The sequence below is a fragment of the Gouania willdenowi genome, chromosome 13 (genome assembly GCF_900634775.1).
Source record: "Gouania willdenowi chromosome 13, fGouWil2.1, whole genome shotgun sequence".
NCBI classification, from domain to species: domain Eukaryota; kingdom Metazoa; phylum Chordata; class Actinopteri; order Blenniiformes; family Gobiesocidae; genus Gouania; species Gouania willdenowi.
Genome location: NC_041056.1, coordinates 41078031 through 41138978, shown reverse-complemented (window position 1 = coordinate 41138978; position 60948 = coordinate 41078031). Strand labels below are relative to the sequence as shown.

At 39.2% G+C, this 60948-nt stretch overlaps 1 long non-coding RNA gene across 2 annotated transcripts; it reads left to right on the top strand.

Moving 5' to 3' along the window:
• Nucleotides 1-22902: 22902 nt before the first annotated feature.
• On the top strand, nucleotides 22903-27313 carry LOC114474847 (uncharacterized). Of its 2 annotated transcripts, none has more exons than XR_003675397.1 (5): nucleotides 22903-23172; nucleotides 25649-25729; nucleotides 26944-27022; nucleotides 27103-27234; nucleotides 27298-27313. It is a non-coding gene; the product is annotated as an uncharacterized LOC114474847 (long non-coding RNA). The 2 variants fall into 2 exon arrangements; XR_003675396.1 differs by having other exon boundaries at nucleotides 26939-27022.
• Nucleotides 27314-60948: the final 33635 nt, after the last annotated feature.

The following is a 60948-nucleotide window of genomic DNA, read 5'->3' as shown; positions in this document are numbered from 1 at the left end:
AATTTAAGCCTGACCCAGGGTTTGGTCAAATACAGTATCTCTCAGTGGGAGTGCAGCTCTGTGATTGGTCAGAATCCGGTGAAGGCATGAAAATGTCTCCTCTGATCCAAGTGATGGTAAAGTAGATCTACACTTTGGTGGAGAAATTCAGTTTAAATCCAAAGAGTGATGCACACGTCACTCTTAAGGCTCAAACATACTCAGGCGGACACCCGCAAAATGGAGTCCACAGAGAGTCCGCCTGGCCAAATAAATGCAAAGCTCAGATTTTATGACCACGAGGACTTCTCCCGCTGGTGTCTCACAAACACTGCTCAGCATTGGATCGACCTGCATTTAATGTAACACTGACCTGTATTTCACCGTCTTACGTTGCTTCTGATTGGTTTATTATTGTGTGATGCCTGCCGTGGTTGGTTAGATATAGGCAGAAGGAGACATGGATTGGTCTGGGATTGGTTATCTAGGTTATTCAATCAGAGTTAGTCGAGCTACGGCAAGCCTTGAGAATCAAAGTTCATTATCATGAAAGAAATAAATAGAGTATTGAATGGGGAAATATAAGCGTGAGAAATGTCAAGTGTGCCGTGTGGTGTGAGAATGTGTCAAATTGCGTGACTGTCACACTCAAAGTGTGAAGCTTGGCAGCTCTGTAAAAATCATGTTCTAACCTTACATGTTGAGTCTACAATAACATTGCTGTTCTGTAAAGTCTTGTATTTCAGTGGATTGTTCTAAAATATTTCAATTCAGTGCAGGTTAGGGTTGCTTCAAAATGAAGAATTATTTCTAGATGACCGCACATCTCCAACATTAGTCTATACAACACGTCCTTTTCAACAATAGCAGAATCTACACTCATTAATGAAGGCAGTGGTTACAAACCTTTTCTGCTGTGCCCCCCTTAGAAACATGAAAAACTCTCAGACACATGTTTTATTAGTTTATTGGATTAAGTTAGGGTTAGAGTTAGGGTTGCATGCACATATATGCTCATAATTGATCTCAGTACGAGGTAAACTCAGTCCCTGACACCGGCCCTCACAGCCCAGTCATCAGACCCGCCCACCTCGTGTTGTCCCTGTCATCCCGATTAGCCACTCCGGGTCTGTCCTGCTGTTTGTTTTATGACATCATTAGATTGAGTGACTAACGCAGATAATTTCATTTTCATATTTGAATGTGAATAAACCTGCGAAACTGAGAAGTATTGTTGTGTGATCCATTGATTTTAACAATGTACCTATAATCTGATTACCAACTATTGAAAATGTAACTGTAACAGATTATTATTCCCCAACATTGGGTGTGATGTAGTATCTGTCAACCAGGACACAGGCTGTGTCCGCTACACATGCTTCAGGCAGTAGGCTGCTAAATGATCTAAAAAGCTACTAAATGATCTAAAAAGCTGCTAAATGATCTAAAAAGCTGCTAAATGACCTAAAAAGCTGTTAAAATCAGGATGAATGTTTCACTCCAATAGAAAACGATGGGATGTTTACAGGCAGTGGGGCCGTGTGACATCATCAATCATGTGATTACAAGATGGAGGAACACAGGCTCTAAAACTGTAAAGTAGTCCCATTTTTAAAAGGCAATTAAATGAATATGGTGCATGATAATATGTTTTTAGGCATAGATCTACTAATAAGTACATTTCAAAGACTTTAGGCCATGTTTCTAAAAACAGTGGAGAATCGAAGCTAATGCATGGGGTGTTATTTTCAAAGCATCTACTGACATCCATGAGCTCCAGCTGATTAATTATACAAAGTTAAACTTAGTAATTACAAGTTTGCCCCTCATCTACAGAAAGTTGCAGACCTAGTTGATCGTGTCATCTCAGTTTAAAGAGATAAATGTGAAGGAAGAAGACTTTATCTCAGTCTACATGAGAAATAGATGACTAACCAAATAAAAGAGCCCATCCAGCCGAGACCTCAATCAATGGACTTTTTCTAAGTGTCTTCGATTTTGAGTCACACTCGTCTCTGTGAGCCAATCTAATTCTTCACTCCAGCCCACACTCGCTCTCCTTCTACGTGCCATAACTCGACCCTCGTCTCTTATTTCTACCTGTTTCTTCCTGCGCATTAACTACTTTCTTCTTCACTTTTACCTTTCCTGAATGCCTTTGATTGTTATATTCAAACTCTTCCTTCTACCTTCTCATGTTTGCTTGGTTCAACTCTTAACCTCTCCTGCTCACAGCTTCATTAGCATTCTCTGGCTCACCTTTGTGGACTCAGCCTCAGGGCAGGGATCCAGCAGAGCAGCTCCAGAGGATGAATCCAGCTTTTCATTGGAGCTCCTTCTCTATTTCCCTTCATGACTTACTTCTATTATCTGCTCTGTGCAGGCGGCTGAAGGTAGAGTGAAAGGTGTTGAGGCCTCTCCACTTCTCATCCTGGTAGTTACTGTCAGGACGTGTCACACATTCAAACTGGAGGTGACGACTTAATCCAACAGCATGTGCCAGATGTTGATGCTCTCCATTTTTAAATTCAGTCAAATTCAACTTCACATGTTTCATTCCTTGCACTGCGCTCAGTCCTTTAGCCTCTGAATAAAGGCTTTGATGTAAAAGCAGTGACTTTGAAGTGCGTGACTGCCAGTGAAGCAGTGCATTGGTTTCATTTATGGTGAAGTCACACTACAATGGCAACAAAAACAATAATTAAACAAAAAAATGCACAAAAACACAACAGAAAGATACAAAAATACACGTGACTCCAAAAATCATACATTACAGAATAATACACCAAACGAAAAAAATATTAAAATGAGTAAAAAATACAACAAACACATTTATCATGCACATGTCCCATATAATGAAACCAGGGAAATCACACACACTATTTTACTTTGTACCCACAAATAAACCCCTTTATAACACTACAGAGTATAGAGTATGTACACCTCTTTGTACATCCAACCTTCAAGCACATACTCATTTGGCCATAATTGACAACTCTACTTAAGCTCCTCCCACTATATGAATACATACTTCCAACGGGCACTGTACTAGTGCTAAGAATGTAAGAAAAAAAATGATTCGGCGATATAATGTGATATTTCATCGTACAGTTATTGTATCAATTCAAAAAACGTAGGAATTGTTTTTCTTTATCTTGGTTTTAATTAAAAAAAAATATGTAATTGCGCTAACATGTGCATAGCACATCAACGCAGTCTGATGGTGCATTCACTGACACCTAGTGTCAGTGAATGCACCATCAGACTGCGTTGAACGACCTCATTTTAGCTGGAAGTTGGTTGCACTTTATTTTCATAAAACATACTGGAAACTTTTATAGATGTATGTGGTTACTTTTTTAATTTTTTTATTTAAAGAATTTACAAACTGAACAGAATCAGAATCTGTTGTAGAAGCAAAAGTTAAACTTTTTTGAAAAATGTATTTGACAGTTTGATAAACATATTACTTGTTTTTCATATTTTGAACTATTTACTTGTTCTTGCAAGTTTAAATTTTTTTTTGCCATTTTGTACTTGTAAGGAGACATTTTTAAATATTTATGTCGCAATAGAGACTCATGACATGCAAATCGTGAATTGTTCCACATTTCCCAAGATGCCTTTGGAACCTACAAGGACAAAAACATTGTTCACACTGAGGCTAAATATCTCCACCTTTATTTTGAAAGTTCTGAAAACATTTGAAGTGAGAAAGTGACCAAGTAGAATATCAACATGTGCTCATTTTCAGAGATCCTCCATTGTGCTACTGACTAAACTTCCTGTTAACTTCAAAACAAGAGCCCTATTTACAAAAGTGTTAAATAAAACATTCTGCACGCAATGCATCATGGGACGGTTGAGTATGACAAGTGTGCCCCATGTGCATACTTAAAAATATCCCCACATAGTATACATCCGGGTATTTCTTGTGTACTCAATCTTTTCATGGTATCTAATGTGAACACACTATATACTAATTTTGACGTCAGACTTAGTATCAGCAGTACGTTAGTATAAATAGTACTTTAGGATGAGTAGTACGTTAGTGTGAGTAGTACATTAGTATGAGTAGTACGTTTGTATGAGTAGTACGTTAGTACGAGTAGTACGTTAGTACGAGTAGTACATTAGTATGAGTAGTACCTTTAGTGTGAGTAGTATGTTAGTGTGAGTAGTACGTTAGTGTGAGTAGTACGTTAGTACGAGTAGTACCTTTAGTGTGAGTAGTACGTTAGTACGAGTAGTACGTTAGTACGAGTAGTACATTAGTATGAGTAGTACCTTTAGTGTGAGTAGTATGTTAGTGTGAGTAGTACGTTAGTGCGAGTAGTACGTAGTACGAGTAGTACGTTAGTACGAGTAGTTCGTTAATATGAGTAGTACATTAGATTGAGTAGTATGTTAGTATGAGTGGTACGTTTGTGTGAATAGTACTTTAGGATGAGTAGTACGTTAGTGTGAGTAGTACGTTAGTACGAGTAGTACCTTTGGTGTGAGTAGTACATTAGTATGAGTAGTACGTTAGTGTGAGTAGTATGTTAGTACGAGTAGTACGTTAGTTTGAGTAGTACGTTAGTACGAGTAGTTCGTTAATATGAGTAGTACGTTAGTATGAGTATTACGTTAGTATGAGTATTACGTTAGTATGAGTAGTACGTTAGTATGAGTAGTACGTTAGTACGAGTAGTTCGTTAATATGAGTAGTACGTTAGATTGAGTAGTATGTTAGTATGAGTGGTACGTTAGTGTGAGTTGTACGTTAGTGCGAGTAGTACGTTAGTATGAGTAGTACGTTAGTACGAGTAGTACGTTAGTACGAGTAGTAGGATACTACGAGTAGTTCGTTAATATGAGTAGTACGTTAGATTGAGTAGTATGTTAGTATGAGTAGTACGTTAGTATGAGTACTACGTTAGTATAAGTAGTACGTTAGTACGAGTAGTACGTTAATATGAGTAGTACGTTAGTATGAGTGGTACATTAGTGTGAGTAGTTCATTAGTATAAGTATTATGTTAGTGTGAGTAGTACGTTAGTGTGAGTAGTACGTAGTACGATAGTACGATCTGTTTTATAAATATATTTTAGTTTCTTTTCAATAATAAAAGCACTGCAGGCTATGGTGAGTTTTGTTGTAAATACTCGTCTTTATTGTCTGACGATAAACCTTAAACATCGTTATTAAAGTGATAATAAAACAAGAGGAGAGAGGTGATTGGTGTAGTTGGTTCTCAACCCCGGTGCCTTATTGCACTCTGTTGGCCACAATATCAGAAGATTTAATGCTCAACTTAACTTGTTTACAGTTTATGTCAAATAGAATCTTAATTTAAGGACAGTCCCTGGTTTTTCTGACTTTGCTTTTTCACTCTGAAGGTGGAAAAAAGCTCGTATTGAAAAGAAAAAAACTCCTATTTTGCATAAAGCAGGAGACCATTCGTCTTTTTCAGTCTCTTTAACTCTGTTAAATCTCACATTTTCCAAATAGAGCCAAACTTCCAATATGACATGCGTACACTTAGTGAGCACTTAACAGCAGGGAGGGTGACAACGCTCACTCTGTCTCAGCACCAAAGCAAACACAACGTACGCTGCTGTTTTCTTCCTCTGTGCCTTTCTGTCTCCATCTTTTACGTGTTCTCAGCTTACGTTTCAGGCAGATGATTTGTCTCCACTTTCCCTAAATATGTCAGTGTGTCAGATGAGACACAAAGCAGACGTAGGGGAGAGAGACTCAGTCATGTGGGAGTCAGACGCAGAGAAAGTCGGGGACCCCCATTGATAACCTGTGTATAAACACACATATTCACCTCTAGTGTGTACGTAAACACGACTGCATTAGGACGGTACAATGATGATGATGACATTGATGGTCCTACGTGAAAAAACAATGTTTCTGCTCAACTTTCCAACAACCATTGCTTTATTTCCGTCTGTGAGTGGAGATGATTCACAGATTCAGTGTTTGATATATGCAACTGTATGTTTTCATTGGGCCGCTCCTGTTTCCCTTCATGGCTTTAAGTAAATCACAGGATGATTTATTTGGTGGATGATGCATTTGAATGTTAAAATAGTTTGTGCACTTCTGTTCAGAAAGGAAAGGAAAAGGAAAGTTAATCATTATGTTGACATTAACGCCAGACAAACGGCCTAATGAGGGTGAATTTCAGCAGTGGCCTGTAACACCTTCATTCCCACCAAACACTATGAAGGGTTGAATTTCATATTAATATTTTAACTTTTGTTACATGCAATAATTTAAAAAAGGTTGTAAATCTAGTGCATGCATTTTGAGCTCTATTCTCCAATACGCATGAGTCAGAAAAGCTGTGCAGCGGCGCTGTTTCTGGCTGTGGGCTATTCTGCCCCTGTACTTAAGTTAGTGACGGCGCGCCTTGATCACAGATACGTACTGTGAGTGGAGTGACCCTGAAATATGGACATTCCTATTCAAATCTGGCCTTATGTGTATTCTCTATGTGACTTAAAGGGCCAGTATTATGCTATTTTTATCTCCATTTGTTCTAAGAAACCCAACAAAATAGTATTTGAGGTTTATTTTCCTGAGGTCGCCTGTTTTCTGGAGTTTTAGCCTCTGAAAAGTCACTTTCAGAGCGCTCCTAAAAACAGGCTGCTTTTTGGCCTTCATGCACATGCACCGGTGGGCGTAAACACACATGCTGCTTTAGTGTGTGTGTTTATCACAGCCGCAGCAACAGTAAATCATTAACAGTCTTCCTTCTCCTCCTCACTCGTCTGACCACATGAATAGTTAATTTAAAACAATAGTCCATTGTTTTGTCCAACCGTTGCGTCACATTGGGTCACAAACACATCACAAACACGTCAGATCATCCGATAAAGGCAATATAAGGTCGTATAACGGCTACTAAAAGTGAAACTGTTGTGAGCGCTCTTCATTATCTATATACTGAACATAAAGACATTAATTGTAATATCAACCTGCCATTGTTGTGTATTAAACTTCGGGAGAAGAAAAGTGCGCCCCAAAACAGCCCATTTGCTTGTATTGAAGAGGAGCTGCTGCACATGTACACAAAGATTAATGCACCCCAAGGCTGGAACACATCACCAATCAGACACAGATGAACCAAACAACTTTACTCATCATCATTATCTATATGATATTTATTCTGATTATTTAAATACAGATATATATGTTTTGTAGTATTCAAGATTCCTACAGCTTTAGTAAAATTAGATTCAATACTTTCTATTGCCATTTGAAATAAATTTTAACACTAACTTCACAGTAAAAACAATTTGAAGTAAAAACGCCACATCAATTACAACAAGTAGTTAGTGTACATTTTTTCCAGTGTCTAGTGCAGATGTGCAACTGGCAGCCCCCAAAGTAAACACACAAAAATACACAAAATGACAGTAAAATCAGTTTTATGTCACTTTTGACAGTAACTAGTACTGTAACGCAATATTTTTCTAAAGAAATAACGCCGTTACCATTACAATATGGTGCGTTTGTTTGTTGCTTTGCTAGCTGCAGTGTACTTCCTGTTTACAGTGGCGCTACATATTTTTGTGGGACGCCGTGCCAAACACGGTAAAACACTAGAAGAAGATGCATTGTCAGCGTGTTTCTGTTTACATCACATGCGCCAATCATGGCGAGTCAATGCGAGAACAGGACGAGCTTCTCAGAGTGGAAATACACATATTATTTTTGTCTCCAAAAGATGCATCAGTGAAGCTAAGCTAACGCTGCGGCTGGATTTTAACGGACTGTGACTGTTATCCAGGGACAGGTCAGCCAAACTATTGCACGGTATGTTGTTGTAAATATGCAGCCTGTCGCTACTGCTGAGTCACTGCTAACAGCATCTCATTAACCTGATATATGTTTAGCATTGTGTAGCTGAGAAAAATGCTGTGAATTTGTTTTTCCACATTTATTTTTATGAGCATTTTCAACAGCAGAATGTGCACCTGGAATATGCACAGCTTACTTTACATTACTGTGCTAAGGCTGAAAAATTACTGTTTTAATTTTGGAGCAGCTGTTTTGAGCCTTATATGCGCATCATTTATGGCTGTTTTATTGCAGTTGATCAACAGTGGATTATTATATTATTACAGCACTGATATGAAGCTGTACGGACACAAATGACCCCAAAAAAATAATACATTCTTTAATTCTAAGTAACTGAAAGTTACTTTTTCCAGTAATTCATTACTTTTTGGTGTAAGTAATCAAAATAGTTACTGAGTTACTTTGTGAATGAAGTAACTAGTAACAGTAACTAGTTACTTTTTTTGAGTAAAATACACACAAAAAACAGACTAAAATAATCAAAATCACTCCAAAAACAGACAAGATGACTAGAAAAAATAGAAATCTATAAAACAACAAAAATATAAAAAACAAAAAACCATTAAGAAAAATATTTGTTGGACAGGCAATGTTGCTACAAGCACGACACACATCTGCACAGAGTTCTGTTGCAACCACGTCATTGTTTTATAGTTGATTCCACTGTCGAGATTGCACAATGTTACGGTAAATTATAATTTTTTTTAAAAAAAGGAACGTTACCATTTATATTGAAATGTGAAACTCATTAAATCATACTTATTTTGTGTTAAAATGTAGGACTTTTGAAACATTGTTTAAGATTTTTTTTACGACAAATAAGATCAATTAATTTAATTTTTTAAGACTTTTTAGGGATCCGCGGAAACCCTGGTATTTTAAATTCATTATCAATTTTTATTATCATTTTTTTTAATGTCTTACTCAAACAAATGTGGTGAGTGGTGGGGCGGCGCCCTAGCGCCCTCTAATGGCCAGCTGCCACTGATGCTGACAGATCTTGAGGCCAGTGGTGAGCTGGATATGATTTCCCAAAGCGTGTAAAAGACTATGATGGACTTATCAGAAACACTGAGGGATCTGATGAGCCAACATAGACACTGGTTACTGGGTTGAGTAAAACCACTGAGGACGTTTGTGAGCCAAGTGAAGACGATTGGCAGAGAGTTTATGACATTTGCGTCTCAAATGAGCATAAATCTGGACGCATGTGTTACTTCAAAGACATGATGATTCAGCTGGTTGTGTGTCTGCATGTTCCCTGAGGTCTATGCGTGCATATGAAGTACTGTTCAGTGTGAAGTAGCTCTGTGTGGTGATCTGAGGGGAGCGTTGAGTAGTGGAGAGGCCATGACTCTGTTTATTTAGCCTGACATTCCTCTAGTGCTCTCCGAAAGCAGCAAAATGGCTGCTCTGCCTAGCCTCATGTCCCCCCGTCACTATCAATGACAGTTAAGACGTGGATGCTAAGCTAGTGCATATCTAATGTGTGTTCCCATGTGGCTGTGTGCCTGCAGCTCGTACAGAAACATTACACTTGTTTGTGTACATTTCCAAGCGTTTCATATGTGATGGCGTGTAAATGGAAGCTGTGCCGCCTGACGACAGAGCACGTTTGTGAGCAGTTCTGTTCTGATGAGGCCCCAGACTTTCATCTGTACACGGCGGCCATTTTGGATCACTGAGCTTCCAGTGAGTCATTAAAGTTTCTGTCTGACTGTTTACATGTGTATTTATTTGCTTCAGTTTAGGACTGATTTATAGAGGCTCAGATTTTCTGTTTCAAAATGTCTTTAATTCCGTTTCACGTCAGTTTCCACATTTCCGTTTAATTCTCGTCCCCTCATCTTTCCATAATCAGACTCATTACAGGCTGTTAAACTTCCAGAAATTGTGCCAAACATTCTTAACATGGTTAATGAGGTAAACAATTGTATTTATCCACTGTATTTGCACTGAATAAACCAAATTAAGACTTAGTGCAACGCAGTGGTGGGCCGTCAGGGCCAGCAAGGCCTTCTCTGCTGGCCTAAACATAATCAGAAAATAAATTTCATTTTAATATATATTTTTTTCATAAATATGTATTAAATTATTCCTCATAGTCTTTTCTCTTCATTTCATAGCTTTCCTCTTGGTTGCGCTGCTTCCAGGATTGTATATTTATCTTATAGTTTTAATCCAATCATATTTGAGCTGTCACTTGTTGCCAGGCTCCACGAAATCTTCCCGAGGACATCGACTCCAGGCCCAACACTTCAAGCAATCCGCCATTTTTATTTCTCGCTTTTATTTTGTAGTCCAAGCTCAAGGGTGCCGAAGTTACGAGAGGATAAGTCAAAATGTTGGGTTGTTAGCTCGGCGCTTGTGTTAGCTCACTGGTAAACATGCATATGAAGATGTTGTTCTGCAGGTTCATCATCTTCATTTTCATCTCGCTCCGCCGGGTCCGACTCTGGCTGGAACATGTAAGGCTGGATGGACAAGTCTTCTGTTGTTGACATTGTAACAGTCACTTCACGGCAAGATACATCACCACGCGTTACAACATTTTGTAAATAACCTCTGAATAAAAAGTTTATGCACCGCTACATAGCCGTATCTCTTCTATCAAACTACAAAAATGGCCGAACAGGGTGGAGTTGAACTGAGTGTCACCTCTGCAACCTGAAGTGTCTCATTTGCATTTAACACTAGCATGACCAGAGTGGTGTCATTTGACACCTATACCTTTAAAGTCCAAGCTGGTGTCAGATGGCGGGTGTGAACAACTCAGCTTGTGACCATTGTTATGTTACTGAGGCCACTACTCCCCCCTCAGCTAGGGTGGGGGGGTGGCTGGGTTAGTTCAGGACAGAAAGACCTTTTGTAATCTCCTTTGTGTTTCCCATACAGCAGCTACATAGAGGTTGCAACTTATATTTCAACTTTTGCAACAGAAAGTAGTAAGTAGTAATCGTGAGACGGCAACAGTTTGTTTGCATTCTTGGTGAAATTTATTTAATAGAGATTTTGTGAACAATTCTGGCACTGCCACACCTCCTTTATGCATTTGCCACATGCAAACTTGTCACAATACATACAACGCTTGGTGGCACGGTTTTTCCTGCAGCAACACTTCACCTGGCACAATGCCCTTTTCCCCACATCAGGTGTGGGTGGTTATTGCTGAAGGTTTTGCTCATTCACCTCCTTGGCTGCCATATGAGACCGGGCAAACTCATTTGCAAGCTCCAGCAAGAAGTCCACCCTTCTCTCCTTGACCCCAGTGCATGCCTGATAAAGCACATGTGCGTTCAGCGCTGCAATGTCAATCATGTTGTAAAACACAGCGACTGGCCAACGCCGTGTTCCTGAACGCACAGTGTACTTTCGAACCATCTGGTCCATGACATCCACACCGCATTTCATGCTGTTGTAGTCGGTGACTGTGTTCGGCTTTTTTTTCCGAGTAGCCTCAGTCTCCACCACGCTGTGCACGCTACTGAGGAGGCAGACAGTCTTCTTTCGTTTGGGCACATAAACAGTCAGTGTGGCACCAGAGGTTGAAAACACTTGTGTGCTGAATTCCTCACGGGCCAAATTCTTTTTAGCTGAATCTGGAAGCTCCCGGCGAATCTTATTGACTGTGCCAAGGAGGGTGGTCTTCCGGCTGTGCAGTCGACGTGCTAGTGACAATGAAGTGAAAAAATTGTCGGTTGTAACAGTTCTTCCTTTGTCCATAAACGGTTCCATAAGCTTCATCACCACATTTTCAGACAGTCTCTCCCCAGGTGGACGACTGGGGTCTTTGCCAAGATATGGGATGATTTTGCACACATACTTGGATTTAAGGTCACATGCCACACAGAACTTGATACCAAACTTGTCCGGCTTCGTTGCAATGTATTGCAAGAAACAGCAGCGAGTCTTAGTTGGAAAAAGTTGCTCATCTATGGTGATGTGCCTGCCTGGGTTGTACGAAGTGATGCAGTTGGCAACAAAAGACCCCCAAACGTCAGAGATTGCAGCAAACAGTCCTTTTCACACTCGGAAATCTCGCTTTACCATAAATAGCAACAATACATTTTATTTATAAGCACTTTTCAAAAACAATAAAGGTAAATAGTGAATACTGTTAATACTGTTTTTCTTTTTCTAATTTTATTTATTGTGGTTTAATAATTGATCACAACACACATGGCTCATATTAATTTGGCCATTCTTATCCAATAATTCCATATAATGTTATTTGGATTAACAAACATCTACCTGGGAGAAACTGGTTTCTCAACACTGGCCATCATTTACACCAACCCCCAAAGTTTGTCACTGCCTAGCTGCACATTCCGATCGAATGGCTTTATTTACATAAGAGAGGTGGCCCACTGAGTTGCAAATGAGTGTCATTTGGCGGCCTCTGGGCAGGGCAACAGGAGTAAGAAAACCTTGGGCATGCTAGTGTTAAAGAGACAGCACCAAAACGAGTTGCTCTCAGAAGCACATCAGAAAAGGGGTAGAAAAGGGGTGGAGCTATAATAATGAAGAATTCAGACCCAAGCATTGCAGTTCAGCTTTATATAGACCACAACTGTATGATTTATATGTAAAAAGGAAGGATTTAAAACCATGATATGTCCCCTTTAAACGATTCGTTCACGCAATTTTTTGTAGTCAACATTATCATTTATGTTACTAATAGCTTTTGCATTATTGTATATGCTGGCAAGAATCTCAAGCTCCGCCTATGGTCTGAGCTCTTGCTCCGCCCACCTGAACACCAGTCACTCATGGATTGTTCGTTCATTCAAAATCCGATCAATGTTGAGGCTCAAAATATTAGTGACGCTCAACGCTGCGAGAGGTGTTTCAGTCCAAGATATTCTTTCTTTTCCTGAGAAAAATCTTTGAGAACGCTACCGCTTCTTAATGAACACTTTCATTTACCTTGACACTCTTCTCTGACACACATTAGTAACATCAAACACTGCAGACATGAGCTCACATCGTTACAAATGTTGTGCTGCTTTACTTTTTTTTTGGAAATGATATTTTTATTTACAACATTGAGCATTTAGGGAAAGATACTGTGTGCAGAGCAATCAGAAAGGTTGTTCTGCATTAAAACACAGTCGTTTGGGCTTTCAGTCACTTTAAATGTCAATTTAAAGAATACACATTTATACCCTTCAATATGATATGACAATTTAAAAAGTCAAATTAAAATCTAACTGAAGAAAGATGTTGAACTAAATATGCATTAACGTTTTGAATGATGTTTTTATATTTTATTTTTAGCTGCTGCTAAGTGCTTTTTTCCTGTCGCATATACTCTATATGAACAGAACATTTTAACCAATCTTAAGTACGGTTCCCCAAACACATGCAGGAGAACTTCTAGCTCCATCGTGGTGAAATAAGTCCCTCTCTTTTGGCTTGTTGTCATTATAGCTTGCGTTATCTTTGCTCCATTTATGATGACTTTTTTTTTTCTGGCTCGTGCACGTGAGTAACCCAAGGTTTACATACTCAGAGTTGATTGACCCACTTCATACCAGCAGTAATGGAATCGGACACTAAGAGTTTCCCATCTTGGGGTATGTTGAACCAGAGTTTATGGATAGACTCAGAGTTTGTTGAACCTCCTTTCTGGAATACCCCCTGGTCTCAAGCAGGAGTGACCACTCTTAAGCCACTATTATTCTCACTATTTAAACACATACTGAGAACATTGGACAAAAAACCCAAGGGATTAACATCACTGCAGCATCCTGAAAAATTCTCATTTTCTTAACTTTGATAATCTTGGGTCTGGAGACGCAGACTCTACGGCTCACTGAGGGCTTGGCTTGCACTAATATTATACTGCGTCTGAGTTTGGTGTGTGGGATTCCAGCAGATGATTACCAGAGCGGTTGTCTTTGCTATCCACACTGCATATTACAGTAAAACTCATGGCTATATAAGCGGCTATTGTGATTGTGAGTCCAACAAATGCTGCTTTAGGGTGTGTGTGAGGCATCTGAGTCATCTGTTTCAAACACTTAACAGTGCTAAGCTACTAAGTCACTTCCTTTTCTTCACCTTTTCTAACCACAGGAATAGTCCATTTTTTCAAGTAAAAAAAAAGAAAAAATCGAATTAATAAATTATTTATGTTATAATTTAGGAATTAGGGCTGGGCGAAATATCAAGATTCAAGATGTATCGAGTTTTCTATTTTGACCATATAAAAAACTACAATATATCGATATATATATTGTATTTTGTCTAAAAATACATGTTTTAATAGTCGCTGATTTTTTTACATTTTTAACAAATAAAAAACTGAAAAATTGGGCGTGCAAAATTATTCAGCCCCTTAAGTTAATACTTTGTAACGCCACCTTTTGCTGCGATAACTGCTGTAAGTCACTTGGGGTATGTCTCTATCAGTTTTGCACATTGAGAGACTGGAATATTTGCCCATTCCTCCTTGCAAAACAGCTCGAGCTCAGTGACGTTGGATGGACAGCGTTTGTGAACAGCAGTTTTCAGTTGTTTCCACAGATTCTGGATTGGATTCAGGTCTGGACTTTGACTTGGCCATTCTAACACCTGGAGATGTTTATTTGTGAACCACTCCATTGTAGATTTTGCTTTATGTTTTGGATCATTGTCTTGTTGGAAGACAAATCTCCGTCCCAGTCTCAGGTCTTTTTCAGACTCCATCAGGTTTTCTTCCAGAATGGTCCTGTATTTGGCTCCATCCATCTTCCCATCAATTTTAACCATCTTCCCAGTCCCTGCTGAAGAAAAGCAGGCCCAAACCATGATGCTGCCACCACCATGTTTGACAGTGGGGATGGTGTGTTCAGGGTGATGAGCTGTGTTGCGTTTATGCCAAACATAACGTTTTGCATTGTTGCCAAGTGATCATGGGCCTCTTGGCAGCATCTCTGATCAGTTTTCTCCTTGTATGAGCTGAAAGTTTAGAGGGACGGCCGGGTCTTTGTAGATTTGCAGTGGTCTGATACTCCTTCCATTTCAATGTTATTGCTTGCACAGTGCTCCTTGGGATGTTTAAAGCTTGGGAAATCTTTGTGTATCCAAATCTGGCTTTAAACTTCTCCACAACAGTATCTCGGACCTGCCTGGTGTGTTCCTTGGTCTTCATGATGCTCTCTGCGCTTTAAACTGACCTCTGAGACTATCACAGAGCAGGTGCATTTATACGGAGACTTGATTACACACAGGTGGATTCTATTTATCATCATTAGTCATTTAGGTCAACATTGGATCATTCAGAGATCCTCACTGAACTTTTGGAGATAGTTTGCTGCACTGAAAGTAAAGGGGCAGAATAATTTTGCACGCTCAATTTTTCAGTTTTTTATTTGTTAAAAATGTTTGAAATATCCAATAAATTTCGTTTCACTTCATGATTGTGTCCCACTTGTTGTTGATTCTTCACGGAAAAATACAGTTTTATATCTTTATTTTTGAAGGCTGAAATGTGGCAAAAGGTCGAAAAGTTCAAGGGGGCCGAGTACTTTCGCAAGGCACTGTATATACGATCTGTAGTTTGTTTGTTTAGACGTACCTTCATCCTGCGTTATCCTGTTGCTATGGTGTTTCTCGGGACGCTTGGAACGTACCGGAAGTGATTTTAAATTACGGACCCTTTTTTAGTATTTATTATTAAGATAAGTCAGTATCAAAGATAATGCCTGAGTTTTTTACTGTGGTGCTGGGTGACAGAGTAATTCCATGCAGAGACACTATTTGCTCTGATTAATTATCTCTAAGGTGTTTTTGGACCAAATAAAATCACTTCAGTTTTATCCTGGTTGAGAAGGAGAAAGTTACGGCTCATCCAGGACGTGATGTCTTTAAGACAAGCCTGGAGTTTTAATAACTGATGAGTTTCATCTGATTTCATTGAGAGATAAAGCTGTGCATCATCTGCATAGCAAAGAAAATTTATATCATGTTATCTTATAATGTTACCTAGTGGAAGCATAAATAATGTAAAGAGAATTGGTCCCAGAACTAAACCTTGTGGAACTCCATGATTAACTCTGGCGTGCGCTGAGGACAGATTATTAACATGAACAAAGTGGGTTCTGTCTGATAGGTAGGATTTAAACCAACCCAGCACTGTTTCTTTAATCCCAAAAACACTTTCCAGTCTCTGCAGCAGTAGATGATGATCCACTGTATCAAAGGCTGCACTGAGATCTAAGAGAACCAGAACTGAGACCAACCCTCTGTCTGAGGCTAAGAGGAGATCATTGGTTACTTTTACTAAGGCAGTCTCTGTGCTGTGATTGGCTCTAAAGCCAGACTGAAAGCTCTCATATAAATAGTTCATATGTAGGTGATCACATAGTTGACCTGTGATGACTTTTTCAATAATTTTTTAAATAGAAGGGAGATTAGATATTGGTCTGTAATTGGACAAGTCACTTGGATCAAGGGTTGGTTTTTTAAGGAGAGGTTTGATTACAGTGGTTTTAAAGGTCTGTGGTACAAAACCTGTTACTAGAGATGTTTTAATCCAGTTCATCATATTAGTGCTAATTAGTGGAAGAACATCTTTAAATAGTGGAGTTGGGATTGGATCTAAAAGACAGGTTGTTGGTTTAGAAGCACTAAATATTGAGGTCAGTTCAGATAGACCAATTGGAGTGAAACTATGTAAATAAAACGTACATGTTGGGGAGCTGCTTTGTTTAAAAAAATATTGAGCACTCCTGCAGGGGGGCATTTGCTTTGTTTCTAATTGTTAGAATTTTATCAGTAAAGAAGTTGATGAAGTCGTCACTGCTCAGGTTGACAGGAATAGAGGGTTCGACAGAGCTGTGGCTTTTGATGGGCGTGGCTACAGTGTTGAATAGAAACCGAGGATTGTTCTTGTTTTCCTCTATTAAAGTTGAGTAATAAAAGCTTCTAGCTTTGCGAAGAACTTTTTTACAAGTGAACAAACTCTTTCTCCAGGCGGTATGAACTTCTACCATGTTTGAAGAGAGCAACTTCCTTTCTAATTTTTACGATGCCTGTTTTAAAAGACGCAATTCAGAACTATACCAGGAGCGACCTTTTTAGGACATATCGTCTTCTTTTTAAGTCGAGCAACAGCATCCAGAGCAGTGACAACATTGCACTGTTGACAAGGAATGAGACTGGGTTGGATGTTCATTTGAAAAAGTGACAAAGTTTTTAGAAAAGTTGAAGTGATGAAGAATACTTTTATGAAAAACAGAGTTGCTTTCTTTTGATAGAGAATAAGTGCAAAGGTTTTTCTTTCAACACAGGCAGCAGAGCTGGTCACCATTAAAACCAAAGGAAATGTCACTGAAAAGCAGGTGGAAGCTCTGAGGAAAGACAGAGAAGGTTTGTGATTTTATCTCAGTACCTCAGCATTCCTGTTCCTGGACCATCAGCTACTTTAAAAGGACTTTTCTCTCTTACAGTGAGGCAGGTTGCCTTCTCCGCCTCCCTGTGGACTTCTGGATCAGGAGGACTCACAGGACCATTCAACACAAACACAGACCTGATCTTCAAAGGATTTATTGAAAATATTGGAAACGCCTATAACCCACAGACAGGTACAGGTTTGATGATTATTAAGGTGATAAAATCAATCCATTCATTGACCAAGGTGTCCCACAGGGCTCTTCACTGCACCAGTGAGGGGGGGCTATCACTTTGAGCTCTACATTCATGGATATGGAAACCGTTCATATGCCTTAGCGGCCTGGCTGGTGGAGAACAGGCAACACATTTGTAGTGCACATGCGTATCAGCCTTCTAATGGAGTTCAAACTGCTAATGGTGCTACGCTGCAGCTGGAGGTGGGAGATGTTGTATTAGTCTGTCAATGGGCAAATACTGTGATATGGGATGATAATAATGTCCACACCATCTTCAGTGGTCCCCTGCTTTTCACAATGTAAGAAACAAACATTATTTAACTGTTTGAGTTCTGTGCTCACTGAGAAGAAGTGAACATGGACACAAAGAACTTTTATAAATAACACTAAATATTATCAGCAAAGAATGATTTATTTTGCTTCATGTTTTGGTTTTGACCTTTAAATGTAGAGGAATAACACTGACTGACAAAGTATTGCAGCAGCTGTAATTTAGTTGATTTTATCAGACTTTACAAAATCTCACCTATTTTTTTATGATTAAATATATTTCTATCAAACTAGTAAATGGACGAAGATGAATTTTAATGTGTGTGACTCTTCACTGGTCGTGTGTTTCTATTCTACTGAGTAGCACTAGTCACATGATGAAATCATCCATAATCACGACATATTTTTGAAAAGTGCTTAACAACACCGATCTATAAGACAATAATATCTACAGATCAATGAGACAATAAAATTGATCAATAACAGCATGTGATCAGCAGCTCTGTAAAATAAACAATCCACATTGTCTAGTGCAGGTTTTAGTTTTGAAAGGTTCAAAATATAAACAGAGGTGAAAGTAATGGATTACAAATACTCACGTTACTGTAATTGACTTGCTTTTATGGGTTCTTTTTTGAGCATATTTCTAAATCAGTAATTTTACTTTTACTCAAGTACAATTTAAAAGAAGTAAAGTATTCATTACATTTCAACACCCAAACGTTACGTGATTTCATTTTTTTTAATATTTCGTCTTATGGTCTCTTCACATTGACCATAATCCATATGTTCTTAGTTGTGTCATTTCTGATCAACTTTTGTTCATGTTGTGGTTTCTACCTACTATGCTGTTAATCACATGGCAGTTTTAGAGTTCATAAATGTATCTATTCTGAGAGAATTTCTTTTACTTTTAATTGAATTTATTGGTGTTATTTAATTTAAGAAATAATTGTACATTTTGACAAACCTTTTATTTTATACAGATGCCTGTGGAAAATAAATTAAGTTCCAATTGTGCAATATTTGGTTTTTAACGTTTTTAAGTTTATACATGAGATGTCCACTGTCATAAACTGTCAACTATGTTTGTTTTATTGGTGCATTGGTCCTCATATGTGTTTTGTAATGGTACAACATGAAACAAGTATTTATATTGTTTCACTAACACTGAAGCTACTGCTTGAGGTCTCCAGACCCCAGTTTGAGAACCACTGCCTTAAAGTATCCAGTGTGTCCCACAGGACAAAGTCAGAATGAATCATTGTGTAAATCAGAGTTTCTCAACATTATGGAGCCACAGCACATATTTTCTATTAGAAAAATCCAAAGGTACACCTCCAGAAAAAAATGAAAAAATAACATTGCAAAAAGTACATGTTTTAAAACTTAGTAAAAATCTAGTTTCAACTTAGTATGAAACCTGGGCCAGTTTAGTTGAACACAAAGCTGATATTTTTTTGTAGGAATTGAAGAAAGACACACAAAGATCTTCCTAAACAGCTCTGAGTCTGTCTATTTTTCCCTCTTTATAGCAGCCATGCTTGAAAAGCCCACCTCACACCAAGTACTCACATTAGTGGAATTGAGTTGCTTTTATGGGTACTTGTACTTTTTTGAGTATATTTCTAAAGGAGTATTTTTTCTTGTACCTATATATATATATATATATATACACCCAGCCGTTACTGAGTAAATTATTATTTCTGGTTTTAAAATGATCAACATATATTGTGAAATTACAAAAAATTAAATATCCCAGACAACAATCAAATGCGTCACATCATAGCCGACCAATTAGATTAAACGCAATGCACCGCACCAAAACAGCATTGAATGCTGGTTATTTTCTGAGAAGAACTACCTACTGCTGCTTTTGTGGACCGAAGTCACCTGGCACATTTGGCACATTTGGCACGGCACTGTTTAAAAGTTCAAATTTAGCAATTTAATGCCAAATGTGGTAGATTTGGTCTCTTCTTTTTTAAGTTTATACATGAGATGTTTACTGTATGCAAAGAAAGCGTGGCAACATTTTTTACCAACAATAAATGTGGGTGGGTGAAAGTAACTAGTAACTTTTAATTTGAGTACTATTTAATTGAGCTACTTTTTACTTGTCCTTAAGTGTTTTATGTATGACTTACTTGTACTTAAGTGCAATTTTAATCAAGTAACTACTTCTACTTCAGTAGGATATATCAGTATCAATCAATCAATTGTAGGAGACCCTGGTTGATGTCCAAAGGTGGAAAAAACAGTCGCATATTTGGAATTTTATCACACTTTTATGACACAAAAACAGACAACCGAAAAATATCTAAAATACAGTTAAAAAGAGCATCCATTGGACTGATGTCATCAGGAGCACGGAGATATACAGCTGGGTATCATCAGCGCAAGTGTGGAAGTTAATTCCGTGCCTCCTGATGACATCACCAAGAGAGAGCTTATACAGATTAAATAAAACAGGGCCTTAAATTGATCCCTGAGGCACACCACATGTTATTTTATGGACCTTAGAGGAGAAAATATGAGAGAGTGGTAAGCGGGAAGGATGGGGTCTGGCTGTGTTTGTCAATGATAGATGGTGTAACCCGGGGCACATCACTATCAAGGAGCAATTTTGTAATAAGGATATTGATGTGTGTGTCCTTGTGGAGGAAGAAGAGGATGTTCAGCCACTGAGAGGCTGAAGGTCCACCCTCACATCATAAAACAGTGTTTGTCTAACTCAAAATCACAATGGCCGCTTAAATATCCATGTGTTTTACTGTAATGTGCAGTTTTTTGGCTGAAAACAATAACAAGAGCGTGTGCATAGCGAAAGATAATCGCGAGTGGCTAGCGTCTACAGACACGCCTACTCATTAATATGCATAAGTAGGCCGTGAATCAGCCCATTTTGAGAATTGTTCTGAAAGTGACTTTTCAGAGGCTAAAACTCCAGAAAACAGGCGAGTTTGGGAGAATAAACCTGAAATACTGTTGTTGGGGTTCTTAGAAGAGATGGGTGAAAAATAGCAGAATACTGAACCTTTAAAAGAATGTGTGGTTTACGGTATCAAAAACGCAACTGAGGTCCAGTAGAACCAACACTGTTTGTCTTTTTTGTCCAGGTTATACCTTATGTCATGTAACACCTGGTTTACAAAATATGGACAAATTGGTGCCTGACCCCAAGGTTGGGAATCCCTGCATTAGACGACAAGTTTTACATTGAGAAATTGCATGTGATATTGTCCCAAAAATGCATTCAACGCTATAACTCCAGCCCTGTCTCATGAAGTTTGTGAAGTTGTAATTGTATCTAAGCAACATAACAGACACCCTAACAGAAATACTGTATACTGTAGTTATCAAAGAATTTATTTACACAAAAGTTCTAAAAAGTAGCTACATAATCAAAAATAACTCAACAAAACAAAAGGGACTGGAGATCCTGGCCAAACTAAACAAAAGTAAGGAGGACACTGGGCCGACCCCTCGCACCCAGCATGTAACTTATTGTAACTCACGCAGTACCTAGCAGTATTGGCCCGCCTTTCATTCTCTGATTGATTTACCGTGGAAACAACGAGAGAGAAACATCTTTATCTAAGGTTTGGTTTCCAGTGAATCTCAGCTTGTCAGTTCATAAGCAGATAACAGCATCATGATAGTAGGCAAAGCAAGTGTATTTGTATATTGCGTTTCATACACACGGCTATTCAATGTACTTTTCATGATCAAAGTGCAACATTTCGTGATAACGTGGTTTAAAGTCCTGTTGTAAGAAATAAGAAAAAACTAGTAGTAATCAGTAAATATGAAGTGAAGCAATACCTAAGTCTGAGCTCTTGCTCCGCCCACCTGAACACCAGTCAGTTATGGATTGTCCTTTCATTCCAAATTTCAATGTTGAGGCTCAAATAATTAGAGCTGCTCAACGCCGCTGCACATTACAGTAAAACACATGGATATTTAAGCGGCTATTGTGATTTTGAGTTAGACAAACACTGTTTTATGATGTGAGGGTGGACCTTCAGCCTCTCAGTGGCTGAACATCCTCTTCTTCCTCCACAGGGACACACACATCAATATCCTTATTACAAAACTGCTCCTTGATATTGATGTGCCCCAAATTACACCACAGACACTGTTGAGACAAAAAAATAACATTTGATTCAAAATACTGATTCCAAGACGAGCTTTTCAAATTTAAGTTATTATGTTATTATGCAGTAATATTGGAACGCACACACAGCCCTGCAGGGGATTAACGTGCACACACACATGCGTGGAGGACACATATACACACACACACGGAGGGCACGCATGTACACACACACACGCATGCACACAGTAGAGTTTGGCCCGAGAGACCTTGGCCTGAACCTGTCCAATCAGAATGAAGACGATGTCTTTTTAAGTTCAAACACGTTTCATCCCGTATTCACATCCGTGCGTGCACATGTAGAATGATCTGTTGCGCGTTTTAGAAACATGATGACCAGCTTTATGTATTAAATAGACGGTGTGGCTGATGTATGTGTTTCTGGGTTTTTCAGAATAAAAAGAGTGAAAACAACCCGTGCACTACTGGAAGTCTCTTTTGTGTCCACGCGTGCAACAATTATTACGACGGTATCGATTAAAAAAGGTAAAAAAAACAACAGTTGCTAAAAACTGAACATAGGGGGCGCCATCACTCCGTAGGGGAGCAAAATTACAACGTCGGGGGTCCCTACGCTTAATAGTTCTGGCGAGAACCCTGACACTTTTGGGCCATTTTTGGTGGCCGGAATATCGGAGCATCATTAGTACTCAGCCATCTCGGACCCCAAAGCACCCAAGAAATCGGCACCTATGATTGTGACAGTTACCACCTGGGACGTGCTAAATAAACACACAAAAACAGACATTTTGGTGCAACAGTAACAGCCTGGATCTGAACACCTCTAAGAAGAAATAATGGTGGACTTCAAGAAAAAAAGGCTCCGACTCAAAGCCACAACACATCAGTGAAGATTTTACAGCTTCAGCATTGATGGGAATGCTGCTTCTAACTTTATTGGACATTTATTGATATAAATAACAATAAAGTTTGATTTAATCTTCAAAGTGCTGAATGTTATCTGCAGCATGTGTGTCTGATAAACTCTCCTGGTAACTCATTGATCACTGTCCTACAGTCAGGACTATATCTAAGGATGGTTTAACAGTTGAAATGCACAAACAGAGAAGCTTCTTCCATTAGTGCTGCTCAGTATCTGCTGCGTGTCAGCAGCTGCACCCCAAGCTGAGTCTGAGAATGAAGTTATTTCAACCAAACCTGCAGAAGACAAACCTCCAAGTGTCCTGAACCAACAGCAGATCTGTATCCTTGACATCAACTCTGTGCTGAGAGACATCATCGTCCAGCTGGCTAAACTAGAGGTGGAGGTGAAGCACCTGCAAAGACAGAATGAAGGTAATGTGATGTACATCACTCAGCGTTAGAACATAGTAGAACACTGTGGAAACATAGATTTATACTGTAATAGTTCCTCAAGATAAAAGATAGAAAAGAAACAAATCTCTGATTAATCAAAGCTTTGTGTTTAAAGACTTTATGGGCCTGTATTACAAATACTGATAATTATATCCTGGATTTTTGTCCGATAGCTTCACCCAACCAAACATTCTCTCTCAGAGAGAACCCAGACTATGAAGCGTGATATCAACACGTTCACTTTAGAAAGGTGATTTCAGCATGGCTACGTGCACGCTCTAATGAAAGGGGTGGAGATTGTAGTGTCAGACCAATCAGAAACACGGAAATATTGTGGAGAGCAACTTACGTCACAGTTGAGGAATAATTATTTAGAAATATGAATATTTAAAATCTATAATTCAGACCAAAAACAACGCTGTTGCCGCAGAAAAAGCAAAAAGAAAAGAACACAGGCAGGAAACTGCTGACACTGTTAATGCGTAAAAGCATGAGATTATACATTATTAATCCACTCTGATCAGTTTCACTTTATTAATTAATAAAATGATAAATAAATGACGAATGTAGGTCAGTCCACCAGATAGAAATCTATGTTGTTGCAGTACAAGCAGCATGGATGCATGAATGCAGGAAATGATGAGTGTTAATACTTAAATTAGTGAAATTATACAATATTACTGTAATAGATGGAGATTAAACAGACACTCTGATTAGTTTTACTTTAATAAGGCACAGACCTATGTATGTGGCTCTGACGCTGTGTTCATACAGCTCAGTCTATATCATAAAGTCTGTGTCAACACAGAATACATGAATGAATGAATGAATGAATTAATGGGTCATCGGTAAATGAAAGGATAAATATTCACATCACATCAGATCCACACACTGACACAGAATGATTCCCTTTATGGAGCAGGTTGTTTTTTTAAGTGAACTGATTGGTCAGGAGGTGGGGCTTTAGTACTCGCTCTGATCGTATCCACTTCATAACCTGGTCCAGACCAGAGGGGTGTTCCATAAATCAGGTTATGTTCAAACTCTGAGTATGTTCAGGCTCAAATGAGGGAAACTCTGAGTATCTCATTCCTAAACGTGAGGTATGTTCTTCTCTGAGTATGTTACCATGACAACATTGTCCGTGAACTAAACCTGGTCACTGGACCCTGGGTTTCTACCTGGCTCCGCCCACCTGAACACCGTTTCTGAACACTTTATGAACCTTAACTTTTCTCTGAAACACATTAGTGACATCACACACCACAGACGTGGTCACATCATTACTAATGTGTTGCTTTATGTTTTTTTATTTATTTTTTATTAAACGGTTGTTTTATTTATAACATTGTGGATACAGATCATTAAGTGAAACACACTGAGAGGTTGATCTACATTAAAACATCTACTGATGTCTGTAGTAAAGTTCACTGAATACAAACCTGTGGATAATATAAAGGAGAAGATGATCATTTAAATTAATCCACTTTTAAGGCTCGAGTGTTGTTTTATATTATTATACAGTTAAATCTGGAGATGATGCATCTATGAAGGTATGATGACGCAGTGAATTGTGACGCTGCTCTTGGAAGCGATGGGTCACGGGTTCGCGTCCTGCTTCAGTGTTTTTTTTAGGACGTTGAGATGACTCTGGCGACAATATTACATTAAAAATCAATATAAATGATGTGATATCAAGCAGCATTTACTGTCTTTATATCCAGTGTAACAGGAGGACTCTCTATGCAGACATCCTATGCTGCTGACACGTCTCCTCAGACACATTTTATTCACCACTCTTCACGTCACTGAAGCAATAAAGTGATGAAGTGACCAAAAAGTGTGACTAATTACAGGTGATTTAAGCCACTATAATCACTGAAGACTGAACACACCTTTAGAACAGGCTCATATTCCTCAAACACCGGCTTATTTCACCCATTAAGGTGAATAAATCACTCTGTTCCGGGTGGTTGCCATGGCAGCTCGACTCATCTTCAATCCATTGATGATGGCTTTTTATCACACACGTGCACGTCAGTAACCCAAGGTTTACATACTCAGGGTCGATTAACCCACTTCATACCAGCTGTAATGGAATCAGATACCCAGAGTTTCCCATCGCGGGGTATGTTGACCCAGAGTTTATGGATAAACTCAGAGTTTGTTAACCCTCCTTTATGGAATACCCCTCAGGTTAGTCGTTCAGCCTAAGTTACCATGGTGATTTAGCTCCATATGAAGTTAGCCAGCGTCAAAGTATAGCACAAACTGATTAGATCGAGGAAGTTAGCGCGATAAGAGGAAATCCAGCTTCGTAGTACAGGCCCTTAATGATGTTATTAACATCTTAAAGCAGACAGAAGCAAATACACTGTGTATTCAAATAAGCTACATCTGTCCTTCATAGAGTGGATTAATCTTACATGTTCTCATCATGTACTTTATCTTTTAGAGTAACAACAACTAAACACACAACAACAACAACTTCAACAGCAGCAACAACTAAACACACAACAACAACAACAAATCCAATGTAAGTATAGCATTTGCAATGACAGAACTGTTAAAGTGCTCCAGATACCTGAATGAAATTGATAAATATTTGTCTGAAATGTTTTATTCATAAATTCTTATATGTGTTGAGAATGTCAGGGCAAAATTGTTAGTTATGTTTATTAACATATTTACTCATAGACCTTATTCTTTTTAAGGCTTTAAGTTGAGACTTTTCATTTCTGCTGTCTCATGTTTTCTGCTCTCTTCTCGAGGTCAGCTTCCCAAAACACATCTTATCCCTCAGACACAGAGGCATCACACAGTCACATGCCTACACACACTCACATAGTCACACATACACACCCAATACACATCCATTCATACACACAAACACCATACACGCACACACCTCTAGCACTCACGACAATCAGGAGATACCAGAGAACTGGTTGTTTTGACCTAAAGAAGAAACTGTCTCTTTTCACCCTCTTCTTTCACCTCCTCTGTCCTCTTTATCTCCTGGGGGGAGGAGGGAGGGGGACTGAGGGGGAATATACGTGATGAGTTAGAACTGTGGGCCACTCTGTCATCGGACGTCCGCCCGGGGCGGTCACTAATTTTGTCCATCTTTGTACTCCTTTTTATTTAGTTTTATAATAAACCTTTTTTTATAAAATCATCAATGCCTCGCCTGGACTCCATCACTCAACCAGAGCAATAAATCATGTCTCCAAATGAGGTCAACCGCAAATTTGCCGTGACAAGAAAAAAATATCAATATGTTTGGCTGCTAAATAATCATTTAAAAAAATAAATATATAAGGTTTCAGTTATTGTAAATGCCCCTAAAAATAACTTTATAGTTTGTTGCAAATTCAAATAAGTTACACTGCTGAAGTCACCTAAAACACATAAAACATGTGTTGAACATTTTGTATTGAATGGATTTACAGGTTTAAACCCTGATTCAAACTAACAGGCTACATTTTACAGCTGCAGACTTGTTATAATAATCAACCAAGAGAACTTTCTCACCCACTCATCAGTTTTAGCAGCAGCCACCATTGGAGATTCTCCTGATGTTTCAACTCTGTCTTACTCCAAAGTGTAGAATAACTACGCTTGTCCACTGTGCAATTCGTAGGCATCCTATGCATACGCCTCTTTGCCCAGTGTTTTCTATGGAGCGTACTTACTGGAGTAGCTTTCTTTTGATAGAGAATAAGTGCAAAGGATTTTCTTTCAGCACAGGCAGCAGAGCTGGTCACCATTAAAACCAAAGCAAATGTCACTGAAAAGCAGGTGGAAGCTCTGAGGAAAGCCAGAGAAGGTTTGTGATTTTATCTCAGTACCTCAGCAGTCCTGTTCCTGGACCATCAGCTACTTTAAAAGGACTTTTCTCTCTTACAGTGAGGCAGGTTGCCTTCTCCGCCGCCCTGCTGGCTTCTGGATCAGCAACCATTGGACCGTTCAACACACACACAAACTTGATCTTCAGAAAAGTTATTGAAAATCTTGGAAACGCCTATAACCCACTGACAGGTACAAACAGCACTGTTTTAATGAATATTAAGGTGATAAAAATCAATCCATTCATTGACCAAGGTGTCCCACATGGCTCTTCACTGCACCAGTGAGGGGGGCCTATCACTTTGAGCTCTACATTTATGGCTCTGGAGAATCTTCACAAAGCTCGGGGGCCTGGCTGATGAAGAACGGACAACACATTTGTACCGCATATGAGCATCAGCCTTCTGATGGAGGTAAATCTGCTAATGGTGCTACGCTGCTGCTGGAGGTGGGAGATGTTGTATTTTCTCGTCTATGGGCAGGTAGTAGGTTATTTGATAATAGTAATAACCACAACACCTTCAGTGGTCATCTGCTTTTCACCAGTGACGTGCCGTGAGCACTAGGGTAGGGTAGGCAGGGTGCTGCAAATCGAGACCACCAATGACAATTTCATATGTTTCTGCTGACAAGTGTTTATTCAATTTAACTTTATTTGTATAGCACAATTTGCAACAAAGTCATCTCAATGCTCTTATCAAAATATAAAATTTATAATAAGAAAGAAAAAACCCAACAAGATTCACATGAACAAGTATTTAGCCATCTAACAAAATCAACATCATAAACACCATTAAAGAAACATAAACAATTATTTAATATAGCCTCCATACTCTCCCAACAAGATATATCTCATGACACGGCAGCACATCCGTTGTTATGTTGGAAACAGAAAAAATGGAGAAAATGACAACAAAAACAACTCAGAACAGCCTCAGTGAGGAGCATCCACAAAGTCAATTCTTCCTTTTGTACCATTCACTAGAAAATACGAACCCTTTTCTGACCTTACCTTTGCTGAAGGTCTAGTAACTCAGGTGTTGCTCTCCATCTTTTAAAAGCTGTTGTTTTTCCTAAAAAGAAAAATTCTTTATCATCTCTCGCACTGTCATCCTGACTGTAGTGTTATCCCGCCCACTAGCTAGAGAACGTAGCAGCAGCGGTCTCGTGATATCGATTCACTAATGTGTTCTGAAGGTACGTATAGCATTTAGCATAGCACGGTTACGTCCAAAGGCAGCTCTCTACGCTGCCTTTTTACTTAAATCGTTGTCATCTTGGGTAACTGACAACACATAAAAACATGCTATGGGAACAGAGGCAGAGCAGCAACGTGCTTTTGGGAGAGGGTGTGGCCTTCTCCTGGCTCCTCCTCCTGCCTTACAGCAGAGTGAGACTGTGCAGCGTGTCTGCCGTACCAGGAAATAGCGCTGTTTAGTCATTTGGGCTATAAAAAACACAAAATGCTGACACTTTCAAAATTACAGGTACTGTAGGCTATCGGAAATAGAAAAATAAATAAATTATAATTAAAACAAATAATCAAAATATTAATTCACCCTTGGGTAGGCACTGCCTACCTTGCCTACCCTGACTGCACGTCACTGCTTTTCACAATGTGAGAAACAAACATTATTTAACTGTTTGAGTTCTGTGCTCACTGAGAAGAAGTGAACATGGACACTAAAGACTTTTATAAATAAAACTGAATATCATAAAGAATGATTTATTTTGCTTCAAGTTTTGGTTTTGACCTTAAAATGTAAAGAAATAACACTGACTGACAAAATAATGCAGCAAATGGAATTTTGTTGATTTTATCAGACTTTACAAAATCTCACCTATTTTTTATTAATTATAATTATTTCTATCAAATGTGTGACTTAGATTGTGGAGACCAGAGTTCACAGTAAACCAGGTGATGCTGTGTTTAGTTGTTATGCTGCAAAAAAGTGGAACAAACTGCCAGCAGAGCTGAAGTCAGCATCACGTGAACATTTTTAAATCAAAGTTAAAGGCTTTTCTTTTTCTCTACTGCGTATGATTGAGAGGGATATTTTTGGTCATGTTGTTGTTGATGTAATGTGTTTGTTGATGGTTTCAAATGTTTTTTGTTGTTGATTTTGAAGTTCTTATTGATTTTTAAGCTGCTGAACGTTTTCTGTTGCACTTTTTGATCATGTAAAGCACATTAAGTGGCCTTGTGTATGAAATGCAATAAATACGAACACTTTTTGTTTTTAAACTAGATGAAGATGAACTTTAATGTGTGTGATTTTTCACTGGTCGTGTGTTTCTATTCTACTGAGTAGCATCAGTCACATGATGAAGTATGAAGTAAATCATCCATTATCACAACATATTTGAAAAGTGCTTAACAACACCGATCTATGGGGGGTATGCTACAAAGCTAGATAATTATATCCTGGATTGATCTCTGTAAGCGGGTTTCACCTAACCAAACATTCCCTGTCAGAGAGAAACTGTCCTACGAAGGTCGATAACAACATGCTAATTTAGACCAAGTGATTTTAGCATGGCTATGTGCGCGCTCCCATATAAAGGGTGGAGATTGCAACGTCTGACCAATCAATAGAGAACTTGGCAAAGCGACCGTCTTTACAATGGAGGAACAGCTTATGATCCATGATGACCATGAAGCTTTTATACTCGCTCAGATCTGATCCACCTGGTTCCGACCAGGTTAGGTGTTCCTTAAGTTTAAAATTATGAATAATTAAAATTTATCATTCAGACCAAAAACAACACTGTTGTTACAGAAAAGGCAGGAATGAAAGAACCCAGACAGGAAGCTGCTGACATTGTTAATGCGTAAAAGCGTGATATTATATATGGTCATGATTATTAATCCATTGGATGATCAACAGACAGCTCTCTGCAGTTAAACTTTATTACAGCTTTATTACCTATTCAGGTAGACCTCTATTTATCACACACAGTGGGATGAGAGCATATTGTTTCACTGTAATATGTTCCTGATGATGCAGTCAGCCTCACTATAGCGTATGAATGAATGAATGAATGAATAAATGAAGGATTTCAACCATCCGCGCATAGGGAGACACAGGCTACATCAGCTGACTGTAGATCTATTAGACATAAATCTATATATTTCCTAAAGGATGTCATCAGTAAATGAAAGGATTAATATTAAATCAATCTGTCCATTAATAATCTTTTTTCCTAAACACAGCTGTCAGATCTGCAGCAACCAGGATCTTCTAACAATGGGCAGGTTGTTTTCTAAGATAACTGATTGGTCAGGAGGCGGGGCTTTAGCACTCGCTCAGATCCTAGCCAGAACTAAACCTGGTTCCGACCAGGTTAGTCATTCAGCCTAAGTTACCATGGTGATTTAGCTCATTAAGACGTTTGCGAGCTTTGTAGGACAGCACACACTGATTAAATCCCGGAAGTTAGCGCAATAAGAGGTGATCTAGATTCGTAGCGTACCCCCCATAAGACAACAATATCTACAGATCAATGAGACAATATCATTGATCGATAGCAGCATGTGATCAGCAGCTCTGTAAAATATACAATACACATTTTGTCATGCAGGTTTTAGTTTTAAAAGGTTCAAAATATAAACAGAGATGAGTGAGTGTGTGTGTGTGTGTGTGTGTGTGTGTGTGTGTGTGTGAGGAACTAAATTGTCCAGGTTGGCAGAGGGAGAGGCCCAGCAAGACTCAGAACACTTGGGGGGCATTCCAGAAAGGAGGTTCAACAAACTCTGAGTCTATCCAAAAACTCTGAGTTAACATACCCCAAGATGGGAAACTCTGGGTATCTGATTCCATTACAGCTGGTTTGAAGTGGGTCAATCAACTCTGAGTATGCAAACCTTGAATTACTTACCTGCACAAGAGCAATAAAAAGCCATCATCATTGGAGCAAAGATACCACAATCTACCATGGTAACAAGCTTTATTTCACACCGATGGAGCTAGAAGTTGTCCTGCAGGTGTTTGGGGAATATGAGCCTGTTCTAAGAGAAAAAGGTAACATCGTCACAGCCTAGAGGCTGTGCAATTTTTGGCCCATTTCGAGCCGATATTTCACTCGTGCATCAATTTTTTGGTTCAGGCTGAGTCTCAACTAAATCGTGTGTCATGCATTGTGTAGTATACATAGTGTGGTATACATAGTGTAGTATACATGGTGTAGTATACATGGTGTAGTATACATGGTGTAGTATACACGGTGTAATATACATAGTGTAGTATACATAGTGTGGTATACATAGTGTAGTATACATGGTGTAGTATACATAGTGTGGTATACATAGTGTAGTATACATGGTGTAGTATACATGGTGTAGTATACACAGTGTAATATACATAGTGTAGTATACATAGTGTGGTATACATAGTGTAGTATACATGGTGTAGTATACATAGTGTGGTATACATAGTGTAGTATACATGGTGTAGTATACATGGTGTAGTATACATAGTGTAGTATACATAGTGTAGTATACATGGTGTAATATACATAGTGTAGTATACATAGTGTAGTATACATAGTGTAGTATACATGGTGTAGTATACATAGTGTAGTATACATAGTGTAGTATACATGGTGTAGTATACATAGTGTAGTATACATGATGTAGTATACATAGTGTAGTATACAAGGTGTAGTATACATAGTGTAGTATACATGGTGTAGTATACATAGTGTAGTATACATGGTGTAGTATACATGGTGTAGTATACATGGTGTAGTATACATAGTGTGGTATACATAGTGTAGTATACATAGTGTAGTATACACGGTGTAGTATACATGGTGTAGTATACACAATGTAATATACATAGTGTAGTATACATAGTGTAGTATACACGGTGTAGTATACATGGTGTAGTATACACAGTGTATTATACATAGTGTGGTATACATAGTGTAGTATACATAGTGTAGTATACATGGTTTAGTATACATGGTGTAGTATACACAGTGTAATATACATAGTGTAGTATACATAGTGTGGTATACATAGTGTAGTATACATGGTGTAGTATACATAGTGTGGTATACATAGTGTAGTATACATGGTGTAGTATACATAGTGTAGTATACATGGTGTAGTATACATAGTGTAGTATACGTAGTGTAGTATACATGGTGTAGTATACATAGTGTAGTATACATAGTGTAGTATACATGGTGTAGTATACATGGTGTAGTATACATAGTGTAGTATACATGGTGTAGTATACATAGTGTAGTATACATGGTGTAGTATACATAGTGTAGTATACGTAGTGTAGTATACATGGTGTAGTATACATGGTGTAGTATACATGGTGTAGTATACGTGGTGTAGTATACATAGTGTAGTATACATGGTGTAGTATACATAGTGTAGTATACATAGTGTAGTATACATGGTGTAGTATACATGGTGTAGTATACATGGTGTAGTATACATAGTGTAGTATACATGGTGTAGTATACATGGTGTAGTATACATAGTGTAGTATACATGGTGTAGTATACATAGTGTAGTATACATGGTGTAGTATACATAGTGTAGTATACATAGTGTAGTATACATGGTGTAGTATACATGGTGTAGTATACATAGTGTAGTATACATGGTGTAGTCTACATAGTGTAGTATACATAGTGTAGTATACATGGTGTAGTATACATAGTGTAGTATACATGGTGTAGTATATATGGTGTAGTATACATGGTGTAGTATACATAGTGTAGTATACATGGTGTAGTATACCAAGTGTAGTATACATGGTGTAGTATACATAGTGTAGTATACATGGTGTAGTATACATAGTGTAGTATACATAGTGTGGTATACATAGTGTAGTATACATGGTGTAGTATACATGTGTAGTTATAATGGGTGTAGTATACTAGTGTGGTATACATAGTGTATTACACGGTGGTAGTATAATTGGTGTAGTATACACAATGTAATATATACATAGTGTTGTATACATAGTGTAGTATTACACGGATGTTAGTTTTAGTATACATGGGTATGTAGTATACACAGTGTAATAACATAGTGTGGTATACATAGTGTACATACATAGTGTAGTATACATGTGGTGTATTATACATGGTTGTATTATACACAGTGTAATATACATGTTTAGTATCCTAGTGTGGATACATAGTGTAGTATACATGGTTTTTTGTAGTAACATAGTGTGTATACATGTGTAGTATACATAGTGTGGTATACATAGTGTAGTATACATGGTGTAGTATACATAGTGTGGTATACATAGTGTAGTATACATGGTGTAGCATACATAGTGTAGTATACATGGTGTAGTATACACAGTGTAGTATACGTAGTGTAGTATACATGGTGTAGTATACATAGTGTAGTATACATAGTGTAGTATACATGGTGTAGTATACATAGTGTAGTATACATAGTGTAGTATACACGGTGTAGTATACATAGTGTAGTATACATAGTGTAGTATACATGGTGTAGTATACAAAGTGTAGTATACATGGTGTAGTATACATAGTGTAGTATACATGGTGTAGTATACATAGTGTAGTATACGTAGTGTAGTATACATGGTGTAGTATACATGGTGTAGTATACATGGTGTAGTATACATAGTGTAGTTTACATGGTGTAGTATACATAGTGTAGTATACATGGTGTAGTATACATAGTGTAGTATACGTAGTGTAGTATACATGGTGTAGTATACATGGTGTAGTATACGTAGTGTAGTATACATGGTGTAGTATACATAGTGTAGTATACATAGTGTAGTATACATAGTGTAGTATACATAGTGTAGTATACATGGTGTAGTATACAGGTGTAGTATACAGGTGTAGATACATGGTGTAGTATACATAGTGTAGTATACAGGGTGTAGTATACATGGTGTAGTATCATAGTGTGGTTATACCAATGGTAATATACATAGTGTAGTATACATAGTGTTATACACGGTGTAGTAATTACATGGTGTAGTATACACAGTGTAATATACATAGTGTGGTATACATAGTGTAGTATACATAGTGTAGTATACATTGTTTTAGTATAACTGGTGTAGTATACAAAGTGTAATAATACATAGTGTAGTATACATAGTGTGTGTACATAGTGTAGTATACATGGTGTAGTATCATAGTGTGGTATACAAGTGTAAGTATACATAGTGTAGTATACATAGTGTAGTATACATGGTGTAGTATACATAGGTAAGTATACGTATTGTAGGATACATGGTAGTATACATAGGTGTAGTATACATAGTGTAGTATACTAGGTGTAGTTACATGGGGTGTAGTATACATAGTGTAGTATACATGTGGTAGTATACATAGTGTAGTAATACATGGTGGTAGTATACGGGAGTGTAGTAAGAACGTGGTGTAGTATACATGGTGTAGGACATACATGGGTGTAGTATACATGGTGTAGTATCCGTGGTGTAGTATACATAGGTAGTATACATGGTGTAGTATTACATAGTGTAGTAATACATAGTGTAGTATACATGGTGTAGTATACATGGTGTAGTATACATAGTGTAGTATACATGGTGTAGTATACATAGTGTAGGATACATGGGGTAGTATACATAGTGTAGTATACATAGTGTAGGATTACAGGTGTAGTATACATGGTGTAGTATACAGAGTGTAGTATATACATGGTGTATCTACATAGTGTAGTATACATAGTGTAGTATACATGGTGTAGTATACATAGTGTAGTATACTGGTGTAGTATAATAGGTGTAAGTATACATGGTGTAGTATACATAGTGTAGTATACATGGTGTAGTATACATGGTGTAGTATACATAGTGTAGTATACATGGTGTAGTATACATAGTGTAGTATACATAGTGTGGTATACATAGTGTAGTATACATGGTGTAGTATACATGGTGTAGTATACATAGTGTGGTATACATAGTGTAGTATACATAGTGTAGTATACACGGTGTAGTATACATGGTGTAGTATACACAATGTAATATACATAGTGTAGTATACATGGTGTAGTATACACGGTGTAGTATACATGGTGTAGTATACACAGTGTAATATACATAGTGTGGTATACATAGTGTAGTATACATAGTGTAGTATACATGGTGTAGTATACATGGTGTAGTATACACAGTGTAATATACATAGTGTAGTATACATAGTGTGGTATACATAGTGTAGTATACATGGTGTAGTATACATAGTGTGGTATACATAGTGTAGTATACATAGTGTGGTATACATAGTGTAGTATACATGGTGTAGTATACATAGTGTGGTATACATAGTGTAGTATACATGGTGTAGTATACATAGTGTAGTATACATGGTGTAGTATACATAGTGTAGTATACGTAGTGTAGTATACATGGTGTAGTATACATAGTGTAGTATACATAGTGTGTAGTATACATGGTGTAGTATACATGGTGTAGTATACATAGTGTAGTATACACGGTGTAGTAAACATAGTGTAGTATACATAGTGTAGTATACATAGTGTAGTATACATGGTGTAGTATACATAGTGTAGTATACATGGTGTAGTATACATAGTGTAGTATACGTAGTGTAGTATACATGGTGTAGTATACATGGTGTAGTATACATAGTGTAGTATACATGGTGTAGTATACATAGTGTAGTATACATGGTGTAGTATACAGTGTAGTACGTAGGTAGTACATGGTGTAGTATACATAGGTGTAGTATACGTAGTGTAGTATACATGGTGTAGTATACATGGTGTAGTATACATAGTGTAGTATACAGTAGACATAGGTAGATAATGGTAGTATACATAGGGTAGTAAACATAGGTGTAGTATACATGGTGTAGTATACGTAGTGTAGTTATACATGGTGTAGTATACATGGTGTAGTATACATGTGTAGTATAAATAGTTAGTATACATGGTGTTAGTATACATGGTGTAGTATACATAGGGTAGTATACATAGTGTTAGTATACATGTGGTAGTATACATAGTGTAGTATAACTGGTGTAGTATACATAGTGTAGTATACATAGTGTAGTATACATGGTGTAGTATACATGGGTGTAGTATACATAGTGTAGTATAATGGTGTAGTATACATGGTGTATATACATAGTGTAGTATACATGTGTAGTATACATGGTAGTAGTATAATAGGTAGTATACATTGTGTAGTATACATAGGTAGTATACATAGTGTAGTATACATGGTTTAGTATACATGGTGTAGTATACTATGTGATTATACATGATTTAGTATACATGTGTAGTATACATGGTGTAGTATAAATGGTGTAGTATAAATGGTTTTGTATACATGGTGTAGTATACATAGTGTAGTATACATGGTGTAGTATACATGGTGTAGTATACATGGTGTAGTATACATAGTGTAGTATACATAGTGTAGTATACATAGTGTAGTATACATGGTGTAGTATACATGGTGTAGTATACATAGTGTAGTATACATAGTGTAGTATACATGGTGTAGTATACATGGTGTAGTATACATAGTGTAGTATACATAGTGTAGTATACATGGTGTAGTATACATGGTGTAGTATACATGGGGACATAAGAAGCATTTAGCACCTCAAGACCAGCTCCCGAGCAGCAATCCTATGGTCGTAAGAAAATCTAAGATGTATGAAATCCTGGTTGCTCCTCATCTCACAGTTGAAGCAACGCCGTCTAATTACCTTAAACTCTCACACTGAGCATGTGTGAACACCACTGTAGAACTGACGGACTGTACTGCCCACGTCTGGGCTTTAAAGGACAGAATATTGGGAGGAGCTTACTGCTCGAGTGAATGCGTAAGTTACAGAATGTAGTAACAAACACTCAACAATTGACCATACTCAAGATCCTATCAAACATGTTTAAATAGTTGGTTAAAAATCTTATGTTCATTTAGGAACAGGAGAAAACCTCCACACCACACTTAAGATTTTAATTTGCCTTTTTAAATTTTAGTATCTTATTGAAAGGCATAAATGTGTATTCCTTTAAAATGACATATCATAATAATTAAAAAAAAACATTAAAAAAATGATTGAACCTCACCCTCTGCTACTTATTGTTCTCTGTTTAGGATTAACTCTGACAATGAAAGAAACATTTTATTGTATAATGTAACCATGTGTACATGATGACTGCATCAAATATTATTTTTAAAAGAGGTAACATTTGAGCTATGTTCAGCCAACAGCGTTTTAATGCAGAACCTTTGTGATTGCTCTGCATACAGTTCTGTTCCCTAATGTTCTGCATCCTCAATGTTGGAAAGAAAACTACCGTTTGCAAAAAAAGTAAAGCAGCACAACATTTGTAACGATGTGAGCTCAGCCCGCAGTGTGTGATGTTACTAATGTGTGTCAGAGAAGATTATCAAGGTAAATGAAAGTGTTCCTTAAGAAGCGATAGCGTTCCCAAAGATATTTCTCAGGAAAAGAAAGAATATCTTGGACAGGAACACCTCTCGCGGCGTTGAGCGTCTCTAATTATTTGGGCCTCAATATCGATCGGATTTGGATTGAATGGGGGCGTATGGCAGTGGTCAAAAGTTTTCCCAAATTCTTTTGAAAAAATAGAATATTTGAAGTGCCATAAACACAGTGACTGTGTCGATAATAATTATAACAATATTTCCATTTCCATTTCAGGAAGTGAATTTTTCTCGTCCTTAAATGTTGTACCATGGCTCACGTTTCTAACCACTTGTCGTTAACTGTGTTTCCATTACCCTTGGAAATGTAAATGTTTAATCGAAATGTAAATTCTAAATCTAAACAGTAAATCCAATTGTGAGATCTAAATCTAAATGTTAAATATTAAATCTTACAATATGATCAAAGAGGATGATTATTTTTGACCAAATGATGCCAGAAAAAGTTACATATTGCAGCTTTGGCTGGAGGCTGCTATACAGCACCAGGTGTGTACCGTTGGTGTGCCTCCTTATCGCAGTGGCGGCAGTCAGTGGTGGGGTGCGCTGGATCCTCGGCTCCTTTGGGGCTTTCTCGGGTGTGTATGTGGGGGGCGGTGGCCGCTTCTCATCTTGGGATCCAGTTGGCGTCTGGGGGGCTGCTCGGCCGTGGGGGGGGCCTGGGGCTCCCTGGCTCCCACTCTTTCTGCTGCTTCTGGCTGGGTTTGCAGTAGCGGTTCTTGCACAAACATTGGTCTACGATGCACTGGCACGCCTTGAGCTGTGGGATAAAACTCGTATTGGGCTTAACTTTACACATGTTGATCCCAAATACCTGTTTTAGGTATTACCACTCACTCCCTCCCTCTGTCCACAGCCACCACCATTATACCTAAGCTTCACTCTTGTCACCTGACTGGCTTGATTACACAACACAATAAACACAATATACACAACTACAACATCACATCTCACTCTCACTGTAAAGTAATCTATTCTTCTCCACCCTTTCTATTTCCTACCTTAAGTCTCTCCTCCCTGCTCCCCTCCCCCTCCACCTAGGTGTAACACTGCTCTCCCTTTTTATATCCTCCCTTTAATAAAGTGTTTCTTACCCTTCCTTAGCTGGTGATGGTCACAATTATGCAGTAAAATACATTCATTTATTTAATTGCAATAACAAAACATGCATTGCTGTCTTTAAAAGATTACACTTATTGTTGTGTTGACATTTGACAGCATGTGCAGACAAAGAATTAAAAAAAAAACACATAACAGCTTTAAATCTAAATCTAAATGTTAAATGTAAATCTTAAATCTAAATCGAAATATTAAATCTAAATGTTTAATATAAATGTTAATACTAAATCTAAATGTTTAATATAAATGTCCATTCTAAATCTAAATGTTTAATATAAATGTTCATTCTAAATCTAAATGTTTAATATAAATGTTCATTCTAAATCTAAATGTTGAATCATAAATCTAAACGTTAAATCTAAACGGGTGAAATTAAATATTTAGCTAATATGCAAATTCACCAGAAGTACTAAATGAAAGCTCACATTTAACATTTGGATTTACATGTGTGTGTATGTGTGCGTGTGTGCTTCATTATTGCTGTGTGAAAATGCATGTGCGGTTTAAGAAAGCATGTGATTCCAATCTGTCATGAACTGTAAGTTACAGTGTGTGTCAGGACGCCAGAGCTGCATGTGTTTCCTCCTCCACCAGCATTGGCTTCTGGGCTGTTTCACTCGTTACCCTGTCATAACAAGCACTCTGCCACGGTATTTCATCACACACACACACACACACACACACACACACACACACACACACACACACACACACACACACACACACACACACACACACACACACACACACACACACTCTACACTCTAGTCACCTCGTTGAGCTGCAGAAATAAAAGGAAGATCTAGTTCACAGAGGGATTAACTAAGATGGAGACAGACTTTTAAAGCCTACTTTTTAATATCTTTTATTCAGCTTCAAATGTCAATTTGTTCACCGCTTTGAAAACGTCCAAAAATAGCAGATCAGAATGTTTTCCCAGGTTATTGGAATGGTTTGTGAAGTTCTCTGCCTTCCATTCACACATAGGAACAGACCTTACACTTTGCTAATGATGCCTAATGCCTAATATTTACCTAAAATATAGAATAAAGATGATGAAATGTTGAAAAATCTATAAATATACAGTGTATTACAGCATCTTTTTTATTTTACCTCTTAGCATGCGGCGATTAATAAAATAGAGTGATTTTTTTCCATAGTTATAAATGAAAATAACAGAAACAATCAAAACAAATATAAATACAAACATATTTACATTAGTGGTACAGACAGAAATAAAAAAATGACAAGCAGTTGCACATAATGTATGTAGGTTTGTGTGAGTTGTCACAGAGTAGTTGTGATTGATTAAAAACATCATATTTATCATTGTTATGCAAATAAAACTTATTAAACAGCTAGCTTGCTGCTGTATTTGCATTCCCCTCAGTAGGCAAAACTTTCGGTCATATATTGTCAACTTGTGGTTTGGGGGCCATATGAAACCCTCAGTCTAATTCTATGCAGCCCCCAAAAGTAAACACAAAATTACTTCAAAAATACAAAAAAATAGGAGAAAAATACACAAGATGACTTTGAAGAAAAAAAAAACAAAAGCAGAAAAAAACAAAAAAATGACCAAATGTTACCAAGAACATACACAAACAACAGCAAAAATACACAAAATCAAAGAAAACATAAAAACGACAACAAAAACAATGTACAGAAATGACGATGATAATGCGCTTTATTCTTTATTCTAAATTCTCATAATGTGACCCTGGGATCAGACAATCACATGTTTGTGGCCCCTGAGAACAAGATTTCCCTTTTCTGCTACAGGAAATGTTTCCACCTTTGGTGTCGAGGAATAAAAAGTAGAAAAAGATCTTGTTTATGTTTTCAAACTGACAATCATTAACAGATGCATGAGTCATGTCTGATAATGCAGTGATCATTTCGGCTCCAGAACTGAGTCATGCTTGGTTTAACACGTCGTCAGTTTGACCAGCTGTCAATCATAATAATTGTGTATGTAATGGTTTGACTAATCAAATAAAGGTTTGTTGAATAAGCCTGTCTCCCTTTGTGTCTTGTGTACCTGACACATCCTGCAGAATAGTGAGTTCTTATCTCACATGGGGTAGGACAGGGGACAAGGTACAGGGTACAGGGTACAGGGTACAGGGGACCAGGGACCAGGGACCAGGGACAGGGGACAGGGGACAGGGGACAGGGTACAGGGTACAGGGGACCAGGGAAAGGGTACAGGGGACAGGGTACAGCATACAGCGTACAGGGGACAGGGTACAGCGTACAGCGTACAGCGTACAGGGGACAGGGTACAGGGGACAGGGGACAGGGGACAGGGTACAGCGTACAGGGGACAAGGGACAGGGTACAGGGGACAGCGTACAGCGTACAGGGGACAGCGTACAGCGTACAGCGTACAGGGGACAGGGTACAGGGTACAGGGGACAGGGGACAGCGTACAGCGTACAGGGGACAGGGGACAGCGTACAGCGTACAGCGTACAGCGTACAGGGGACAGGGTACAGGGGACAGGGTCAACATCTAGAGCAGAGACAGGACACTTTTATCACAGGGGTTGTGTAATTTATTCTCAGGATTTTTGGGTTAATTTCATGTATTTCTTCTTGTTTTGTTTTTTTGGAGGCATTTTTCTGTGTTTTTTCTTCAACAGACAAGGAGGACCGTGATTGGAAAGACACCATTTTTGTTCTACTTTGTTTCCGGTAGTTCCCCTGATATCAACTCACTCTGCAAGACATTAGATTTTTGGATTTGGAACATCCTCCGTTGTTTTACTGCAACATTCAGTGAAAACACCAGAAATGTGTTGGGAAGTCACTTTGGCAGAGTTATTTGGGGGCAAACACAAGAAATCAGAGTAAGAATGTAGTAAAAAACACTTCTATTCATCTGTCTACAAGACTCCACATCCCACAATGCAATGCACCAAACTTATCTGACAATGTCAATAAGACAGTTTACAGTGGAGATTAAAACGTACTTTCACACAGCTATTTCCACCTCTTTCTTTTTTGAGGCCTACACTATGTCCTTATTTGATAAAATATGATATGTTGCATTCCTCCACTAAGGCAAATTAAGGCATGAACAGTGTCTTTACAACCTGCTTGACCTTTTTTGTTGATTAAAGGTCCCATATCATGCTTTTTTTTACCCATCTCCATTTGTTCTAAGAACCCCAAAAACATATTAATGAATAACTATTATTTGAGGTTTATTTTCCCAAACTCTCCTGTTTTCCAGAGTTTTAGCCTCTGAAAAGTCACTTTCTGACCAACTCTACACAAACAGGCTGATTTATGGCCTACTTATGTGGGCGTGTCTATAGACGGGACATTGACTTCCTCCTCCCCGCACGGTGACGTAGGGCCAGAGGACGGAATGCCCTCCTCCCACCCACTCCGTAGCCGAGCTCATGCTGCTTTATAAACATGAGCCAGAGCGTGGGGGTGGGGCGTTCACTGGTACATACATAGACTGTAGAAAATACATACAAAGCACTGTGTGAAGCGCTCCCTGGAGGCGTGGCTTATCCAGCTCAGTGCTGCGTCAAATTCGTCATCAAAGTGGGAATTGTAGCGAGGTGTTTGGGCTCACCCTGCAGTAGGAAATATATATCGGATAATAATTAAAAAAAAACAAAAAAAAACAAACACTTTAAATAGGTTCAAATTCAAAGCCATTGTTAAATAAACTTTGAGTTTTTCATTTGTAAATCACCCTGTGCTAGAAAAGCTAGCACATTTCCTAAAGATTTCAGCCTGAAAAACACTCTTATTAAAGCATTTGAATACTTCACCGTCATAATAAATCGTGACTAACAGGCATAAGACAAACATTACTCCATCATTTGAACGATGACTGCCCTAAAACGCTCAAAGACTCTAAAGCTTGTAACAGTTGATTCCATTGTTTGAACAACAGAGTATTAGGGTTTGTTCTGTTTCCCCTCCCCCTTGTTTTTTTTGTTTCTCTGCAGGGCTGTTGGGTGACGGGGGTGTGGCTGAGACCTGCAGCAACGAGGCACACCTGATGCTTGTTGATGAGCCTGATACAAAAGCTCTGTTCAGTCCTCTCTACGCTGCCAGAAAATTCCGTCACGCTCGGTACTGTTAGAGCTGTTTTGTTTGAACACTAAGGATTTTGATACTTACCTGTTTCCTCCTGTGCTCAGGATATCTTCTGTGCCTCACTGCGTTCCTGGGTCCGTCCGCTCCCAGCCAGCCTCCGTCACCTCAGCCACTTCGTTTTTTTTTGTAAAATAATTCTTAAAGCTTTCCTGTCTCAGTCTCCGCTTTGGGGTCCAACTTGAATCCTTAACAGAATTTTCTGGCCACCATGGACCCCGCAGAGATGGAAAGATTCAGTCAAGCTTTGGCTTTGCAAGGGATGGTCAACATGAAAATACTCTTAATGAGATCGTGGATTCACTCCGTCAACTCAATACCAATTTTTCTGAGTTGAGTAGCCGTCTTCACCAAATTACAACTCACAGTGCCGCAGCCAACCCTCCATCAGCTCAAGTTGAAGCTCCATCTGCATGGTGTATAAATCTGTGAATGGGTTTGGTCCAGAATACATCAGTGACATGTTAGTCAGGTATGAACCCAGCAGGTCTCTCAGATCTATGGACACAGATCAGATAGTGGAGCCCAGAGTTCACAGTAAACATGGTGATGCTGCTTTTAGTTGTTATGCTGCAAAGAAGTGGAACAAACTGCCAGCGGAGCTGAAGTCAGCATCCAATGTGACCATTTTTAAATCAAAGTTAAAGGCACTTTTTTTCTCTACTGCATATGATTGAGAGAGAGATTTTTTGTCATGTTGTTGATGTAATGATGATTTTACTGATGATTTTAATTGATTTTACTGATGATTTTAATTGTTCTTATTGATTTAAATGTTCTTATTGATTTTAAACAATTGAATGTTTTATCATGTAAAGCACATTGAGTTGCCTTGAGTATGAAATGCGCTATATAAATAAATTTGCCTTGCCTTGCCTTGCCTTGCTCTTGCGCCTCCAGACAGTCACCATTCCCTACCTCGTGAACCTTTCATCCCCACTCCTGCCAGATATTCAGGTGAAATAGGGTCATGTGGTCAGTTTATACACCAGTGTATGCTTGTTTTTAACCAACAGCCATTAACCTATTCCACTGATAAAGCTAGGGTTGCTTTTATTATGAGTTTGCTTGCGGGTAAAGCTTCAGCATGGGCTGTAGCTCTAGTTAATAGCAATTCTCCAGGATGTGATACTCTGGGTTCATTCACTAATGAGATGCGTAGAGTGTTTGACCACCCACTTCAAGGAAAGGAAGCCAGTAGCCGGCTACTTTTATTACGTCAAGGTGCTGGTTCAGTTACCACCTACTCCATAGATTTCCGTATCCTAGCAGCCGAGACTGGGTGGAATGAAAGGGCCTTGCAGGGAGTATTTTTCCAGGGTTTGAGTGAAGAGATTAAGGACCAGCTAGCTGCCCATGATGAGACCACCACTCTTGAGGAACTCATTTCCCTAGCCATACGTTTAGACAACCGTTTAGCAGAGAGGCGTTGGGAGAGAGCAGCTAGGAGAAGCCAACCCCCTCTCTACACCAATCAGCCTCGTCAGCCAACACCTGCAGCTCGTCCACCTCCACAATCATACTCCACTTCTGTTCCTGCTACTTCAACCCAGAGTACTGAAGAACCCATGCAGCTGGGCAGGATGACACTCAGTTCTCAAGAGCGTCAGCGCCGTCTAAGCCTCGGACTATGCATGTATTGTGGACAAGCTGGACACATTGTTGCTTACTGTTCAGCTCGGCCAAAAAGACCAGACTCATCGGCCAGCGGAGGGGCGCTGGCGAGCCACACTCCCACGGATCCCCCCTCCAGGCGAATCCAGCTAGAAGGTACTGTGTCCAACTCTAAAGACTCTTTTTCCCTGCTAGCCCTAGTGGATTCCGGAGCCGAAGATAATTTTATTGACAATTTGTTTGTTTCCCAGTGTAACATTCCCTCCGAGCCTCTCCCTGAGCCTAAGAATGTCTATGCCCTAGATGGGAAACTGCTGGCAACTGTAACTCACCGCACCATTCCCATTTCTTTGCGATTTTCTGGCAATCATCATGAGACCATATCCTTGTACATCGTGAGTTCGCCTTCCTCTCCATTAGTTTTAGGCCTTCCCTGGCTTAAACGTCACAACCCACCACATATAGACTGGTTAAAGCTGTCCATAGTAAATTGGAGTTTATTTTGTCACAATCATTGTCTCCATTCAGCCATTCCTCCTAATGCAAGCACACCTGCAAGCCTCAAGCCCATAGATCTGACCTTGGTACCAGTAAACTCTATAATTTGTCCAAGACTGAGAGGGAGGCCATGGAGACGTACATTTCTGATTCCCTAGCTTCTGGCCTCATTCGCCCTTCCTCTTCCCCCGTTGGAGCTGGTTTCTTTTTTGTTGACAAAAGGGACCGGACTCTACGCCCGTGCATTGACTACAGGGGGTTAAATGACATAACGGTCAAGAACAAGTATCCTCTTCCCCTAATTGATTCCGCTTTTAGCTCTCTCCAAGAAGCCACCATTTTTACTAAACTTGATCTCCGGAATGCTTATCACCTGGTCCGCATTAAGGAAGGTGATGAATGGAAGACAGCATTCAACACTCCTCTTGGACATTTTGAGTACCTAGTTATGCCATTTGGTTTAACTAATGCCCCAGCTGTTTTCCAGGCGCTCATTAATGATGTTTTACGTGACATGTTGAATCGCTTTGTTTTTGTATACATAGATGACATTTTAATTTTTTTTTTTTTTTTAATTTTTTTTTTTTTCATCTTGTCTGCACATTCTGTTGAAGGTTAACACATGCCACCCCCCGGAGGGTGTATCCTCACTTACACCCTCCGGCCTATTACACCACATACACATATATCCACAGAGGCTGGATGGGGAGCACCGCTCCCCTCCATCCCCCTTCTTTTAATTACACCCCATACATTCACTGAACACACACACTCACACAGGGGATAGGGAAGTGCCTCTCCATTGGGGAATGGAGAGGCACCATAACAGGGTGGTGGGTTGGTTCACATATTTGGGCCTCTCCGGTGGGGGCCTGGCCCCTCTGTTGGTGGCTGGGCCACTGCATAAAGTAAAAATACATCACAATGGTGTGGTCGGGCGTGGCGGTGGGTCTCGGGGGGGTTTTGCTGGGGTCTCTCCTTGCGGGGTCTTTCCGGGCGGTGTCGGCCTGGTGGGGCGCGGGGGCGCTTCCTCCCCTTGGGTGTGGCTTGGTGCTTGTTTCGTCGGCTGGTGGCCTTGGGGGCGGGCCCCGCGGTGTGCGGGCCCGGGGCGGCCTGCCTCGCCGGTTTGGGGGGTGGGTGTGCTGGTGTCCTCACCGGGGTTGGGGCGGGGTTGCTTGGTGCCTCGGAGCGATGCTGTTTACTGGGGGGCGGCGCTAGCTGTTCCGGTGGTGGAGGTTGCTGTCGGCCGCCTGGTGGGTTTGTCCTGCCATCTGCGGACTGGTGGGTGGGTTCGGGGCATCTTTGGCTCGGGGCTGCGGTTCCGCACTTGATGTGTGCCGTTGGGGTGCCTCCGTCCCCGCGGTGGGGATCGCCGGTTGCTCGCGGGCCGGTGGGGGGCGCTGCTCCGTGGCTGGCGCTGCCCGGGGGGCAGCGGGCCCTGGGCTGCTGGCCTTGGGCTGTCCGGGGCTGTGCGGTCCTGCTGGGCTGTGGCCGGGTCCTGGGCGGGGGTGGGGGGTGCGTCCCGGGGGGCTTGGCCCGGGGGCTTGCCCTTGGGGGGTCCTGGTCCCGGGGGGTGCTCCTGGGGCCCGGGATAATTGGCTGGCTGGCTGGCCGGGCCGGTCCTGCCGGGGGTCTTTCGGGGCGGGTGCCGCGTGGGGGTTGGGGGTTGGGTCGGTGGCGTGGTGCGCTGGGTCCTTGGCTCCTTGGGGCTTTCTCGGGTGTGTATGGGGGGGGGCGATGGTTGCCTCTCGGCTTGGGATCTTGGGGGCGTTCGGGGGGCTGCTTGGCCGTGGGGTGGTCGCCGGGGGCCCCCGGATTGCCCGCTCTTGCTGCTGGCCTGGCTGCTTCTTCGGGCCCGGGGGCGGCTCGTGGGTTTTGCAGTGGCGTTTCTTGGAATTACATTTGTCATGGATGCACTGGCCTTGGGCTGTGGGATAACACTCATACTGGGCTCAACCACAGACACGTTGTTCCCAAATACCTGTTTTATGGAATTTCCACTCACTTCTTCCTCTGTTCACAGCCACCACCATTATTCCTAAGCCGCACACTGGTCACCAAACTGGCTTGATAACTCAACAATAAGCACAATATACACAACCAGAATTTCACATCGCATCACTTGAAACCTATCGATTACTCCCCACCCATTCCATTTCCTATCTTGTATCCCTCTTCCCTGTTAACTTCCCCACCCCTCTCCAACCCCTCACCTTGGTGTAACACTGCCCTCTCTTTTTTACACCCTCCCTTTAATAAAGTATTTCTTACCCTTCCCTAGGGAGAGCTGGTGATGGTCACAATTATGCAATGAAATAAATAAATTTATTTAATTGCAATAACAAAATATGCATTGCTGTTAAAAGATTGCACTTCTTGTAGTGTTAACCTTCATAGATGACATTTTGATTTTTTCTCGCTCGTTAGAGGAACATGTCCAGCATGTACGACTGGTACTTCAACGTCTTCTGAAGAACAGACTTTATGTTAAGGCTGAAAAATGTGAGTTTCATGTACATTCTGTTGGTTTCCTTGGTTTTGTTGTCGAAGAGGGGAAGATTAAAGCAGATCCAGCAAAAGTAAAGGCCGTGGCTGATTGGCCAACTCCCACCAACAAAAAGCAACTCCAGAATTTTTTGGGATTTGCCAACTTCTATAGGCGCTTTATTAGAGACTACAGTAAAGTGGCTGCACCTCTCAACAAACTTACGTCTATAAAGGTGCCTTTCAACTGGTCTGCTGAAGCAGGGGGAGCTTTTGTCAAGTTAAAGACTCGATTTTGTTCTGCTCCAATCTTGTCTCACCCAGATCCTTCATCACAATTCGTCATTGAAGTGGACGCTTCCGACTCTGGCATTGGAGCTGTGCTTTCTCAATGCTCTGTTTCAGACCAGAAGCTACATCTATGTGCTTTCTACTCCCGACGACTGACCCCTGCGGAGAAAAATTATGATGTTGGCAACAGAGAGCTGCTGGCAGTCGTTGTGGCACTTAAGGAGTGGAGGCACTGGCTGGAGGGCTTGGTGCAACCGTTTATGGTATGGACAGATCACAAGAACTTATCCTATCTCCGCTCTGCACGCAGGCTAAACTCTCGCCAGGCTCGATGGGTGCTTTATCTGGGTCGTTTCAACTTTAATTTGACTTACCGTCCAGGTTCCAGAAATGTCAAGCCAGATGCCTTGTCTCGCCAGTTTGCACCTCCTGTGGACAAACCTCCAGTGGAAACAATCCTGCCTTCTTCTTGTGTGGTTGGGGCAGCCCACTGGGAGGTCGAGAAGACCGTCCAGGAGGCCCTGGTTAACCATCCCTCACCTGATGGGTGTTCTCCAGGTCGCCTGTTTGTGCCTCCTTCAGCCAGATCCGTGGTGCTTCAGTGGGGCCATTCGTCCAAGCTCTCATGTCATCCTGGATTTCATCACACCCTCGCCTTTGTTCGGGAGCGTTTCTGGTGGCCCACTATATCCGCCGACACTAAACAATATGTTGCTGCTTGTTCTGTCTGTGCCCGCAGTAAATCGTCCCATCGCGCTCCAGCTGGCTTACTCCGCCCACTGCCTATTCCACACCGTCCCTGGTCTCACATCGCGGTGGATTTCGTTACCGGTCTGCCTCCTTCTGACGGTAATGCGGTCATTCTGTCAAATTGTGGACCGCTTTAAGAAATCTGTACATTTTGTCCCTTTACCCAAGTTACCCTCTGCCTATGAGACTACAAACTTGCTCGTCCAGCATGTCTTCAAACTGCATGGCATTCCTCAAGATATTGTGTCAGACAGAGGCCCACAGTTCTCCTCCCAGGTGTGGAGAGTTTTTTTGTCGTGCTGTGGGGGCTACAGCCAGCATGTCATTAGGATATCATCCACAGACGAACGGCCAAACAGAGCGGGCAAATCAGGACCTGGAGGCAGCCCTTCGATGTGTCACCGCTCACAATCCTTCTTCCTGGTCTATCCACCTCCCTTGGATTGAATATTCCCACAACTCCATGGTTTCCTCCGCAACCGGTATGTCCCCGTTTATGGCTGCTAATGGCTTCCACCCTCCTGTTTTCCCAAGCCAGGAGAGTCATGTTGCAGTTCCATCCATCCAAAGGCATCTATAGCGAGCTCGGCGGATTTGGCATGAAGTTCGAGCAGCTCTGTCTCGTACCGCTGCAAGGAATCAGTGGCTTGCTGACCGCCACCGCACTCCAGCTCCGGACTACAAGCCTGGCCAAAGGGTTTGGCTATCATCTCGTGATCTTCCCCTGCAGACGGAGTCGAAGAAACTGTCTCCCCGGTATATTGGTCCGTACGAGATTGAGAGAGTCATTAATCCCATGGTTGTAAAGCTCAAGTTGCCTCCTTCGTTGAGAGTTCATCCTGCATTCCATGTATCTCTGCTGCAGCCAGTTGTCACGAGTCCTCTCAGCCCTCCGGCCGAGCCCCCGCCACCCCCCCGGGTGGTGGACGATTATCCTGCCTTTACGGTTCGGTGGCTGCCGGACTGGGAGGGTTACGGTCCGGAGGGCCGCTCCTGGGTTTCCCGGTCCCTCATCTTGGACCCTGCTCTCCACCGGGACTTCTATGCTGGGCATCCCACTAAGCCGGGTCTGCCGCCAGGAGGCATCCCTTGAGGGGGGGGTACTGTTAGGGTTTGTTCTGTTTCCCCTCCCCCTTGTTTTTTTTGTTTCCCTGCAGGGCTGTTGGGTGACGGGGGCGTGGCTGAGACCTGCAGCCACGAGGCACACCTGATGCTTGTTGATGAGCCTGATACAAAAGCTCTGTTCAGTCCTCTCCACGCTGCCAGAAAATTCCGTCACGCTCGGTACTGTTAGAGCTGTTTTGTTTGAACACTAAGGATTTTGATACTTACCTGTTTCCTCCTGTGCTCAGGATATCTTCTGTGCCTCACTGCGTTCCTGGGTCCGTCCGCTCCCAGCCAGCCTCCGTCACCTCAGCCACTTCGTTTTTTTTTGTAAAATAAATTCTTAAAGCTTTCCTGTCTTCGTTTCCGCTTTGGGGTCCAACTTGAATCCTTAACACAGAGCACAGAAGGCCTTTGTCACTAACTAGATTAGCTGAGTTCAGATGTTCACATAGGTCAAAGGGAACTTAATTGTGACAATGTTTTGGTTTAAATCAGGTTTTCTCAAATGGGGGTACGTGTACCCCTAGCCATACATGATGGCACTGCAGGGGGTAGCTGAGAGAACATTAACAAATGAAAGCATTAAAAATGTGAAGTCTTATAATATTTGTTCTTAATTGAAAAATTAAAATCATACTAACTATTACCAGTAACTCACAAAAACACACAAAATAAGAGAAAGATATACTGAGGATTAAAAAGAACAAAAATGAAGAGATAAAAATACTTTCTATTACCAGCAACACACAAAATGACAAACACACACTAAATGTGAGAAAATTACACAAGATCACTAAAAATACACAACAATAACAGAGAAACAGACAAAACAACATAAGAAACTACCAAACGACACCAAAACACACACTGAGAGAGAATAATTTAGGTCCTATGTTATGAAGCTAGATAATCATATCTTGATTAATCTCTGTTAGTGAGCTTCAACTAACCAAACATTCCCAGTCAGAGAGAAGCTGTGTTACGAATCTAGATCACAACAGTCTAAGGCAGTGGTTCCCAAACTGTTTGCAGTCGCGTACCCTTTCAGACTTTTAACCTGAAGCCATGTACCCCCGACTCCTGCACACTCAAAAACCATGATAATGTAATGTCAAATACAACATAGTCCTACAGTGAAATACATACCTGTCAAGTATCCCGTTTTTAGCCGGGAAACTCCCGTATTTTACCCCTCTTTCCCGCCATCTTCCCGTATTAGTATTTTTCCGTAAATATCTCGTATTTTAATGTAATAATAATTAAATGATGTGTTACTAAACTGAACACCGTCACTAATCTCGCAATAACTTCCACCTGAAATGACCTGAGTGACAGTTCTCGCGAGATTAGTGCTGACAGCGGCAACAAACCAGGAAATAACTCAGAACAGAGATGATGAATGAAAACGTTCTGGTGAAAAAACAAAAGATCTGATGTAAATACGTTGTAAAATGTGACATAGAGTTTATCTTCATAAAGACCATCAGGATGTGACACAGTTAAAAGTTCTGTTAGATTAATAACTGATATTATAACGTCTACCACAGAGGAAGGAATGAAGTAAGTAACCATGAAAAATCAGCCAATCACAAGCTCCACAAATATACACTGTTTATAAAGTGTTAAATAATGTAAAGTCTGTAATAAATGTGTCTAATAAGTCATTAGTGAATACCAGAGAACCACATAAGTGATCATGAGAAAATATAATAAAATATATAATAAAATAAAATGTTAATTTCTAACTTAAAGACAAGCAATGTGAAATAAACAGTAAATATGCAACGTGTTGACTTGTATATAAACTGTAAGTATATTAAATAAACATATGCTTCATATACACATTTATGTTTTTATTTAGGCTGTTTTATAATTTAGGAATTAGGGCTGGGCGATATATCGAGATTCAAGATGTATCGAGTTTTCTATTTTGGCGATATATAAAACTATAATATTTCATATATATATACATGTATATATTATAGCTTATTATGTATTAAAATACTAGTTTTAGGAGTCGATGCTTTTACTTCTCAGAACAACATGTAAAGCTCCGTTAGATGATTATTAAGTGTCACATATTGATCAGCTGTTTATTAATAAATGTCCCTGTGTGACATTTTGTGGCAAATTTAACCCAGAATTGTTTTTCTGGTCAGACTTTATTTAATAAAATTTTCTAGATTTATATCATATTTCACCATTTTGAGAAAATATATTGAGATATGAGTTTTGGGCCATATCACCAGCCCTAGTAGGAAAGTTCACAGCATTTCAGTGTTAATAAAGGTCGACCTACCAGATTATAATCACATTATGTATTTAGTAAGTGGTTGACAAGTGTGTATTTTAGATTTCTTGTACATCTATATTAAAATATAAGATACTGGAGCTTGGTTGGGGTGGTGGGACGATTGGTAGTGGGCGCCAGAAAATTTCCCTTATTTTCAAATCCAAAACTTGACAGATATGATGAAATGTGTCCCTGAATTGTACCTATCCTGTTGAGGAATAATATATAATAATAATCTGTAAATACACAAAAAACATCTTATTCAGAATTATAACTTTTTGATTTATTTAATCTTTTAACCAACTGGGATTGAAACAATTCTCTTTTTTTAGAAAAAAGAAATCAACTTTAATGGGAAAGGTGAGGTTGAAGGGATGCAAGATACTTAGTTCCTACTGCTCGGAAACACTTGTAAAGCAGTTGTATTTTTTTTTATTATGATCATATTTTTTAATTATTATTATTTAAAAGGTTACCTCATTCAAAACTATGCACAACAATAAGATAATATTTACAAGTAAATATGCAGTAGGAACTACTCGCTGGTAAATAAAAGCAGTAAAACTCCAGAAAACAATAACCAGTAATAAATATTTGCTTCATGGTAAAGATAGTAGCTCTAACAACTGGCACAATGATAAACGTAATGATAATACAGTCTGAGCATGCAGTTCGGGGCAGAATTTACTCTCTGAAATGTTTCCGGGTTTTAGTATCTCCTAACTTTTGTGCATACAACACACTGTTGCAGAGTAACTCCACCCGTACAAATAGATATGAACCCTATAACAATGTCGCTCTCGTCACATTTGCGTTTATTTATTTTTGCTGTGATTGCGTCTCTGTCCTCGCCACTCTCCATGGCCATGCTAGCTGGCTATCCACAGACCACAGGTGTACCACTGCACACAAATATTTGGTCTTGCTATCGCTGTCAGGTGACGTTAATCTGTCGGTCGACTAGTTGAAGTAGTGACAGTCGACGTGGAAGGACCAGTGATGTCATATAAGCACTCCTTCATTTTCAACGGTTCGCCGCATGCGGTGAAATGAGCGCCAGTCACTCACGGGTGTAAATAAATCAATTACGTAAGTAAGAGCGCAGGGCGTCTGACCATGTAATGAATTTTCTGACCACTAGAGGGTAGTCTTACAAAGACAAAGGCATAAAGGCTCCTTACTGCTGATATTTATATTCTAGTTTCCAATGTTTTCATTTTTCTATCCACTTACCCCCTGTGACAATTTGCATACCCCTTGGGAACCTAGGGTTTAAGGTAAGCGTGTTGATTTCAGTCTGGTTAACGGCGCGCTGTCGTGACGAGGTGGACCAATCAAACGGAGGAACCGTAGAACGTCACAATTGACAAATAATTCTTTAAAAATCTGAAGAATTAAAATCCATAATTCAGATTAAAAACAACAGTGTTGCTGCAGTAAAAACAGAAAGTAATCAATGCAGGAATTGACGAGTGTTAATGATTAAATTAGTGAGATTATAAACAGAGAATAAACAGACTTTCTCTTTTTAACTTGTCTGTGGCTCTGATACTGCATTCATACAGATCAGCCTACATCATAAGGTGGAATATATTTATATTTTATATTATTTTACATGACTGAGGTTCTTTGCATTACCACAGATTACATGAATGAATGAATTAATTAATTAATCCGTCTGAAAACGCCCGATACACGCAGGCTTCATCAGCCTACTTATTTTATTGATTCCATCAGATAAAAATCTCTTTGTTTCCGATAAGATGTCATCAGTAAATGAAAGTCTTGCATCGATATCTAAATATTATCTCTGCGTCAACTGTCAGATCAGATCCACACAGTAACGTGTTCACACATCACCTTTTATTGGTCAGATCGTTTTCTAAGACATCTGATTGGTCAGGAGGCGGGGCTTCAGCACTCGCTCAGATCCATGCCAGAGGAAAACCTAGTCACGAGCAGGCTAGTCGTTCAGCATAAGTTACCATGGTGATTGAGCTCCAGCGAGCTTCGTAATCCAGCACACACTGATTAAATCCGTGAAGTTAGTGCAATAAGAGGTCATCTAGCTTTGTAACATACGCCCTTAAATAATACCAATAACACACAAAAATGACAACAGAAACAAACAAAATAAGAGAAAAATATACTGAATAATATAAAGAACAAACAGTAACGTCCCACATCAGGAACAAGATGACTGAAAATGAAAGAAACTATAGAAATAAATCTATTCAGGAGACACTAAATACTGTTTCATTCACTTATTTACAGAATGATACTCTTTAAAATGTGTGTTATCACTCATTTATTCCATCATTATGATCTATAATTTTATTTCACAGAATTCTGAGCAAAATGTGTTGGTCGGACAAAGGTGGTACTTGTGTTCAAAAGTTAGAGAAAGGGGGACTTGAGCAAAAATAATAATAATAATAATAATAATAATAATAATAATAATAATAATAATAATAATAATAATAATAATAACAAACTTATTTGTTACAAAGTGTTTTCCAAAGGCAGCTATACAATAATAAAAAAAAAGTTATAGAATATTGGCCAGAGATTAATACAGTTTAGGAAACAGAAACATAAAAACAAGTTAGAAGTTACTTAAAATCAAGGCTCTCTGATAAAAGTATGTTATAACAAGCCATTTATATATTGTCACAGATTCAGCAGCTGATGTCTAGAGTGTTGGTAAGTGCTGGTGTTTACGGTAATAAAATATGGTTCTTGTTATGGGCGACCATGGCTCAGGTGGTAGAGGGGTCATTTTCTGATCTACAGTATGTGTTGAAGTGTCCTTGGGCAAAACACTGAACCCTAAGTTGCTACTAATGGTTGATTAGCGTCTTGCATGGCAGCTCAGTCCCATTGGTGTGTGAATGAGTGAATGAGTTGATATTGTGCCTGGGGACTACCTCTGTGGTTATAAAGCACTATATAAATCATTTACTATTTACCATAAAAGCTCTGTGAGGTAAGTTGTGGTGAGTTTATAGGGCCTTGAAAGTAATCAATAAAATCTTAAAATCAATCCTAAAACATACTGGGAGCCAGTGTAAAAACACTAAAACAGGGCAAATATGGTCACATTTCTTGGTTGTTGCCTGGCAGTTCTGGACAATTTGCAGTTGGTTTATGGAATTTTGGTACATGCAGGTATAGAGGCTGTTACAGTAATCTGAACGAGAAGAGATAAAAACATGTAAAGTTGTTTCTGTGTCTTTAAAAAGTCAGATTACTGTTCAACCAGACGCCGAGCATCTTCAGCCTCGAGCATCTTTTTACCAAAAGTGATATTTTCTGTGTTTTTATTTGTTTGCCGATAATCCGGTCATTTTAAAGGCTAGTTGCATGACATTTTGCCACTATTGTTTTTTTCATATTTATTTGCTTAATCCTAAAGTCATGGATTGGAAGTTTTGCATCATAATGACACTTACTTGTGACCAAATTTCCCCATTGACTCCCATTGTAACCACATAATTTTCATATACTGTAATCATGACAAATCGTAATGCTTTTTCAATTAGTACCTAATAGATCAAAGCCTTTTCCTTCAAAATAAAGGGAAAATATGTTTTAGGTATAATGACCCCGACCAACCAGAGACCATCGCATAAAGTTTTAGGGAAATTTCAGTGTATTTTTTTTTTAAAAACTGTCCTCGTGCCAAAAATAATAATACATGAAAATAAATTCTGCTATCAAATAATGACACAATCAAGGCTGTAATATTTTCATCAAAATTATTTGATTTTGGCCCTCATTTTTGGAAATACTGCATATTTAGTCATTTCCCTGCTGAAAAATTCAAGGTTTTATGATAAAAAGTCATTACAAAAATAAAATGGTTTGAAAATGTTCACAAATTTTATAAAATCTATAGATCTGAAGTAGTTAAAAATATCTGATGCAGTGGAAGTAAAAATACCGTGAGTCCAACAGTCCATTGCTGAAGAGTCGGTACCAGATCCTGTTCCCCTGGGCCAACCATGTGGATCGACTCACCACTGATCACCCAGGGTAGGCAGCCAATCACAATGCTCTTTTTGAGGTAGAAACCGTGATATTTCCTGTCAACTGGCAAAAGTACTATCTTCAGATTCCTCTCCATCTCTCTTATTGATCCACTCACTGTTTTGTGGTGCAATAAGAAGAAATTCTGTTTTTTCTGGATTCAGCTCAAAAATAATTTGGGACACAAGGTTTTTTACGTCAGTGATACAGTCGATTAGTGAACGGAGCATACCAGGATGACAAGGCTTATTAAAAGGCAGATACAACTGCATATCATCAGCATAAACATGAAAGGAAGTAACATGTTTGAGTTCAAACTTAAAATAACGCTGCTGATCGCATGAGATACGATACTTTATAGTCCACAACGGAGAAAATCAGCTTTGTACAGTATATTCTGCTCTGTGTTTCACATTTAAAAAATTGGAACGTGATTACTTATGGTTAACACGGGGCTCTAGTGTTCATGACCTTGGAGTTGTCACATTAAAGCACATAGCTGTAACCCCCTGGGTACAAAGTGCTGATTGAATATCCCAGGCTGGGCAGACATGTTTCAGTGCAAATTAGTCTCTTGGGCTTCAGCGTTGGCTCATGATTTACCTGCAATCCTTCCTGTGGTTTGAAAAACTACAATTACTGAAAGAAGTTTGGCAAGTCATCAACACGTCCTATGATTCCTGCAGACAGCACACAGTGATCCTAAAGACTGTGGATGGAAACAGATCCGCGTTCGCTAACACGTGTCACACAGCAATGCTGGTCCATTGAAACACTACACTGAAGCATTTGACATTTAGCATGTCTGCTAACAGTTGCTTACATTGCATTAAAGACATAAATATGTCCAACATCTCTTTTCAAACCCTCATAAAGCATGACTTCATCACTCTTCTATCAACACATACAGAATTTAACAAAAGTCTTCATATCCGTTTAAATTTGGGCTGAAAAACAAAGAAAGAACATGTTTTCATGTTTTTTTTTTTATCTGAGCTTTGGGAGAACTTCCACCTAATCTATTCTGATCAATATTTCAATGAACTGTCAGATTTATATTCAGTCCTAGTTAGTCACATGAAGCCATTACGCTACTGCAGACATTAGCAACATGCAGCTCAGGGGCCACATGCGGCCCTAGGATGAATTTTGTGTGGCAAACATTAAATTATGAAAATAAATAAATGCCAATAAAAACAACAGAAACACATATAAAACAACACAAATACAATTACAACAGAGGGGTATTTCATCAAACCCAGCTCATGGTTAAATCCAGGTTTAACCTGAGAGTCCGGCTCCGTTGAGCCAGGTTCTAACTGGAAAGGCCGTTTCATCAACAAGAAAATACCTTGGTTACCATAGTAACGTGGTGCACTCCTGCTCCTGACCATGTTTAAGCAGCAGGCTTGGCTTAAGCTGCAGAAGCACTCTCATGAAACCTTGTCATTATTTTGAAATAAGTCATTTAGTGATGCTTTAAAACACTCAACAGAGATCTACAAAAGGAAAACAGAGTCAAAATACCGCTTTATTACGGTATTTTGATTATTAATAATATATAAGGATACGTACGGAACAGTGATCACATGATCAGTTGTTTTTCTGCGACACATTGACTAAATAACACCATTTTTTTTTAACCCTTTACTACTTTTAAAATGTTCAAACCACATAAACTTGTTAAACGTGTCTGACCTTTATTCTCACTGCTCAGTAACAGATGATGTCATGTCCTGTTGGTCTCAGAATTGGTTTCTATTGGCTGTTTAGTCAGTAAAAGCTGCAGTGCATGTGCCCTCACGTTTCTAATCATTACGTCTGTGATTGATCTCGTGGGTCTTATGAAGACGAGCACTTAATCTAACACTGTCAGCTGATTGGCTCAGCTAGGGAGCTCCAAGCTGAGAAGAGTTTGATGGAATGAGAAAAGCCAGCATGGTCACAGACGGCTTAGCTAAACCAGGCTCTATTAAGAACACTTGGATGAAATACACAAAATTTACCAACACACAGACAAAAAGATTAAAAATACACAAAAATGAAAGAGAACTTTACAAAATGACAACAAATATTGGCTTAAGAACATGCAACAATACAGAAATATACACAAAAGTACAACAAAAATATGACACAATAATAACAAAAAATATATTAAATAACAAAGACACAAGTTTACACAAAAAGCTGCACAAGATGAAAAATAATGCACAAAAATAACATAATAATAATAATTTACATAAAATGGCTCAAAAACTTACAAAATTACAGTAAGATACACAAACATATATTGTATGCAGTAAAATGATAACAAAACTGCTCCAAAAAGACACAAGATGACAGTAAAATGCACAAAATGATATTTCCTATAGAAAGTGACATAAAACGATCACACAAATATATTAAATGACAACAGCTATACACAAAATTAACAAAAAAACATTCACAACACCAATGAAAATACACAAAACAGAAGAATTTACAAAATGGAAACGTAAGTAATAAAATACACAAAAGGGACTTAAAACAATAACATGGCTCTTATCAGATCATAGATTTATGCCCACCTTTGTTTTCAAGACGCAGTGTCAGCAGCTTCCTGTCTGTGTTCTTTTCTTCCTGCTTTTTCTGCAGCAACAGTGTTGTTTTTGGTCTGAATTATAGATTTAAATGAATATTTTTAAACAATTGTTCCTCAATTGTGACGTAAGTGTCTCTAGAACAGTTTCTCTGTGATTGTGATTGTTTTGTTTATTTGTGTGTTTTATTTAGACCCTCTTTTGCTACTGGATACTGCAAAAGCAGTAGCTATTCTTCCTGGGGTCTACATCACAGACTTTACTGTATGTGCATGACAGTTGCAAAGTACAACAAACAGATTAAATAAAATGTACGAATATTCACACAAAAAAGAAAATATAACCAAAATAAAAATAATAACCAAAGCATACATAATACAAAATAACTGAAATACACAAAACATAGAATTACAAAAATGAAAATAAACTAATAATTGATATAAAATAAAACTACCTGTTTGCAAAATATTCATACATTACATATTAAGATTCAGCACTCAATAGGTAATTTATTTATATAATAAATATGAATATCTGATTGGTCTGTCACACGTAGCCATCGTTCACATCGTCCTTCGTAGTCCAGTTTCTCTCTGACAGAGAATGTTTGGTTAGGTGAAGCCTGCTAATGGAGATAAATCCAGGATGTAATTATCTAGCTTTGTAGTACAGGCCCTAAATGACAGAGAATGAAACAAAACGAGAACAAAAACAGACAACAAGATAAAACAAAAATGCACGTAATTACTCAAAAACAACAAAAATGAGAGGAAAAATAATCAGAAATACACCTAAAAAACAAGAAAAATGCACAAAATGTGAAAGAGAGTAAAACATTTAAATGAAATATACAAATTACTCAACAAAAGCACACAAAGCCATTGTTTTTTCCCGTGTTAATACTCACATGAATGTTGATATTGTTGACTTCAGATCAGATACAATCACAATTTTGTGGCCCTGCTGTGATCACAGTTGCTTATTTCTAATATATATAATGGAATGGGAAGTCATAGTTTCAGTAACTGAAATTAGAATAAAATACCTCTTTGATTACTGAAGTAATTGAATGTATTTTTGTGATACAAATGTTAATATCTCATAAGAACCTCTGTTTCACCTAATGTCCAACATATTAGTGATTCTACAGGTACAAGAGCTTGTAACAAAGTAAAACCTGGTCTAAAACCTGTTTAGGACAAACTCACACATACACACACATACTAAAAAACCTTGAACCTTGTTCAAGGTGAAACTCACCATTTCCACCTACACACCACGTAGAACAGGAAAGAGATGGTCTCAAAGGAATCACCACATTCTTCCACTCTGGCTGTTTGGAGCCCACGAATTCTGCTTGGTTCCAATCACAACTACAGCAAAGTGAGGCCTACGATAGGGTGAGGGAGCAGGGTCTCAGAAGGAGCTTAAACTACACGTAATAAGATTTAATGGTATAATATGACTGACAGGCCTCAATCCTCAATACACTGATGATAAGCAGGAAGTGAGTTAAAGGGTCGGTGTTATGAAAAATGCACTTTCTAATGGTTTTGCTACAGTGATGTACATTCCTTTAACCTTATTCTGAGGGAAAAAGTTGAAAAAGTTACGTGTCCTCCGTCCCTTGTTATTCCACTTTAGTAAACATTTCAGCTCCAAACAGGCAAGTTCGATTTTGCCCACGTTGTGACGTCACAGCACGTAAACTCCTCCTCCTGACAATCCTGGCTCCTCCTGCCCTATAAGAATGTGAGCTCCTCCCTCTCAAACTACCTCACAGGTAAAATAAACATAGCGACGGCAGGTTGATATTACAGGTAATCCAGTATCTCTTTATAAAAGTACGGAATCTGTGTATGTGTGTGTGTTTCTTTGGATGCCCCACCCCTCGCCCCACCTCCCGAGTCAACGGACTTAGTGATGATGTCATCAGCCTTAACTCTACATTGATGATGTCATCAGTTAGAACATTAGAACATTGGTCCTACCTCTACAGGGATGATGTCATCAGTCTTACCTCTACATTGATGATGTCATCAGTTAGAACATTGGAACATTGGTCCTACCTCTACAGTGATGATGTCATCAGTCTTACCTCTACATTGATGATGTCATCAATTAGTAGCCATTATACCACCTTGTATCGCCTTCATGGGATGATTTAACGCGTTTGTGACCCAATGTGACGCAGCGGTTGGACAAAATAATGGACTGTCGTTTTAAATGGCCTATTCCTGTGGTCAGTAGAGGTGAGGAGGAGAAGGAAGACTGTTAATGATTTACTGCTGCTGTGATAAACACACAGTGTGTGTGTTCACGCCTACTCATGCATAAAGGCCCTAAAAACAGCCTATTTTTAGGAGCGCTCTGAAAGTGACTTTTCAGAGGCTAAAACTCTGGAAAACAGGCGAGTTTGGGAAAACAAACCTTTAATACTGTAGCGTTTGCGGCCCGACACTACGGGGCTAACTAGCCGAATGACGAGGACACAGAGTGGCTGCCGTTTAACCGGGTGAACCGGGTTTTATTACCCTCAAAAA